This window comes from Lycium ferocissimum, chromosome 10 (genome assembly GCF_029784015.1).
Source record: "Lycium ferocissimum isolate CSIRO_LF1 chromosome 10, AGI_CSIRO_Lferr_CH_V1, whole genome shotgun sequence".
NCBI lineage: Eukaryota > Viridiplantae > Streptophyta > Magnoliopsida > Solanales > Solanaceae > Lycium > Lycium ferocissimum.
In genome coordinates this window covers 35,619,508-35,691,596 of record NC_081351.1, presented here as the reverse complement: position 1 = coordinate 35,691,596, position 72,089 = coordinate 35,619,508, and the positions used below count along the sequence as shown (strand labels likewise).

Below are 72,089 nucleotides of genomic sequence, written 5' to 3'. Positions count from 1 at the left end.
GTAAAGATACGTCAAAACAGTAGCACCCTAGCTGTAGTCTCCCAGGCGGTCCAGATGCTCCAAGAAAACCAAATAACGTAAGCTGACAAAGGCACCCGATGAGTTCGGGAACAAGATGCCCCCGAATATAATAAGCAGGTACAAACGGGCATGACGATCAACATCGTCCTGCGGGGTGCCGTCCTCAACCGGATCCAGACCCTCCAAATAAGTGCAGAGTGCACTAATCTTAACCCGACTCTGTCCCGAAATCTGGCCCTCGGCATCAGGCACGAAGTGGGTGAACCTAGTCAACTCTGTCGCCCACGTCTGACCAGGAGGAGGCTCGTACCGAGTGTATAGTGGCTCTCCATCTACCCGCAATCCAAAGAAAGCCTCCACATCCTGAAGTGTAATCGTGGCCTCAGCAGTGCGAAAATGGAAGGTGTGTGTCTCTGGCCTCTACCGCTCAACCATGGCCGTGATGAGCGCCCAATCATGCTATACCTGACCAACGGACACGCAACGGTAGATGTCGCCCCGAAACAATATCTCCAACACGCGAGGGTGTAGGGGGTGCTCGCGTAAAAAAGTCCACGCCCTCTGCAGCCTACGGGGACGGAGCCTAGTAGATATCCCTATAGTATTGGCCCATAATAACTTTGACCTATGATTGTCTTGCAAAGACAATACTGATCTATCAGCGGGCCCCGGGTGAACAACGGGCCCCGAGTGAGCATCGAGCGCCGGGGGAACATCGAGCCCAGGTGGAACATTCGGATCCATAAAAAAATCCAGTCTGTACAAACTAAATTAGTCATTATTTTTTAAATGAAAGATAAATTATATTAACTAATTAATAATTTGTAGGGAATATGTGAATTATATAGTATTATATCTTGTGAATAATTAACATGGGATATGCAGTAATATGTGATAGTAAGGACACATATGTGATGGCAAAGATTTTTAAGTTAATTACTTTTGAATTATGTGATGGCAAAGACTTGTTAAGTTAATTAGTTTGGGAATCAAAATTCAACAGTAATATTTGTTTAGAACTCCATTTTGAATATGTAATATATTTTTAGTTGACCAAATAGCCAACACAACTACGATAAAATTAAACTAAGAGTTCATATTCGTCGACCACATATTTTTCTATAAACTTTATATTTTTTTCGTTAGCTTATGTATTTATGAAAAGAAGAACTTTAACTATTCTTTTTAAGATAATCTTTTTTTATTTAACATATATATTCACGCTTTTAAAATTATATAGATTAACAATTCATAATCGTTTACAACTTGTTTGGATGGTTGATACCTATTGTATTATATTATGTTGTTAGTTTAAATACAATGTTTGCTTTGATTGTTACTTTAATTTTATTGTTATGTAACGACGAAAGGTCCTATTTTATGTAACCACTGATTTGGTCCTATACAATACAACATAATACGATAAATGTCAAACAATACATAACAATCATCCAAACAAAGTGTTAACAACATAATAATTCATTACCAATCAACTTCTTGCAATTCATAAACAATATTTAACAACTAATAAATTCATAATCAATATAGAACAAATAATCAATTAACAAAATAATAATTCATTAACAATTCATAAACAATTAACAAATTAACAACTCATAAACATATAACAAATTAACAATTCATAAACATTTAACAAATAATGAATTAAACAAAAAAATCGAACAAAGGGCAAAAGCCACCGCCTGCCGAACAAGAACAAAAAAAAAATGTTTTTTTTTTTTTGGAAAATGGTAAGGATTAAATGTTAAGCATGCTTAGAATATAATGTATATAACAAAATAATAACAAAAGTTCATAGTAGAAAACCTTAATCGAAGATTTTTTGTAGAGTTATTTTAATCGAGTTGTACGCCGCTTTTTTCCAAAATTCGAACTTAGATTCTTGCTCCTTGACTTGAATATACCGAGAATCTAAACTCGGATGAAATTTAATAGAAAATGACGTTTTTGGATGTGGGGACCACCTCGGCGTTTTCATTTTTTTTTTTTTTTGCCACTGGAGGGAACCAGTGGTGGAACCTGATGGGTTTAAAGTGGAGCGCTATAGTAAAGATAATACCGCGCTTATTTAGGAGAGAGAGAGGCAATTGCTATAGCGCGCATTTTACGCGCTAAAGCACTTAACGGGTCCGTTATGGTTAAGTGCTTTTAGCGCAAGAAAATACTGCGCTAAAGGTAGTTTTGTAACTTTTTTTTATTGGGATATTTTGGTTCAAAATGGTTTTTTTGGGCATTTTGGTTCCGGACTCAAAATTCCTCCATGTCTAGTTGAGTAGACTTGTGAAGCGCAGAAATGGAGAGAGAGAGAGAGAGAGATTGAAAATAATGAGAAAGAAGCTAGAAGAACTTGGTTGTGATATTATACTAAATTTGTGTTTGGGTTTCTGCACCATCCCGCTCTCAATATTGTACTGAACATTCAAGAATACATGAAAATTTACAATAAAAAAGAAATAGTATAAAAATATAATGGGGTTATTGAAAGGAAGAAGGATTCTCCTAATTAATCTGCTACGTCCTAAAAGTTTTGCTGCAAAATTGAATCGAATTGTTGGATTACTCCCTCACTTCCAACTTTAAGTGTTTTATTTTTTCTTTTTGGTCTTTCCAAACTCCCTTTTTATAAATATATTTAGTAAGTTTTTTTATTCCCAAATTGTATGCAAGTTTAAGACTACAAAAATTAAAAGATTACACACATCTTTAATTTAAAATCGCAAGATTTAAAAGTCTACTTTTGTTTTTTAAGCTTCGTGTCCTGTCAAACTAAGACACGTAAATTAGAACAGAAGGAGTAATAATTTTTTAAAGTTCCATTTTAAATGAAAGTACATTAACAAGGGTAAATTAGTCGCACTTTAATGACAGAGTCAGGATTTTCACTAAGGAGATTCAAAATATGAAGAACTAAACACACGAAAAAATTAAAGATTCAACATCAACTATATATAGTACATAAAAATAATTTTCCGTTGAATTCATATTACATATAATATCTTAATAGTAATATAAATAGATTAAAAGAGTTACTCCATTACGAAACACTAGAAATATGGCAAAATACAACAAAAGTAAGTAAGTGTTACAAAACAAAACGTACAAATGCACAAAGCCTAATTAGCCTATACGTTCAGAGTGTAGAAAAGGGCAAAACCCTGAACCCTAAATTGTCTCTCTGCCTTTTTGTATACTATATGTTCAAAGTGTAGAAAAGGTGATTTTGGTGTTGGATTTGGGCGAAGAGTGTTAAGGTTTCGTTTGCTTCTGCTGGTATTGTTTTCCTTGTTATTATTGCCTATCTTATCAGCATCTTGTCTATACCTATTAACATCCCTGCTTCCCTTCGTTGAGTTTTAGGCTGTGCATATGTTTGTTATTCTTTACCGATATTCATAACGGATTTAGATTATGATTCACATATACTGATAATTAAGCGCTTGGTATTTGTTACTATGAGTTGTCTCCATTTTTGAGTGACTGTTTGGTGGAAAACGTGTTATTTATATTTAGGGTAATTGGAGTCACAGTTACTTCTTCAAAGTAACCGTAATTTATTGTTTCTTTCTTTCGAACGGTAATAGGAGTGCAGCAATAATTTACACCATGCCTTTAGAATACTCGCATCGCAGCCGGATATTCATTGTGATGGACCGTCGCTAATTTGGAAAGAGTTTAATTTCTGTACAATGACGTATAATCTTTACTCCCTTTTTCATACTGCTTTGAAATGTTTCACTTAAGCCAAGGGTATATCGGAAACAACCTCTCTATCTCTACGAGGTAGGGGTAAGGTCTGCGTACTCCCCACACCCCACCTGTGGGATTACACTGGGTATGTTGTTGTTGTTGTTGTCGACGTATAATCTTTACACTATCAAGTTAAGATGATCAACTATCTTTAGTAATTCTCATTTTGGGCACCTTAAAATGTAGTAAATGATTTGTTATATTGCTAAATTTATACACAAATAGTGTAAACTAGATGAATCTAGTTTAAAATTTATGGGTTCACAAATTCAATAGCTTTTGACTCGAAATCTATATATGTATTTAAAGGTCAATTAAGTAAGTAGAAATTCCCCGCAAGGATGGCTCAGGTGGTTGAGCATGGGGCTTCCATAGTGGAGGTCTCAGGTTCGAAACCCCCTGCCTACGACATCGGGGGATTTGCCTTCTGGGTTGAACTCATCGCACGGGGCTTGTCTAGTGCGGGTTATCTCTCTTGTGTGGTTTGCTGGCTATTGCACAAGGGTAGCGGCTGCGGATTCCCTTGTCATTAAAAAAAAAGTACAAATAACAAATTTAAATCTAATAAATCACAGGATTTATGATAAACTTTTGAATTCGTATCCATAATATTCAAATCTTTGACCTGCTTATTAGATTCTTATTACAGGAAATAACTCCCATTTCCCCCCACTGCAGAGCTGCTATAGCAATACCATCAATATCAATGGCGGAGGTGAAAATCTCAGAGATGCGGGACCTAACCCGAATAGAACGCATAGGGGCACACTCCCATATCAGAGGTCTAGGCCTTGATTCTGCACTCGAACCCCGCCTAAGCTCTGAAGGCATGGTGGGCCAAACTTCGGCTCGAAAAGCTGCCGGTGTCATTGTTAAGATGGTTCAAGAAGGTAAAATCGCGGGTCGTGCAGTTCTCCTCGCTGGTCAACCAGGGACTGGCAAGACTGCCATAGCTATGGGCATGGCTAAATCCTTAGGCCAAGAAACCCCTTTCGCTATGCTCGCTGGAAGCGAACTTTATTCCCTTGAGATGTCGAAAACTGAAGCTTTAATGCAGGCTTTTCGTAAAGCAATTGGTGTGCGAATTAAAGAAGAGTCTGAAGTTATTGAAGGTGAAGTTGTGGAAGTTCAAATTGATCGCCCCACAGTAGCTGGAGCTGCATCTAAAACGGGGAAATTGACGTTGAAGACGACTGATATGGAGACGGTTTATGACTTGGGAGCGAAGATGATTGAGGGTTTAGGGAAGGAGAAAGTTCAGAGTGGGGATGTTATTGCTATTGATAAGGCTTCTGGGAAGATTACAAAACTGGGGAGGTCGTTTTCAAGGTCGAGGGACTATGATGCCATGGGACCCCAGACTAAGTTTGTACAATGTCCTGAAGGGGAGCTGCAGAAGCGCAAGGAGATTGTACATTGTGTTACCCTTCATGAAATTGATGTCATAAATAGCAGGTATTTGCAACTACTAATTTTTCCATTTTAGTTTGTTTATAGAAAGAAACATCTTGATTTAGTTCGTTTTCTATTACTTTGTGGGTTGTTGTGTCTCTTTTGTAAGTAAAAGGTGCTTTAGGTGCTATTTATCTTGCTGATTAGAATAGATTATAGGTTAATGAGAGCCATTGAGGAAAGTTATTGGAATTTAACGGGGCTTATGGAGCAGAATAGATATTGAGGATTCATATGTTGACCGCAACTAGTTCAGAATTATTTTTTTGTTGTATTCTACTGGCATGGAGAGAATCCACATATTTGAGTTAGTTCTTATTAGTTTGCAGCTGTAGAAACATAATGCCTTTTCAAGATCACAATCTGACTCAATTAGGTACAATTTGGTAAGGTCGAGTCTCAACTGATTTTTTTTTTTTTTTTCGGTTATCTTTGCTCAGTTGGAACTGAAAGAGAGTGATACTGATGTGTCAAAAGGGTTGGGTATCATTTTTGGAAGAAAAACACTTGAATTTGCCAAAGAGTGGACAAAACTATTGACTATGAAAAAACCTTTTAGAAAAAGCAGCAGGTATCAAAACCCTTTTTTTTTTTTCTTTTTTTTTTTTGCATATATGTTAGGCAAGTACGGGAGTCTCGTGATAAAAAGCCTGTCTGTGATGATAGCTGAGAAACCAATTTAGATGCTATGCTGCAAAATAATAGGCAAACCTGAGTACGGCAATTTACAGAAATGGAGAAAGAGGAAGACTTGATCTCAGCTTTTAATTTTTTGAGTGAACACGTGTCTTTGATCTAAAGGGGTATTGAACAATACTGGAGCGACCAGTACTGGAGGGGTCCCATGGACAATGGACTATAACATTTGAAGAGTAGACTAATCTTGTGTGTTAAGATTGCAGAGAGACTACTTTTAATAAATTGCTTATTAGTGTCATTAGACTTAGATTCGTATCTTCCCCTTTCCGGTGCCTTTTCTCTCCTTCAATTCAAATAAGTGATGCTACTTGCCATCCATAGTCGCATGTGTTTCCTTTTGAGTGTATTTACTGAACCTATCAGTTTCAAGCGTTGTGTTTAGAGTTGCTTCTGAAAATATCTGACTTCTTAGAAGAATCTTCTTGTTTCCTACTTCACCAGATTAAATATGTTAATCAGCTCATCTCAATTTCAGGACACAGGGATTTTTAGCATTGTTTACAGGTGATACTGGTGAGATTCGTGCTGAAGTGAGAGAACAAATAAATACCAAGGTTGCAGAGTGGAGGGAGGAAGGGAAGGCAGAGATTGTGCCTGGTGTCCTCTTCATTGATGAAGTACATATGCTTGACATTGAGTGTTTCTCTTTCCTAAACCGAGCTCTGGAGAATGACATGGCACCTATATTGGTTGTTGCTACCAATAGAGGCATTACTACAATCCGGGGAACAAACTACAGATCCCCACATGGGATTCCCATTGACTTTCTTGATCGCCTGCTCATCATCTCTACACAACCTTACAAAGAGGAAGAAATTCGCAAAATCCTGGACATCAGATGCCAAGAGGAGGATGTAGAAATGTCTGAGGATGCAAAAGTTTTGTTGACCAAGATCGGGGTGAATACTTCTTTGAGATATGCCATCCACCTTATCACTTCTGCAGCATTGGCTTGCCAAAAGCGGAAAGGGAAGATTGTGGAAGTGGAAGATATTACTCGAGTCTATAATCTGTTTTATGATGTGAAGAGATCCACACAGTACTTGATGGAGTATCAGAGCCAGTACATGTTTAACGAAGTCCCAGCAGGGGAGGCTGAAGAAGATGAAACCACTGCAATGGTGTCCTGAAAGCTTCTTGACTTGGGATTCAGGAGATTGCAACCATTCCTAAATTCATTTCTTGTACAAAACCTGTGCTGGATTAACAATTATGTCTTTCTTATTTACTTTAAGAACCTAGTCTAAGTTGGTGTTTGGATATGAATTTTGTGATATTCGAAGAAAATAGTATTCTGTGTTCCTTTTTCTTGTGATTCATTTGCTTGGTTCTGAGCTTGTTGGTTGGTACGTGATGGATTTTTTAGTGTTTCTGCGATGGCAGGAAGAGGGTTGGAGAAGAAACTTCTTGTTGTGGCCGGAGTTTCAAATCCAGTAAGGTCCAAGGGGTAAAGGACCAACTTGATACTCTCATATTGTTTAAGTAAATTAAAACTAGTACTCCTTCCGTTTCAATTTATGTGAAACCTATTTCCTTTTTAGTCAATAAAATGAATGATCTCTTTCCTAATTTGGAAACAAATTTACTTTATGAAATGATTTACAGCCACACAAATATTCAAGACTTATTTTGAACCACAAATTTCAAAAGTCTTCACTCCTTTTTAAATGTCGTGGCCAATCAAATGGATTCACATAAATTGAAACGGAGGGAGTATAAATTAGTAAAAGAGAATAATGAAAATATAAAAATCAATTCACATTTGATGAAGTGCTTTAAGATTGAAAAGCACAATACAAGTTGAATTGAACTTGACAAACGGTAACATTCCTTTTCGTTGAGAGCGGGTAAGAGGGAAGGACTCGAATCTAGTTACAAAGTTCACGAGCAATTCCCAAACGAGAATTAGCAGTGTCAAACAAAATCCTTAGGTTCTGCTGCTGCAAATTGGCTATAACATTCAATACAGAGTTCACATTGGTTGGTGCTGCTGCCATTGCCAAACATGCCAAAGGACTTGCACTACTGTGGATCAAACTGTTCTCCATTGGCAGAACTAAATCCATCCCTGTGAAGTGCAATGTAATGGGTGGTGCCACTGCTTCAATTGTGGATGCAAAGCATGTGTCAAATGCACCCAAGGAGCTAAATGGGCCTTTCACTTGGTTCCTAAACTCATCCCTGATTGCATTGTAAATTGGCTGGACAAATCGGGTAATGACTGTACCTGAGTCAATTATGGTGCCTGCACCAGTATTCGGGTCAAAGGCTAGGAGTTCAGGAGCTATCGGAACTAGGACACGTCCTACACTTATACCGGTCAAGTTCACGTAGTACAGAGATGGTCGGTGTGGGTTCTTAAGAAGTGGGGTGGTTCTAATGCCCTTGGGTTGGCCTAATGGACCGAGTTTGAGTGATCCAGAGAAATAATAGGATTTGAAACTTGGCAAACAGTACGAGAATACACCGGAGTAGAGTGAGGCGGATTGCAAGAGTAGTGACATGGAGCCCCGCCCCAGGCCCAATAACCCTTGAGGCGGGATTGAGCTCCCAGACACAGCACTGATGCATCCAAAGGAATAGTTCGGTATAACATCAGTGCCCAGTCTAAGAACATCGCGAGACAACGTGGCATAGAATGATGAGGCTCCACCATAGGATTGGTTAAAGAAGCAAGCACCCGGTGCACTGGTGGGGCAAGATTGCCCGCGAACCTGTGTACATGCGGGTGCGGAGCAATCCATCGACCCATAGGTCGAGGACGTGTTTGGGGCAAACATGGTAGAGGAACAGCCAGTGCAGCCACTGCATGGCACCCATGCAGTGTCACTACTGGTATCCAAGACCATAAACATGAGCTGGCCCGGGGTACCAATCTTGGCCCTAACAACATAGTTACCAATGTTGAACGCTTGTTGGCCCGAAGCAATAGGGGCTGAATTGGGCTTTTGGGCCACTAAACTGGACAAGTAAGAAAGCCTTTGTGGATCTTTTGAGGCCATGTTTATAACAGTGTTTTCCCAAGAAGTAGGTTTTGGTGTGTTGAAGGGTGAACATTTTCCATAAATGGGAATGACTGAAAGTTCTTCATTATTACTACTAGATGCACATGAATCAAAAGCTGAAGCTTTTGTTGTTGAAAGAAGAGTAATGAAGAGGAACGTAGCAATGGCCAAAGCCATGGTTTTTTTTCTTATCTTAACAGGATTGGCTTAGCCACAACCCTGGAGAGGATAAGAACTTTGATGAGGATACATGTCAAACAAGAAAGAGACAAGTATATATAGAAAGACACCCCAAGCCCCTTCTCCCCTCACCCCATGCAGCTGCTCTGGAGTGAGTTGGCGTGTTGTAAGCAGACGCAAATTCAGAATTTAGAGTAAGCATTCATAATTATGCGAGTGATTTTATTATATATATACATGTATATACCGTTTTGTATATGTATACATAGTGGCGACTTCAGAATTTTGAGTAAGCAGGTTAGGAATGAGAGTGAATTTATTATATGTATGCATTTTATTTTATTTTTGCATTTGCACACCATTTTATTTTATTTTTGCCTTTGCATACGTATTTCGAGTCAAAAGCAATGAATTCAGTTGAACATACATAATTCGCCCTAGATCGGTTCTGGTTATTGGAAAAAGGTGTGCAATTATTGGTGAGTGTCCAACATTTAACGTGAGTTTTTGATACATATAATTTGATAATTAATATAGAGAAGGTAGCTAAGTCCCCAAAATGGAGTAAGGAGAAGTCATACATTGCTACAGAAAGTAATAGGAGAAGACAAAAATAAAGGATAATTTTTATTGGGAAGAGACGAGATTGATCAGAAAAGGTTCAGAAGAGCTGTGTCCTGCTAATAAGTTTATGCTGATACAGCAAAGCTCCAATGCTTCCAATTTATGTCGTTATTAGCCACTCTCACTTATTTTAACTCTAAATTGTCATTAATGTCCAGCTTGTCAATAAAATATAATAAAACCATGGCCCATACACACTTTCTCTAATTTACCACACTTGGTATTTTTTGTTTTCTTAATTCAAACAGAACAAAATTAACTTTCATTTGAGAGAGAATATATAATTACGACGGTGATTATTAACCTCTCAAAGTAGAGACTTATTAAGAGAGGAATTGCCACGGAAGAGTGTGGTAGGATGCAGATGAGATACTAGACAGAAAGTTACGAGCTCGATAAAACTCAATAGCTTTAGTTAAAATCATTTATTTGTGTTAAGAAATTCCACTAGATATGTATAAATAATTTATTCAGAATCTAATAATCAGTATTTTGTGGAATTCAAAATTCATAAACTCAAAATTCTTAATTCGTCTCTGGCAGGATGGTTGAAAATCTATCCACACTTAGCTTGAGGTCTTGATTCACGCTCTAAAATTTTAGAATCTCTTGGTAAGAAATGATTTACCGATTAGAAGTTTATCCGACACGAATCTAAATTAATCGTATCAGTAAATTTCAAATGCGGAATGCCTAGAAAATCTAAGAGAGGTATTGATATTTTGGGTGTGGAAATGTAAATAGTAGAGGCTCGTGAAGCTTAGTTGGGCCACAAGTAGTGTTTTTTGTCCATAAGCAAAAAAAAGAAGCACGAGATGCGGTCGGTCACGGGGATGCATATGCCACTAATGTGCAATTTGCAGTACACATTTAGTAGTTCGAACCTAATGTTTCCTCGGAAGACCTTTGTTTCTCCCTTAATTAGCTAATAATGTCATTAATTAACAAGTCATTCAATCAAATCTGCTCATTTAGATCTCTTGATCCTTTTAGTTCCATATATAGTACTAAGAAACTGATACTATTCATTAGTTAAGTAAACATGTCACATGCATCCTACGTAAAGCTAAACTGGCAATTGAGATCTAAAATAAGCAATAGTAATAGCGGGGGCTAGCTAACTTTTTGTCCTACAATTGAAATGTCCTGGAGTTTCATTTGTTAAAGTTGAAACTTTGTGAGTTTCCCGAATAAACAAGTGTTTCGTTTTTTTGAGGACACTTTTTTCTTTTCATTGTTCCTAAATGTTTATAATTACATGAAGTGACCAGAAGAAATTAAGATTTAAGAACCTAAAATATTCCTAGTCTCCAATTGTGACTAAAGTAGTAAATAACTCCTCATGTAGCCCAATACTATCAATTTTTACTAGAAGTAACAAATAAGGATTATGGTGGAATGAATAGGATCCCTCTATCCTTAACCAAGTCTGATTCCAAGCCTTGAGTGTGACAAATTCCTATTAATGAGTGCTTCTCTATCAATTTTACCCGCTCTTTAAACGTTTGGTCCAATATTACCCTGACGTTAGGAAAAGGTATCATTTTTGCCCTTGATCCTTAATGGAGCTCCAACCTGAAGGTAGTCTGAAACATAATGCAACGTTGTGGGATAAATTGAGACCTTTTTTCCTCGAAGAATTTGAACACGTGAAGTCCACCCATTTCATACTGAAAATGAAAAGATCAAATACAAGATGATTTTTGCTAACAATAAACATATGAATGGATCAAGAGTGTAAGCATCGAAAAGATTCTTCTTTTGGAGAATGACATTGATGGAGACTCGCACAAAGGGGAAACAAAGGCCAAAAACTCAAAACAAATCAGCCTTCTGTAATTTCAAACTCTTTTTCACTGATTAGGAGCTTAGCAAGGATCCACTGTGCTCACGAGCCCTTCTATTCATTTTCAACATTAACGTTTGGTCCAATATAGCCCTCACGTTAGGAAAAGGTATCATTTTTGCCCTTGATCCCTAATGGAGCTCCAACCTGAAGGTAGTATGAACCATAATACAACGTTGTGAGATAAATTTAGACCTTTTTTTCTCGAAAAATTTGAACACGTGAAGTCCACCCATTCCACACTGAAAATGAAATCAAATACAAGACGATTTTTGCTAACAATAAAGATATTAACGGATCAAGAGTGTAAGCATCGAAAGACTCTTCTTTTGGAGAATGACATTGATGGAGACTCGCACAAATGGGAAACAAAGGCCAAAAACTCAAAACAAATCAGCCTTCTGTAATTTCAAACTCTTTTTCACTGATTAGGAGCTTAGCAAGGATCCACTGTGTTCACAGCCCTTCTATTCATTTTCAACATTAAACCAAAAGTACACATTCACGGTCCCAATAATATGTGGACTGCCAGTTGAAGGCCAGAAAGGACCACCACACTCAAGACTTTTTAACAAAAAGCATGTCAGTTTCTCTTGGCTTCATCGGGTCATCTTCAATAAAATTTCTGGATAAACGATGCAGACTTTCAAGAATCCAATGAACAATGAATATAGAAACTAGTAATTGTTAAGACACTTTAGTGTAATTACAATAAAATGCGAGCTCCATTTTTTCAATACATTACACGATAACATTCAATAATCATCCTTGAAACTCTTCAAATCTTCACTGATGACGGTAATTAAATAGTTCTTGCACTCTCACATGATGTAAATCTGCATAGGGCAAACAGCACATGTGGAAATACACAAGCCAAGATCCACCTCTAAAAATAAATGCTATAACACACGTGATTTACAGCATAGAGACAGCCAGTTCAAGCTTATTCCAGTTTACAGACTACAAACTTGATTGAGCAAACAGATTCCATGCATCTCACAAGCAGCCCATTGCTACGGCTCAAGGCTGATCATCCAAAGAAGATGGAATGTGCGAACCTATGCAACGACCAATACACCATCAGCATTGTCAATTTTGCAAGTTACGAAAAACGGAGATAAATAGGAAGCCGAAAAGATAAGGGCAATCGACATTTCGCAACAAATCACCTATATTCTAAAAGCATAGTCAGTCCCAAGTTCGGATAAATGAGAGTTGAAGTAGATTGATGACTAGAGTTAAAACAGCCTAATTATAATGAATCCCCACAGTATGAGCTCATTTCAATGTACTCCCCTACGCACCTGATACATTGACAATCAGATGTACAGGTAACAGGTAAGAGGTTCCAACACATTGTGCAAGAGTACAACTACTATGCCTCAATCCCTAACAAGTTGGGGTATATTGCTGCATGAATGATGGGGGGAATAAGCGAGGAGTTTCACAACACAGAAAAATGAAATTAGTCTTATTATATTGACACAGAGTTCTGGTACTAGATATGAAAACCGCATCTTCTAATGAAGGTAAAGAAGCTTGTCGCGAAGAGAATCGAATTTGCATAAGTAGCTGGAATATGAGCTTGTCAACAAAAAGGCGGCATCTTCTTAAGCTGATGAAGGTAAAGAAGCTTGTCGCGAAGAGAATCGAATTTGCATAGGTAGCTGGAATATGAGCTTGTCAACAGAAAGTCGGCAAACTTAGTGAATACCTTAAAGAGAAGGAGAGTTGATATTGCATGTCTACAAAGGACCAAGAGGACAGAGAAAAGGACTAGAGAGTGCAGCAACACCTATTATAAATTGTCATATCGTGCAATATCATAGCTTTAGGAGTTAATGATAAAGCAGAGATTCTAGCACTGTGAAAAGGGACAGACAGGAAAATTTACTTGTTAAAATTGGTTTATTAACAACATACAAGAAGACTCTTTATATAAGTATTGAACTTTATGAAATAAGTAAAGTCTCCCAATTCTTGAAATTCTAATATTAAGGAGTGCTGACAGTATTTATTTCACATAGTGTTAAAAGGGAAAGAAGGGGGAAACGGTAAACAAGAAGAAATAGCAAACATACCTAGAAAACCGCATCAAGAATGATCCTTAACAATAATAACAGGGCATGGTGCATGGTTTGAGCAATAGTTGCTTACACTCCCCAGAAACATCCTGTTTAAAATTGAAATTAGTCAATTACATGTCTCTGTAGAAAAAATAATCACGTATGATAGAATAACCATATAATCTAGTGAAACTACTTGTAGAATTCATACTGGCAATAAACAGCATGATTTAAACCAAATTAAAGATCCATATCCATCAGTTACAGACGATATGTTAATGGTAAAAGGTAAGATTTAGCAAATAAGTATAAATGATTATGAAGCCAGAGGTAAAGTGCCCTTTTCTGGAGCAGGTAGAACAGAAAATGACTTGCTTCACTCCACAAGTGCTCCTATTAATCTTTGATTCATTTAATTGTACGTAGAATCTATTTTGTCTACGAAGTGAATAGTAAAGCCTTCGGACTAGTATAAAAAGCTTTCCTATATCCCTGTTTACCTTACATGTCATCCCCAATCAATGACACGTACCTAAAAACAGCACTGCACATTAAGATTCATTTTTTATCATCAATACTCCATCATTTAAGATGCCTAATTAAGTTAAAGTATCAAAAAAGTACTAATAGAGCAACTACTCATCAGTTTTAAATAAAAGCTACCACTTAAAGTAATTGCCTCCTGATGGCATCATCCATCCACAAGAAAGTAATGCATATTAACAGCCCTATGCCTGGATAAGAGGGAGGTGCAAATCTTAAACTGTATAAAAGACTTTTTAGGACCATAACCAATTCGAAAAGTGGATACAAAAGGAAAATTACACCAGTAAGAGATAGGTAGATGAGCAGGGTATGAAGGAACACTACTTGTATTTTTCAAACCTGTTTTGAAAAACGCTTTTCTTGAGCCAAGGATCTATGGAAACAACCTCTCTAACCCACAAAGGTAGGGGTAAGGTCTGTGTACACCCCACCATCCCCAGACCCCACTTATGGGATCACACTGGGTATGTTGTTGTTGTTGCTGTTGTAGTAAATTCATTACTTAAGTAATGAAATCGCATGGAGATTACCGAAGGATACCGTAAAATAAGGGTTTCAACTCTATCTACTATCTGTTTTAGCTGTACAAGCTTATATCAAATTGTCACTTTTTTGTCATCAAGTGTCTATTGCACTACTTCGAGTTGTTGGCAACTCTTCATCAATCAATTTATTAATTAGCTACACCTCAATCTCAAACTAGTTGGGCTCAGTTGTATGAATCCTTGTAACCTTTTGTATTAATTGGGTTCATTTCGTTCCAATGCTAAATAATTTGACTTTCAAAGCAAATTAGGGGTTCTTCAAAATTAGAGGTTCTCCAAATCTCAGACTTATCCATATATTGATATACATGTCCCCGATCATTCTAAAAGAACACCTGGGAAAACAACAAATTTAATGTAAGTATAACAAAGACCAGAAATCCCAACTAGATGGTAGCTATTCATCATGTACTAGAATAGTTATAGTTCGTTGTTGCATTCTTTAAATATTCTTTCCTTTGTGATTCGGTGGGGAAGAGGTGTATAGGTAAATTACTCTAGAGATTAACATATTAGTTTTAGAGATACATCACCTCACCAAAATTTATCCTTTTCTAATTTGCAATTTGCTTGAATCCTCAAATGATCTTTTTCCGAGACAAGTTATACTGGCTCCCCGCAACAAAGAAAGAGATGCCTTTGGAATGAATATTTAACCTGATTATGTTCTTTTTCTCACTCTTCAATGAAGAATAAAAGCAAGCAAAGCTAATGCTTGGTAAGTAACATATATGCCTTAAAGTTTTAGGGAAAATTAGCTAGTTGAATCATGTGAGCATTCTCATAGAAGATCAGGCCATCAGTTATCCACAATATTCATAGGTGGCTTTGCTGAATAAAGTGGTTGAGATCCTAAACTACGTCCACTTCGGGGATTCCCAAAATAACTTGTCCACAAGACTGTTATGTAATGTTAAAAACAAATCATTTACAGCGGACCCCAACAAACCTCATGCTCACTACATGCTGAATGCAAACCATCTACACATGCCTTAGGCAAAGAGTATGATCTAGTCAGAGGAAATCAACAATAGCAACATCTCTCAGGTTGAGAATTTGTACCTTTTAATGGGACCAAAAGCACGAGAACCCATCACTAGCAAATCAGCATGCATTTCTTCAACAGCATCACAAATTTTCTCCTTTGGATCCCCAATAACTACTTGGGTCTTAACATTTGCCTGATTCAGAAAGAATCTTTCCCCATCAATTAAGATAGAAAGATAGAACACCAGTCATGATTTTTGCGATGCCATATTAGGCTTCTGCATTGCTTTCTAATATCTTTTAGCATTTCTCAGTGACTGAATTTCAAGAAATCACATCAGAGGGTACAAATTGAAGACATATTAAGCAAAACATCAATGTCAGTGCAGCAAAAAGGATGCCATAATGCTCATATTGCTAAAGCAGGAAAGGTAAAGAAAACATAAAGTATATCAGATGCACCAATCGACACCAAGATTACTAATCCCTTCTGTTACAATTTAAATTGCACTCTTTTTATTTTGGGAAGTCACCCTATTTCTGATACCAGTGCCTTCCCATACAAATTTCATAATTTCTAATATAGTTCAAGTTGGTTAAACTACTCAAATTCAAGCTTTGATGATATATTCCTCTAGCAAAAATACCTGCTCAACAATTACTTGATATTTTCTTCCCGTATTCCTACCAAAAAATTTAAGTCTAATTAACACATTAAATTTCATGTCTAATAAAAAACTATCATATAAAATGAGACGAAGGGAGCATGTAACCTCAAGATAACATTCATATATAGCAAATGGGAAGTGAGAAGCTCACATTTTTCTTAGCGCAAATCTCAAGAGCATGGTGAAAAATAGCCTGTGTGATCCGCTTTTGATGTGCCTCAATCGCAGCAGTAAACGCAGGCACCTCAACATTACCTGCCAATATCCTTAATTTAGTACTCCTAATTAACAACAAATGCAAACTCCAAACAATCAATCAACTAGGCCTTATTCCCAAACTAGTCGGGTCGACTATATACATCCTCTATGTCCATTCCATTATTAAAAAGATACCCATCAAGCAAAATGAAGGGTTGATTTCTCATATGATCACTCAACTAACAGTTATTATTCCAAAAAGTCGCCTTTGCTTCTTGATTCCATTTCCTTCAACAAAGGAAGCGACTTCCTCATACAATAACAACTACCCCCTCCGTGCAATCTACGTGACACTCTTTCTTTTGTAGTCAGGACACCTTTCTATATTTAGTATGGATTCAACTTTATGAAATGATTTCGAACCACACAAATTTCTATAATTGGTTTTAGACCCAAAAATCCTTAAACTTGGTGCTCAGTCAAACACCCTCGTATAAAAACACGATCTGAGAAATAAAGTGGCAGAATGAATGAAAACAGGAAGATAATAAGAAATTGGACTTAACTGGGGCCACCAAAAGGGATAGCACTGGGATTAATACCAGCAGCAATGGACGGTGGAGATTGAACATGGAGGATAACAAAGGAAGCTTGTGGTTCTTGAGAATCAGGATCATGGGGTTTGAGTTTGATGTTATCAAGAGCCCATTTCAAAGCATTCATACTCTCTTCATTGCCATCAACCGACACGATCACACACTTCAACTTTCCCGTCATACTTGTTCTTTTATGACTCGATTTTACTTTGACACAATTTCTTATTTGTATTATCAACAAATGAAACCCACTGTATTGATTGATTGACTTTGTTGTTAGTTTTTACCTGCAAGTTTCAACAAGTCACCATTTTCAACTCTTTCCTTGCAGCAAGATTTTTATTTTTTTAATTTTTGTGTGACTGAAGAAGATAATATAATAAATTCGTCCTACTACTTGGACATGCGATTTTATCTCAATCACAAGATGAAATCAGCTTATGGACATGTAATTTTATCTCTCATTTCATCTTATGACATAAAATTTCAAATCATTCAAAAATATATAATTTGGGATTTAAAATCATGATTTCAAAAAATATAAATATAAAATTTGACCTATACGTTTCTATTTTGTAAAAAAGACTCATAAGTTGGTAGATATTTTTACCAATCATAAGTTGGTAGATATATTGGTCGTACCATGTGGGAGGATTATATTAAAGAGTAATTACATTACTATTCATATTAAATTTTCCTTGCTATTAAACTAAAATTTGATCAATTGATGTTGTATTTTTTAGAAAGGCCTTCTAGTAGCGTATTAATTTTATTATGAACTATGATTTACTCATTTGGTAAAATTGTATAAGTATTGAAATTATTTTGATGGTTTTTACAACTTATGGGGCTTTATGTTTATAAAAAAAACTACAACTTAGGAAATCCAAATTGCATGTCCAAACATGATTTCATCCCATGATGAAATCATATCCAAATGGCTCCTTAAATTTTGCGTTGCGATTTTTTTTTTTACTGAGCTAGGGTTCGAACCCACAATCTCGAGTATTAAGTGAAAGGCAAAATTTAAAGACCACCAATTTGAAGGGCAAAAATTAAAGACCACCCCAAATGAAGGACAATCCGTGCAAAAAAAAGATTTTGAGAGACCATGGAGCAGCACTTGCCAAACTTTTTTTTTTTTTTTGCACGGATTGGCCTTCTTTTGTGGTGGTCTTTAGTTTTTGTCCCTCAAATTGGTGGTCTTTAATATTTACCTTTCGCTTAACATCCAGAGGTCCTGGGTTCGAATTCAGGCTCAGTAAAAAAAAAAAAAATCACAAAGCATAAGTTGAATTCGTAAGGCAGAAGGTGGACCCCTTAAGGCAAAAGTTGGACAGAAGTTTACCTTATGGCAAACTTTTACCCAAAATTAAGCCTTAAGGCAAACCTTGCCTTAAGGCCTAACTTTTGCCGCCCAACGTTGGGCCTTAAGACATAAGTTTACAAAATTCCAGCAAAATATATATTTTTTTTCTTAAGGCAGAGTTTGAAACCTAAGGCCATGCGAATCCCACCTTCTGTCTTGCGAATTTTTTTTAAAATTTTTGACTAAGCGGTGATTTGAACTAGAAACCACGGGCTTTTAGTGAAGGACAAAAATTAAAGACCACTGATTTGAGGGACAAAAATTAAAGACAACCCCGTGTCAATCCCGCAATTGCCACAGTGAATATGAACCGCATCTTTAAGGCCCAAGTACATTTTTAAAGATGCAGTTCCATATTCACCAGGGCAATTTGCAGGATTGGCCTTCGCTGGGGGAGGTCTTTAATTTTTGACCCGCAAAATGGTGGTCTTTAACTTTTGCTCTTCCGAAATTCTGCCTGAAGGCCCAAATTTTGCCTAGCAGAATTTGCATGGGAAGATTTGCGAGGCAAAATTTTGCAAATTCTGCCTTTTATTTTTTTTCTTTTTTATTGAGGGGTTCCAACTTATAACCTCGGTGATATTGGCAAGAAAAAGAAAAGACCATCAATTTGAAGGACAAAAATTAAAGACCACCCCAGATGAAGGACAATCCGCGCAAAAAAAAAAAAAAGAAGAAAAAAAAGGCATCTGGACTTGTTACCTTAAATGGGCTTCTTTGCATGTTTAGCCCTTCTGAGATGCAATGCTTCTTTAGCATTTCATTTGTTTTCCATGAAACAGATGATAGAACATCGATTGATCATAAGAACTACAGATCTTGACTAATATGTGCAAAAAAGATATATTAAGGAATTATCTCGAATTAGAGGTAAATATGCTACTAGCTACTAGAAGATCCACTTCGTACCTGAGAACAAAAATACAGTATGCATTGTAGACATCTACGTATGTCGAATTGTTTAACAGTTCATTTGAACTTGTATAAAAGAAGATATATTGTGATTTATGAACAGATAATATATTACAAGGTACAATAAAATAAGTTCTATTCATTTGATATTTAAAGCTTATGGGATGTTAATTCTAATTTAGTTTAATCAGCTTTGATTATATTGGATATGTTATTGTTGTTGTTGTTTAATCATCTTGGAAAATGAGAAAAGAACTTGCCTAGTTCTTCTCAAAAACTGAGTTCAAGCTCTAGTTTTCTTCTCGAATAAGTGCTATATTACTAGTATTTTATTAAACTAAAAAATAGAAACCTATAATTCTCATTTCCTTAAAGAAGGAGAAATTAAACAAGCAACCTAACTAAATGAAACCAGCATAAATACAAAATACTAGAAGAAAATATGTTTAAAAATTATATCTACATAGCCAAGTGTCAAGAGAAGTTCTTTCCGCGCAAAACTTGGAAACCTCACTTTATTTTTCTCCAATTGTCTGAAGAGAGGGCTACAAAACTTTTTAGTACTAGCCGACTCTTTATCTTTAACTTTTTTTTTTTTTTTTGGACATGCCGTATTCAAGATTTATTGGTAATTATTTGACTTGATTGATTTGAAGGTGTACCGAATAAATTCATTAAAGAGGCCAAAATACTTTTGTTAGGGGAGTTTATATTTAAACTCCATGTTTTTAATTAAAGATAAAGAAATTTAAACCATCTCATACAGTCTCGATTTCAAAGGGGCTCATTTTGCCCGTCGAGAATAGATATATGTTTGTTATCTTTGTTTCTATTGTATTTTATCTCATCATATCACATTCTGTTTTGTAAGAATTAAAACATCACTATTAATACTTTGATCTTTGATGATTAGTATTTATTTATCTTTATGTTTTTTGTTGTCTTGGAGCAAACAGGCAACTGGAGAAAAAAAAAAAGACGGTAAAATATTTGAAGAAAAAAGTATAAGCTTTTGGAGACATCTTCCCTCGGATCAAGAATCCAAACCCAATAACATAAAAGTTTGTCTCTTTCTTTCATGGATTGTACGTCTTAAGCACACCTTCAGCACAAAGCAACATACATATGCACTCAATGCAACCTAGTACTATGTTTAACCACAATCTTGAATTCATATTTACTTGCTGAATTAATATGTTATTTTTTTTTTAAATCAAAACGTATCATCAGTTATCTTTTTAACCCTTGATCGTATTTTAGCTGAGTTAATTTACCAATTAGGTCCCTTAATTTGTTGAGTTTTTCTTATATATATCTTTCAATTGATCGACTATAATTAGAAATTTGAGATTTATGATCTATTATATGTTACCCAAAATTTTGGTAAAGCCTCCTTTGCAAATATGGAAGTAGCGTTCCATATGGTTAATTAATTTATTCTCATTTATACAGGATTGATTAAATGATATTTGATTTTCCCCAAGAGCTCACACCAAAAAGAAATAGTGAAATAACTTTTTTTGTTTTTTTTGTTTTTTTTTGTTTTATGTCCAGTGTTCAACATTTTGATCTCGAAAAGACCTATTTTAACTAACTCTACTTATGGGATTCTGGCCCCGTGACTAACCCAAATCTTGAATTAAGGGGGGAGGGATCGTATCCATTCCTCCACCACCAACTATTCCAACCTTTTCATTTATAATTGATTTACTTTAATTGTCCATAAAATGTAAACTTACCAAACAATATTACATTTGTTCGTAGATTCTTTTTCTTCGTTGTTATTAATTCTTTTTAACTTGCGTTCTGTTTTCCGGAGTCCAATTTTGGTTTGTTTGGAAACAATAACGGTTGATCTTTCTTCAATGTTTTTTTAAGGTTATGTTTTTCGAAATATAAGTTTGTTTTGGTCTAAATTTGTTTGTTTCAACTTTCAACCCAAGCCCATTGGTTTCCTTACTTAGGTTTCAAAACCAAGGTAGCTTTCCCATGTACTATATATCCAATTTTCTGCCACATCTACAAACTGTTTGAAAATTACAAAGTTTGTTTACTTCCAGTTTCACATTTTTTAATCCACAAGATAAAGTGTTGAATTATATACTTGAAAAATAAACTAAGTATCTAATTGTCACATCAGTCGGCACAAACGTGACGTTTATGTTTTGGTTTGGGTCAGCAATATTATTAGTGAGCTACAGCTTTAAAAAAAAAACAATAAATAAATTAAATGAATGATGAATGAATTAACAAATAACAATAAAACGTTGAATTAGAATTTCCCTTGTGGCGTCCTTCCAAGTGTTTGCCCATCAAAATAGAAGAAGAATTGCCTCTTCAGACAAACTTTTTAAAAGTCTTTGTACGTGTCCATAATGCAAAGACCTAATGAAGCAAAGCATGTCTTTGCCTACGTGTCCATATTCAATGCAAAGACCTAATGAAGCAAAGCATGTCTTTGCCTTTCTTCTACTTATTTCTTTTTCTCATCAAAGTGTTAGGTATCTTCCTTGTTCAAGCCAACTTCTTATTTGTGTTGTGTTGCAGAATTTTTTTGTGTCCTTTATAGTTTGAGTCATCAATATGGCATGTGCCTCATGTTTGTGAGCACAATACGCAATAAACTACGTACTGTCAATAATTTATATTCAACACAATGATCAATTGATGTGTGGGAGATGCATGCAGCTTGCAAGTGTGCAACATGCAGCTTGCAAGCACAACAACTATAAGCATGGATTGTGACACTTGAAAATCTTTTTCTTTATCTCGAAACACTACCCAAAAAATGTGAATTTCTGGCGAAAGTTTTCATTGGAACATAGTAAAAAACATGGAATATTCGATGAAAAGTCAATCGAAAACATTTCTACAAGTCAAATTCCAATTCGACATTTATTTATTTCAAAGTGAAAACATATTATCTTAGGATTGTTAATTTGAGGTCTAAGATATATCAATAGTTGTATTAAAAGTATTAAGATTTGAAATTGATGATATTTGATATTTATTTTTTGAGGACAATTATATACTTGAAACAATATTATTGTTTGGTTAACTTATAATTAAATTCGCTTGCCCGCTATTGATTTTAATATTTGAATTGGAGGAGACTCGTGGTGAGCAAATTGGAAAATGCCTGTGAGTTGTGATATCAAAATATTGTATATGTATAATTGAACTACCATTAAATTCTCGTCTCTAACCTGCTTAATGATGAGATCTAGAAGGGTTTGGTACGGAGGAAAATGTTTTCTTGAAAATTAAGTGAGTTTTTTATTTATTTTTTAATATTCGGTTATTAAATAAAAAAATATTATCCCAAAAGAATTTATATGTAATTTAGTAAACACTGTGAGAGTGGGAATAGAGTCAGGGAGTCACGGATTGGGGATCAAGGGATGGCGGGTGGTGGGGTGCGAGGGATTGGGGATGGGGAAGGGAGTCAGGGACAGTGAGCTTGAAATGTCACTTTTGAAACTCTTTTTTTCTACTCCCACTAAGTAACTACTGGTTTTTTTTTTGGTAGTTATTGTTTGTTTTCTATTTGACCTGCTTTGTTATTTCTTTATTCTGAGTCGAGAGTCTATTGAGAACAGTCTCTCTACCTCCCAAGGTACAGATAAAGTCTGCGTACACTCTACCCTCCTCAGACCCAACTTGTGCGATTAGACTGGCTATGTTATTGTTGTCTATTTTCCCAAATAAAATATTTTTTATAATATTTTAACCAGCCAAATCTGAGAAGAAAAAATATTTCCCTCCACTTTATTAATTTTCAGTTTGTTGCAAATGTAACAATCACATGAGAGAAAAATCTAATAGCAATATGCCACTTAATTTTATTTTTCAATTTTAAATGTGCATGCGTGTGCTGTACAGAGATACTTTTCCCAAGTTGATGGCGTGGTAGAAACAAAACTTTTAACATATTATCGAAATATTATTCTTGATATTGACCCCCACTATTTTTTTTTCTTTATAAAGTAAGATTTTTTTTTTTTTTTGTTAAGAATAAAGTAAGATATTTATAAGTATATATATATATATATATATATATATATATATATATGTACTAAAATATATAATATATATATATATATATATATATATATATATATATATATATATATATATATATATATATATATATATATGTACCACTTCAACATTTTGAAGAGCTATTTATTGTTGTGGCTAATGACATTATTGAAAAGTTCATGAAATTGACCCTCTCCCACTTTTTTCCTTTCAATAAGATAAAACACCATCTCAACGTTTTGAAGAGCTAATTATTGTGGTGAAAATAACATCTATTTTTTCATTAAATTGATTAATTATTTTTTATATTTTAATTAAAAGATACGTAAACCATCAAAGAATAAGGGTATTAAATAGGAGTTAGACGTTATGATATAATCCTTTCACTTTTATTTAGATGTTTCAAGTTTGAGTTTTGAGAATAAAAAAAATCTCAACAGGGAATGTTTTTTTCTTCAATATGTTTTACGCGGCGCAAATCCAAATTTATTTGGGGACATAAAACGAGTACCGAATATCAAGTGGTACAAAAGGAAAAAGACTTACAACTCATAAAATGATCTAAAATGGACCAATAGAAAGATGATTGTATATTCCATTTTGATTGGCTATGGTGTCTTATGAATCAATTCAACTTTGGAAAGTCACAAATACGGTACGTTGAGTGATAATAGTTGGGGAGAAAATATGTGTAATTGCAATGACGCACAAGTCAAGAGGATGGAAAACGATAATTTGCCAAATCAAATAAAAAGTCATGTCTATCATCATCTAAAATTAGACTAGGAAGGACAAACCTATTATATTGCTTGTCATTTGGTTTATACTATTTTTACACAATCCCAACGGTTTTTCTTTTGTTTTTATCTTTTTTTACTTTTACCTTTTAACCATTTCCGAAATATTCTTTTATTTATCTATAGGAAAAGAATGGTAAAATTCGGAATATAAAATTCAAGGACATTTAAATTTAAGCTAACATTTTTATATATTTTTTTTTTTAAAATGAACCTATGTATTTAAAACTATATTAAATGTTTTCCTCTAGTACTATAGAGGATCGAGAATTAAGGATAAACTTTGGTGTACTGGTTATCATGCCATGGTAAATACTAGGTAGTTAAGTGAGGATTGAATAACTGTTGAAATCTTCTTAAGTAGTAAGTGCATCGATGAATGCTTTCCTATTTCGACTTTCTCAAAGCATTTGGTAGCACAATCGAGATATCAACGGGCTTTTTGCCCTTGCAAAGATGGAGCGACATAAGTTTTTTTAAGAAATTAATAGAAGTTTACGATGAAATGAGTCGTTTATCGTTAGTTAAGTAATTTACAATTACCTTGATAATTTTAAAATATAACAATCAAGTAAAATTTAATTGAATTCCAATTAAGAACAGTGTTATCATTATAGTTGGATGGTTTATGGCAAGTAAGCACACTCATACTTCATCACTGCAAATATGTTATTGGATGCATGGAATATATCAATTTTTTTATTTGAAAAATTAGCAATTTCAAGGCTCCTTCTTAAACTTATCTGAAAGGGGAACTGGAAAAAAACAAGTATCTAAGAATTTAAAACAGTGGAGACGCGTTAACTTTTTTGGAATTTGGTTTTGTTTTCCATTTTTATTTAGGAAAGGACTTTAAAAAATATCTATATTAAATTTCCGGTTGTAGTAAATAGTGTTTATAAATTGGCGAGTAAGCAATCGCATTCAATTGTCGGTGGCACGTACCTTACCTGTCATGATTAAATAATATTTAACGTTCAAAGCCTTTAGTCCAATGATTATAGGAGGAGAGTCTTGACAGAATATAAAAGGAAAATGAGACAAATATTAATTGGTTAAGGTTTCTTTTCAATTTTGTTGCGATCAACAAATCTTTGGATGTATCAAAGGAATATATCTCTCTGTCTTTTTATTTTTATTAACTCAATATTCGTAATTTTCTGACTCAATTAATTTAACTTTATATCAATAACCTTCGTAAGAAGATCAAGCATTCCTTATCAGAAAGTTTTACATTCTCTAATGATTCATAGTGAAATTTTGTACCAATGATAATTTTCTGTGGGTAATTGTTCAAGTGAATATTCTTTCAATAAAAGTTAAAATTTTAAAATTTGTTACTTAAAAGAGATAAGGGTCAAAAACACACCCTAACTATCACCTTTTTTTGAGTTTCATACCTAAATTATCATAAAGTTGAGAAAACTACTTAAACTATCACTATCTAGTTTGCAAAACACACTTGAACTAAATGTGTAAACTCACTCTCCAAAAGGTAAGTGAAGCTGAAATTTTCTCAAAAAAATTGTTCACATGGCATAAGTAATGTTATGGTGGCACCTACATGAAAATTAAAAAATAATTATTTTTTATAAAAAAAAATGTATATATTTTTTTTAAAAAAACTGCATTATTTTTAAAAAAAATCAGCATTTAAAAAGAAAATACTATATGGATTTAAAAAAAAATGATTTTTTTTTTTTGTAAAAAAAATCAAAAAATTTAGAAATCAGAAAAAAATGATTTAATAATGGAAAAGTTGATTTTTTTTTTTAAATGTGAAAACTAAATAATCCGTTTTCTTATTTTTTTAAAAAAATAACTTTTCCATTTTTTAAATTTTTTTTATTTTCTATAATTTTTGATATTTTTTTACAAATACTATTATTTTTCAGTTTTTTTTTTTTTTAAAACAAATAGTTTTTTTTTTAATTTCTATGTAGGTGCCATTGTAACATTATTTATCCACGTGGACAACACTTGACAACATTTTTATATAAAATGGAGAGTGTAGATCACATGCCATTCAAGAATAATTTGAGGTGTGTTTTGCAAATTAGATAGTAATAATTTAGATAGTTTTCTCAACCTTCTGATAGTTTAGGTATGAAATTAAAAAAAAATGATAGTTGAGGTGTCTTTTTGACCCTTATCTCCGCTTAAAAAATAATAAATTCAATTCCTTGTAACTAAAAAATAAAACTCGTCAAAAAAATTCATTTTCTAGTATCGAAAAGCTGATGTGGCATGTCAAGTCAGCTAAAAAAATCAACTTAACATGCTCTGTTATCACTCCATTACCATCTTCTTCTGTAGAACCAACATTCACCACACATTCTTCATTAAAAAATGTTGAAGGCGATGTGACATGACAAGATGACATTTTTACTAATTTGGCATATCACATCAGCTTTCCGCTAGTAAAAGAAATATTTTCGGAAAATGTTAATTTTTTTATTACACGGAATTGAATTTGATAATTTTTAGATGACAACACACACACACATATATATATATATATATATAACAGTAATTTTTTTTAAATGAGCACCCAAAAACAATCTAATTGATCCATATTACGGCTTTTTGTAGATGCATAAACACAAATCTAATAAAAAAAATTATTTCAACAAGAACATGTCAAACTTAACGCACGTACAAACATCAATAAAATAATGAAATGACATTAAAATCTTAATTTTCTCAATATTAGATTGCCTTTTGCTAGTAAGATCAAATATTCTTTTGGCCCAAAACATGGTCAAAATAATTGTTCTAAGGCCTAATTAATTAATTGAGAATATTTGTTTACTAATCCTCGAAAAGTTTATGGTAAACCATAATGCAACTGATATAAAAAGAAATAAAGTATTTGGTCTAACGTTTTCAAAAAAAGAAAGAATAAATGACAAATTTGCATTAGAAGACAAACCGGGTTCAACATGTGAACATTCGGACCGGTTAAAATCCGGTCGGAATATTTAGATGAGCCAAGGATTCACGTCTCTCGATGCCTCAGGACAAAATTCTTTCCCTCAACACATCGATTTCTTACTCCTCACAGAATTAATATTTTAAACGTTAACCCCCTACATTTAGGAACCGTTTGGCCATAAGAATTGTTCATTTTTAACCGGAATTTTTTTCACTTTATTTGAAAAATCAATATTTGACTATGAAAATTTTAAATGCATATTTGAAATTTGAAACACACTTGTTTTCACTTTCATTGTATTCAACTAAAGAAGGAGAGCTTTGACGTAACTGGTAAAGTTATTGCCATGTGACCAGCAGATCACGAGTTCGAGCGTGGAATCAACCTCTTGCAAAAATATTGGATAAAACTGCGTACAATAGACCTCTGTGGTCCGATCTTTTCTCAGATCTAGCATATAGTGGAAGCTTAATGTACCGAGCTGCCCATTTTTCTTTTTAGTATATTCAAACAACCAAATATTCTACGCAAAAACTAGAAACCAAACACAACTTCAAAAGATTCCACATAAAGTGAAAAAAATACATTTGATTTGGGCAAACGCCAACTTATTCCTATTTTCACACTATACGCCTTATTTTAGTTTCCTTTTTCAATTTGCCCCTTAGCTTTCTCTCTCTTTCTTAAAACTTTAAAAAATCCCCTAAATTCTCGATCTGAAAATAAAATTCTCTTCCGGGTCAGAATCTTCTCTCTTCCACTGACTTTATTGCTTCTTCAAACGCCACTTTCCTCTCTCTCAATTTCTCCAAAATCCCCTAATTATTTTTGTAATTTTGTTGATCTGCTGATTGATTTAAGTGTGCATGCAAAGTTTGATCTTTGTGTAATTGTGTGTGTTGTTGGTGAATTTTGCTAACATCGTGATCGGGTCGGGTTAGAGAACTCTATGAATTTGGAAGAATTAGGGTTTGGATGTGATTTGCTGTTGTTTGAGGGTTTGCGTAAATGCTCGTGGGAGGGGATCTAGGGTTTCTATCGAGCTTAGTGGTGGCGGCTTTTGTGGCGGTTTTCGGACCGGTTTTAGGGTTTGTGGTTCGCCGGAAATGGCGGCGTTCGGTGGCCAGGAGGGAGGAGATCAAGAGGCTTTTGGTTTTGGCTTCAGAGGAGGCAGCTAGGGTTGAGGTACAAGCCGCTCAAGAATATGGTTACGGTTACGGTTATGGATATAGTAATAGTTATGATGATTCTCTGAAAGAGGATGATGACGTGGCATCAACAACAACAACAACAATATCGTCATCAACATCAACAACGACTACTTCAACATCATATTCTGGTGGTTCAAGGCAATTGCAGTACCAATGTGCGGTTTGTTCTTCTCCAACATCTACTCGGTGCAAGCAATGTAAAGCAGTTCGCTACTGGTATGATATAATCGAAAGTTTATATCTTCTTTTCTTAAACTATTTGATTAAGGCATAGTCATGTTGGTACACTTTCTTTAGAGAAATTACAACAACAACATAGCCAGTGTAATCCCACAAGTGGGGTCTAGGGAGGGTAGGATGTACGCAGACCGTACCCCTACTTTTGTGAGGTAGAGAGGCTGTTTCTGTTAGACCGTCGGCTTAAAATTAAAAATAAGACAGCAAACAGCAAGATCCATAACAAATGCAGCAACAGCAAGGAATACACATTGAAAATACGAAACTATGTTAGATTAGCAAACATGGATAGTGAAGATTCATATAGCCTATCCACCTAGCTTGGGGTTTAAGCATAGCCTTTGTTGTTGTTGTTTATGTTGAAACTAGATCATTGATAGACTTGGTGGTATTGGATGTGGATTTTAGATGAACTATTTACTAAAAGTTGCAACCTTTACCAACATGTGTTGTGGTGGGATGGTTGGGATCCCTCCATCCTTAACCAGAGGTCTCGGGTTCGAGTCCTTGGGAATGGAAAAAATTCTGTTGGGAGCACCGCCCCCATAAATGGGCCCTGTAGTGTGCGATCCGGATTTAGTCGGGGTTGCACACTGGGTGGGAAACCCAAAAAAAAAAAAGAGTTGCAACCTTGTGGAAGGGGTTTTCAACCGTTCATCCTTTTTAGTTCTGGTAATATCAAGAAGAAAAGAGACATCTGATGAAAAAGGACGCCTTTTGCAGTTGGTGACGTAATTTCAGTTTTACCATTGGTCTGCAGTTCTTCTAATGAAGACTTTCCTGTGTTATGCACTAGAATTAAATGGGAACAAATGAGCTGCTTATGGTATATGGTAACTGGTGACCATTTTGTGACATTGCATAAAATGAGCCAATGAAAGTTTTTTTCCTCTGTGACTGACTGCTATTGAATCTCCTACTTAGACAATACCAAGATAGTGGCATATTGCTGTTCATTCTGATTCATCTTTATACATTAATGGTTAACTAGTATGGGCGAAATTTACCAAGAAATAAATGCTTTTTTTTTTTTTTTTTTTTTTTTTTTTTTTTTTTTTTGTGATGGGCGGAAGAATCATTGCTGGTCTAGAATTGAAAAATATTTTTCTTTCAGATCTTTTGTTTCCTCATCCCTCTCCTTATTATTAGATGAATTACCACAAGAACTAACTTAAGATCGAAGATATCATTTGTCTATCTTCATGCTGCATCGTGAAATTTATCGGTATAGGCGGATTAATATGTATCAGTGGAGCAAAGCTTAATCTAGGCTCATTGCGAGTTGGAGTAATCCTCTCAGTGTCAGGTCAATTTACAAGAATGTTGAATTGAATATGCTGATTTTTTAAACATAAAAGGGCTGACAAAAGGTTTCAATACTTTTTCTAGTTTTCTCAGCTTTTGCTACCCTTATATGGGGTTTTGCTCTAATCTCATCCATGTGCACAATGGAGTTGATCCTATTTTATGCCATGTAGGGAAGTGGTTTTTTTTTTTTTTTTTTTTTTTTTTTTTTTGAAACTGGTAAATTGTATTCCTCAGCATTTAGGATATGCTGGAGACCATCAAAAAGATTTAAACTGAAGACAGAAAGAGTAAAAGAAATACTTACATTGATCTTAATAAATCTACAAACTGATCTATATCTTCTAATCCTATTTCTTTACACCAAAAGTAGAAGGATACTATACAATTCCATTTGACTTTCTGAATGGAATTGGATCTATCTTCAAAACACCTTTCATTCCTTTCTTTCCAAATAGTCCACCAAATACAATGAGGGATCATCCTCCACCATTTTTTCTCGCTCTTGCTGCCTCCTCTTCTCATCCAACAAGTTAGTAAACCTGCAGTATGCTCAGGCATAGTCCAGTTAGACTCTGTCAGGTTGAAGAACAAAGACCACAGCTGTGCTGTGAATTTGCATTGAAGAAAAAGATGGTTGTTGGTTTCATTTGTTTCATTGCAAAGATAACATTGGGAAACTATGATGCGTCCCTTTCTCCTCAATACTTCATGTGTTAAACAAGCTCTCTTTGCCACCAGCCAAGTGAAACATTTCACCTTGGTTGGGGCTGGACACTTCCATATTTTGATCCAAAATTTTGACTGCTCCCCATTCTGCACCATGTACTCCTTTTTGTAAACCCTGTTTACAGTGAATTGCCCATCAATATTGTGTCTCCATCTCAAAGTGTCTGGATCAGAGGTAGTGCCATGAAAATTCCCAATTCTATTCAACAGACTAACCACCCTTTCCACCTCCCAGTCATTCAAAAATCTTCTAAAAGTTAAGCCCCATCCCTGAGCACTCCAAACTTCATGTATAGTGACCTCCGGCTTGTCACTTAAAATGAATAGATCTGGATAAACTTCCATAAGAGGGACTTGTTCATTCCAAGCATCTTTCCAGAACTTTGCTTTTGTCCCATCTCCTACTTTCATCTACAAGTTCCTTTCCAGCTTTGGCCAAAGAGCTCTTATTGTTTTGCAGACTCCAACACCATAAGCACCATTACTCACATTAGTACACCATGGATTGAGTTCCCCAAATTTGCATTTAATAACCTCCTTCCACAGTGCATTTTCCTCACTATTGTACCTCCATAGCCATTTCATCAATAAGCTATTGTTTTGTGATCTCAAGTTTCTAATGCCCAAACCATCCCTCTCTTTCCCCTGCATTGCTATCTGCCATTTCACCAAGTTGTAACCTTTGCCCTCTCTATTCCCATGCCACAAGAACTCCCTTCTGAGTCTATTCAGAATTTTCTGTATATTGGAAGGTAAAGGGAACAAGGACATAACATAAGTAGGCAAAGAATCTAGGACAGAGTTGATAAGAGTCAACCTTCCTCCCAGAGATAAATATTGAGCCTTCCACCTAGCCAGTTTTTTTTTTCTGTTTTACCAGAGGTCATTTGTTAAGGCTCTTTGATATTGCAGTGGCTAGCCTTCCTTTTGAATTTATTGACCAACTTTTAATAATAGTGCTTACAGTAAGTTAGTGATAAGAGTTCCCTGTTCAAATTAGTTAGTAATAATAGTAGAAACCTAAAGCACCCATTTCATGTTTAGGTTCCAACTTCATAAGTTGAGATATATACATCCCATTTAAGACGGATTTATGTAAATGCCTTTAACACGATTATGAGATGGAAAAAGAATACAGTTGCAGGATGAGATTAGAGAGGACAGACATCATTTAAATTTGAGTCATTTCATGGGTTTGGACTTTAGAACTTAAAATATATAGAGAGCTAAAGTGTATCCTACTAAATTTGGAAGGGAGGAGGTATCAGATGTGGATCTCGCCTCTTACCCTTGTGTTTGTTGGTTCATAGACCTCTTGCTTCTCCATGAATGATTATTATGGTCTCAAGATTTCTTTCTCTTTTGTAACTTAAGTCTTCCCTTAGTATCCCAGCATCTGTATCCGTACTTCTCCCAGTAGTCCTAAGCACCCGAGTCCATGTAACATAGGTCCCAACACTTGAGAATGCTTCATGTGGGATAATTCCTGCATTTTTTTCTTCTTTGGTCTGTTTAGGTGCTTTTTTTGGGTTGGGCGGTGGAGGCAGATATTGTTTCTACAATTGAGAAGACAATTTTTGGATGAGCATCTATGTTGATGCTTATGATGGTGTTGATAGATTTGTTCTTTATTGGTTTCGAGAAATAAATTTGTTGAAAGAGGTTATGCTGACATTTCTTGCATTATTAGTACTATATGCTCAGGAGTTATTACCTTTCTTGGGGAAAAAAAATAGTACCATATGCTCAAGATACCGCTTGCATATTAGATGTCTTGTCTCTTTTCTGATAGCTATCAACATTAATTTTCTTGAAGCTTTAAACCCTCATATCTACGTCTCTAATACTCCTATATTTTGTACTCATGTCAGCTCTGGCAAATGTCAAATCCTTCATTGGAGACAAGGTCACAAAGATGAATGCCGTCCGGTTAGCAACTTGGATCACCGCAATGATGTTGAGGCGAAATCTCATCTGAAGGCATATAAGCAGGAACCAAATGGTAGTCATCTTAAGAGCACTGAGGTTCAAGGGAGACATTCTTCAGAATCAGGCGATGCTTCCCCAGAAGATGCTGCACTTTTGAGATCCAAACACTCTGCAACATCTGATGGAAAGCATGCCACAGTTGGACAGAGTCTGACAGAAACAAAAAGTCCCAATTTGAACTCCAGTTTCGTGCTTAACTCATCTTCATGTGAACATTTGGACCTCTCTACTTCAAGTGAATCTTCTGTTGATCATTCTGCTTCTGATTCAAATGACTCTGATGCTTCTGACAGTCATAGGTCTGCTGTTATTGATACAGTTAAAATTCAGACGAGTCATTCCAAAGTAGGCAGATTTAAGCCATCCTACACAGAGCAACCCCAACTGGTATGCATTGCAGATAATGATTCCACGTCTGGCAAATATAATCGCACCAAGCCTAGCATTCATGGGGAGGCTCGATCTAAATATTCGACTTCAACAAGTTCAAGTATTGATAACTCCAGTGAATCATCATTGACAGCTGCTACACCCTCATCTGGTTTTTGGGAAGGAGCAGTTCCTTATACTAGATCTAGGATTGGGTCACTTGATAATATTGCAAATTCTCCTTCCAGAAATGCTTGCGACATCAAGATTTCAGATTCTCAATCAACTTCATGTCGGCCCCCTCAAATTGCTAGACCTCTTATTGCTGGGTTAGGCGAACAAGGATCGAACTCAAAAAAGAATCTGGAAAATCCAAATCCAATTATAGTGGAAGTGCGGAAACCAGTCAATCGAGCTGAATCAGGATTTGAAGTTAAAGACGAGACAGAAAGTAGGAGATCATCAGCTTCGCGGTCTGTAACTTTGAATCAGCTTGATGTGCATGACTCCCGTGCTAAATGCACATTGTCCTCCGAGGAAGCTAGATGCTCCTCATCTAGTGCTTCTGGTAATTTAAAGAATCATGATGGGTTAAAAGTTAGTAGGCTGCCGTCCTCAAGCCCCAGCAAGTCATATCGTGGTGTTGAAGGCTCGACCAATGTTTTACAAATGCCAAAAGATAGACAAAAGGAATCTTCTCCTGCCAAAGTTTCTGGTAATATCTCTTCTAGCAATGGGAGGCATGATATTCAAAATGTGAAGACAGCAAAGGTTGATAGTACTCAAGTGGCTAGTGCCTGTTCTGCAGAGTCTAGTGTTCCTTTACCAAATGCAAGGAATGGCTTGAAGTCAGTTTTGACATTTGTTGACCAGCTTAGGGGTTCAAAGACGACGCGGCTCAATTCTCCAGGGGATGGGTGTGAGGTCATCGGAAGATATGATAACAAGGTATGCCTTTCTAGCTTATCTGTGATTTTCACCTGTAATGCAACATAAGGTTATAGAATACTGTATTCATCAGATATGTTTCTTTTCAGGGTCTTTTTCCATATGAAAGTTTTGTGAAGCTTCATAACTGGAAGAATGAATTGCGTCCATTTGGCCTTGTAAATTGTGGTAACAGGTATGTGGCATGAGATTGAGCTGGTTTTACTATGTAATCTAGAAAGCCAAAATGTGCCTCGTGTAACTTTCTTATCCACGTGTTTTGAATTAAGGGATGTGGATTTTGTTTCGTTACATTCTGATTTCAAGTAGTTATATCATTTGTTGAAGTCCCTGAACATGCATTCCCTTCTAAGAGAGACTTTCTCAGCCATTGGTTGTTCAATCAACCAAGAAATTTGGTGATTTACTGGGAGGTACAAGATATATTATGGCTAATTTTTATTTTGTATTGATTGTTATTTTAATGGTTCTTATTACGAGTAACACTTTACATGATGATTGACAGTGTGACGTTCAATGGCCTTCTCTGTTGAGATAATTATTGCGTAAATTTATGAAATGATTTTTTTTGATGAGTAATGTGAAGTTTTATGAAATTAATTGGCAGGAGAACTTTAGGGGATCAAGATTATTTTTTTGTGATTGCATGAAATGAATTGGTAAACATATGTTGGAATCAACAGACAAATTCCTAAGTTGAAGAGTCCTTTGTTGCAAATATCTGCTTAGTGCAGTTAGCTTTGGGCTTTCAACTAATAACTCAACGTGGTGTTGTTCCAAAAGGGAGAATGTTGTGGGCCAAAAAATAGACCTGGAATTTATAATGTCTTAAGTCCTCCTTAAACACGGAGATCAATTGGCTTCAATGAATATAACATTGCGAAAAGACGAGAAGGGAATCAGATATTAATTGACTTCTTTAGGGGCTCTTGTCAAGATTTAATGGCCGAATATTCAGATTTCTTGCTGTCCTATTTTCCTATAAGGTCTGCGTACACTTCACCCTCCCCAGACCCCACATTGTGGGATTCCACTGGGTATGTTGTTGTTGTTGTTGCTCCCCAGTTTGTCTCAAAGAAGATGAAAATTCTAAGTCTGTTGCTGTTATGTGGCTGGCTATTCCCTCGTGACCGCAATCTATGTGTAGGAGATTCATCAAAATCTCAAAATATGTGTATCTCTTCATGCCTAATTTTTTCTTTCTGCATTGTGCTGCAGCTGCTACGCTAATGCTGTCCTTCAGTGTCTGGCATTTACTCCACCGCTAACATCCTATTTTCTTCAAGGGCTCCACTCTAAAACATGTATGTCCACTTTTGTTTGTTAGATTTATTTGAAAAATAAATCCTTTTTAAACCCTAAATGAAATTAAACTCACAAGCTTTCCCGCTCTGTATATGCTATCAGGTGAAAAGAAAGGATGGTGCTTCACGTGCGAATTCGAACGTCTAGTTCTAAAAGCAAAGGATGGGATCTCTCCCCTATCTCCTAGTAGTATAATTTCCCACCTTGAAAGCATCGGGAGCAATCTTGGTAATGGTAGAGAAGAAGATGCACATGAATTTCTTAGGTATGTTTTCTGTATTTGGGGAGCCTGTAAATTTGCAAGTATCTCTTGGATTTCTAAGTTAGTTTATGACTGTGTTCCAAACTTAATAGGTATGTTATCGACACAATGCAATCCATTTGCTTGAAGGAAGCTGGGGTTACTGCACCTGGCTCTTTCGAAGAAGAAACGAGTCTCGTGGGGCTTACATTTGGGGGCTATCTTCGTTCAAAGGTAACTGCTATCTTTTAATAGTTGTTAAATGTAAGCTCCATATCTCTTGAGAAACTTCTATACTGATTTCTGAAAATTCATCTGGAAGATTGAGTGCATGAGATGCGGGGGCAAATCTGAGAGGCAAGAGAGAATGATGGATCTTACTGTTGAAATAGACGGAGATATAGGCACCTTGGAGGAAGCTTTAAAACAATTTACTCACACGGAGACTCTAGATGGTGAAAACAAGTACCGATGTGGCAGGTTAGATCCGACTGTCTCATACTTCTTTATTTATTGTGTTTTAAGGTTAAAATGAATCTGTGTTTCCTTTTGCTGCTTAACAAATCCTCACAGTACCCTTCACCCACCCGACCCTCTACCCCAGCCAAAAGAGGGAGAAAAAGACCCAAGAAACAATTGTGTAAAGGAGGTACAAAAATTTTAGCCTGCAAGTCCTGAGAAGCAACTGGAATATGTTACCCTCCATCTCTTTTACTCCATATTTCATTTGGGGGTTAACTGGGTTGATTAAAATTTCATTGAATTGTTTCTTTGTTTCTGCCCATTTTGGAAAATATGATGCTATACCCAAATCCTTCCATCTCTCTCTAGAGACAAATGATTATAATATTATAAGGTCTGCTGATTTAGCTTTGACAATTTCTGACTAATTGTAGAGTACCACATCTTCACTTCTAAAATATCCAGTAGTGGCAACTTGTCAGGTTATGAACAGATTGTTTTGACTTTTGTGTATGCGTGCCATTTTCATTGGAATGCTGAAGTAAAATAGATTTGGAGCACATTTTCCAAATACCATTTTGTTGTATCTTTCAGATGTAAATCATATGAGAAGGCCAAGAAAAAGTTGAAAGTGCTGGAGGCTCCTAATGTCCTGACTATTGCCTTAAAGAGATTTCAGGTACTGTTTTGAATGAAGTTTTGTCTCCTTCAGTTTTGATATTTGATCCAAGGAAATGTTTCCTCGTATCTTCGTTTTGTTGCCAATTGCTCATGGTCTGTAGTTTTGCAGTCAGGTAAATTTGGCAAGCTGAACAAGACAATTAAATTCCCAGAGATTCTGAACCTGGCACCATATATGAGTGGGACAAGTGATAAGTCACCAGTTTACCAGCTTTATGGAGTCGTGGTTCACCTGGATGTAATGAATGCTGCATTTTCTGGTCACTATGTGTGTTATGTGAGGAACTTCCAGAATAAGTGGTACAAAGTTGATGATAGTTCGGTATGTCACCCTTTGGAGCTTGTATACTTAAAATTCACATTTTAAAGCTTATGTTTTACGGATCTCCTTTCATCTTCTGAATTTTTCGTATGGCTTGGATAGCTTATTTCTCACTTCTGGGCTTTTGGGTATTGGTAAGTTTATGAGGAATTAGGCATTTGTTATGACAAAGTAGTTGACCCTTTATACCTGGAACTACTAGAAGTGCATCGGATGTGCATTAGTGAGTTCTATGATGCTGGAGAACAGTGACACTCCATTTCCCTCGACTCTGCTTCATGCATTGTTGTCACACAGCTTGATGTTTTTGTCATGATGTTTCTGAGGTTTTGATATGGTCTGTCATCTTTGTAGGTAAGATCTGTGGAACTTGAAAGAGTCTTATCGAAGGGAGCATACATGCTTCTCTATTCACGGTAAAATTATTGACGTGTCTCCTAGTTGAGGCATTTATTCTTCTATCCCTACTGGTTGTAGCTGATATTTTTCTTTGTTTTTAAGGTGCTCGCCACGGGCCCCCAGAATAATGAGGAGTTTGACAATTCCTCGCGATCCAAGGAGATCAAAGCAATTGACTTGTAAATCAAGATCCCATACAAGAAGTCCATGGGACTCTTCTCATGGCGATTCAGCTGCTCAAACTTGCAACGAATGTTCTTATCCTAGTCATACAAGTGTCAGGCCGAGTAGGTCAATATTTGAGGATGACTCTTCGAGTGAACAATCGTCTTTCTTCTCCGAGCATGGTTCTTGCAGCACAGACAGCACTAACAGGGATTCAATGAGCACGGATGACTTAAATATTGATATATTTGGGGAGTCTGGAAGCAGTTGGAGTTATCCCATGAGGAGTTCATCTGATTCTGACACATCATCTTCCTCATCTTCTCCTTCCCCTCTGTACTCGAGGCATTCACCCCTTGCTGATTTGGACCGTTATGCTTCTGCGCACGAAGAGACCACTTGCAGTTACAGCGGCAATGCAGAAGCAGTTGGGGATGGTCAGGGTTTTTGGACAGGGTTACCTGATCGGATCGGTTATGCTGCGGTTCCTGAAAGCAATGGAAGGACACCTTCTCTCTGTCCCAACTCAACTAAGCATTGTAGAAAAGTAGTTAGTAGTCATAGTAGTAGTAAGACCGACTCCAGTAGATTAGGTCGGGTTAACCCATGTGACAAGTCGAAATCTCCTGTAACTTGTAGAGATCGATGAGGGAAGGTGCCCTCGTGGACATCGTATTATAAAGTATTTTTGTATTCTAGAGGGAGGGAAATAAAGAGTTGGGGAGGCAGGGGTTTAGGGAGTGGTTGTATGTATAATATACATTGGCTTTTGGCTGTGTTCAAAACAAGGAAGGGGCCATAATTTTGTCACTCTCTTCCCCTTAATATAATCTATGCCCATTTCCTGCAGTTGGATTTCCACTTGGATTATTTGCACTGTTTGGCCTTATCTTAGGCGACGCTTTAAATTTTATCCCCGTCAGCCAAGTTATTTAGGGCACGTCTGGTTATCAGATGTAAACTTAGTATAAACATATATTCTCAGAAATCAACTACATGCATATAGACTTGAAATATAAGATTTGGAAAAGGTTCAAATATGTCATTGAACTATCAGAAAAGGCTTATTCATGCCACTCGATAATAGTTTGGTTAAAAAATGCCACTGTTGTTACCTTTACCAAAAAAAAAAGCTACCGCTGTTATCATTTTGGGTCATATATGTCATTATTCATTAACAGAACTCTTCTACTACTAGATTTTTTCACGTGGCATCATCTAAATCCTTCATTTTACGAGTGGCATATATGAGTCATTTCGTAGTTCAGTGGTATATTTGAGCCTTTTTCCAATTTCGATATAAACCTCTATCTTTTCTAATTTTATGTAACAAGCTTATAAGGACAAATCTTTCCCTTATATTAATAATATTATTATTTTACATGGAAAAGCTATGCTCTCTCTTATTCTACATCCTTCACAATTTTTACATACTTTATGGCTCTTTAAAAAAATAAAATAATAACACATAAAATTTATTTAAGAATAAAAGAGACATATTTAAAAGAGAGTACACTAATGAGGTGTAAATGTGTATGCAAAGTTACATATGAGTAAAATTTTGGGTGTTAATAGTGGTGGGGAGAAGGCTCAAATATGTCACACTACTTTTCTTACTCATCCGTACCTCATAAGTGCACTCTCTTTTATACCAGTCTTTTTTGTTTGCTTAAACAAATTTTATGTGTTTTTTAAATAATTTTAAAGCACATAAAATTGTGAATGATGCAGAATAGAATTAGATTCATAATCCAATTAATTAAGAGAGCATAATTTTTTCATGCAAAATAATAAACTTATTAATATAAGTGTCCTCGTAAGCTTTTAAATAAAATATGAAAAGATTGAGGTTTATATAGGAATTGGGAAAAGGCTCAAATATGTCACTGAACTACGAAATGGCTTATATATGCCACTCGTAAGATGAAGGGTTTAGATAATGCCACGTGGCAAAATCTGATAGTAGCAGAGTTCTGTTAGTGAGTAATGACATATATGACCCAAAATGGTTATGGCAGTGGCATATTTGAACCCAATTATTAGCGAGTGAAATGAATAAGTCTTTTCTAATAGTTCGATGACATATTTGAGCTTAATAGTTCTTGTTCAAAGTTTTCAACTTGTGAGGACGATCATTACACATAGAGCTAGGGCCTAAGGGTTCGTTTGGTTGTTGATTATGGAGTGAGTTATTTATGCATTAAAGCTAAAATAGTTATATCATGTTTGGTAGATTTTTAGTTGCTTTGTATCAAATTAAACACACCAAATATGTGTTTTGTTATCCTTTTATAATATCACGTAAATAAAATTGATATAAATCTATTAGTTAATACGTATCACTTATGCAGGTTGAAAAATGAAATAACTAATATATGAATAATTAAAAGCTGCATAACTAAATATTGTGTAAATAATATTTGCATAACTAATCCGTGTATTATTAATACATGCATAACTTAATCTAAACTAACAACCACTAAGTGAGGAGTGAAATTGTCAAATGGAAGAACGCATGGGAGGAGGTCCAGTTCAACTTCAACCACTTTGGTTCAGCTCACATAGACAATTTTTGTATTAGGGCCCCACAAAGCAAGTAGACATGTAGTACATGATTTTTGACTTGAGGGACCAAGGTAATGGATAGGAAGAGAAAAAACAAACAACTTGACTGAGCATTAGTAATGTCCACCTACACACTGTACTTTGGTTATGCTGTCAACTTTCACCACTTAATTAAGGCCGCCTGCCCGCCTATACCTAACTTATTACTTTTTACTCCAACCTAGATTAATATGTCAGAATCCACATTTCTAACTTAGACTTCATCGCGTTTTAATTTTGTATCCGTAACTAAATCCAGTTGTTAAGTGGTTGCAGCCCTTTTGGTCATGTGGATTATTCCGTCTTTCAGCCATATTAATCTCTGCCATTTTACTGGTGTCATGATGATAATTATAGGAAAATTTGCATGGCATAACGACTCATAGCTATAATTTTAATTTCGTAGCTATGTGCAGTTGTATATATGTATTTAAATTATTGGTTTACGTTCGCAAAAGCTGCATACAATTATATATGTATGTATATACATATGTTATATACATATGCATATAAATATGTATATGGCAGAATACATATTTTGATTGTATTATGACTTTATGTTTACCAAATGGATTGGATTTTCGATTTTATGTGTTGTTTGTTTCATTTATATACATATGTATATAGTTGTACAGTGTATTCAAATATACTCAAATACACGCGGCATACCTAAAACCTAGCTACGAATACAATTGGAAAGTGTACTCAAATACACTCAAGTACGCGTGAATACACCTAAAAACAAGCTATGAAATGTAAATATACAAAACATTGCTATGGGTTGTTAACAACTCTAATTAAATAGTCATTTCTTTAAGTTTCTCCTAATTGTACATTTTAAATGGATAGCAAAGTACACGATAAAAACTTAGTTATATCGGGTGTTTACGATTTACATCAAACCAATAAATATTTGGTGCGCGGGTATGATATACTTATGAAAATCGGAGAATATTTTTTCTAAGCTATTACACTCTTATAGAAAATCTAATTGTTTCTTATCTTCCTTGACCATTCGATGACGTGACTAATAAATTGATAATGACAAAAACATGAAGTAACAAATAACAATACAACTATAGCATTTAATGCCAAAATTATCTGGCGAGATAGCATTTAACACTCTTATAGAAAATCTAATTGTTTCTTATCTTCCTTGATCATTCGAGGACGTGACCAATAAATTAATAATAACAAAAACATGAAGTAACAAATAACAATATAACTATAGCATTTAATACCAAAAATATCTGGCGAGATAGCATTTAACACTCTTATAGAAAATCTAATTGTTTCTTATCTTCCTTGATCATTCGAGGACGTGACAAATAAATTGATAATAACAAAAACATGAAGTAACAAGTAACAATATAACTATAGCATTTAATACCAAAAATATCTGGCGAGATAGAACTGTTTTATGCTAATTAGGAGCACCCCACTCTCAATTCTCCTTTTTTTTTTTGGTCCATGTGAATCGAATTTTAGAAAGCAGAGAGAAACAGAAAACAAGAAAGAAAAGAGACAAAGATACACTTGTTTTACATCAGTTTGTGTGTGATAAAATTTTGGGTTTATAGTGGAGGTGTTTTCCTTGTCGTTTTAAGGTTTTGTACAGGATATTCGTATTTTCTTTACATGCATTAGAGTAATTTGGTATATTCAGTTTCACAACCATCCATTGTTGCAGATAGTGATGGAATCAGAAACTCCAGCAAGGTGTGTTTGCAACAAATTTTCGATAGGGAAAATAAATTACAACCATAGACAAAATATGGAGAAACGAATATTTTATTGATGAATATTGCGGGTATAAATCTGTTTATTCCCTTGATTCTTCTCTCCTAGATTTTCTCCGTAATTCGAGGGTTGTTAGTAGGTATTTCTGGAGCATGTATAGGATGATCTCCTTGGGATGTATTTGATCTCCATGATGTCGGGTAGTTTGATGAAGAGAGTATTTGATGCCTTGATCTCTTTGTGAATATCCCAGTGATTTATGGATTTTCGAGATGCCTTTTCAAGGGAATATGGGTCCCTTTATATAGGCATGAGCTAGGATTTAGGGTAGAGTAACCTCCAAGAAACACCAACAGACCTTAGAGTTTGAAGATTGGCTGGATTCGTCTTATGGAATCCTACGAAATTTTGATGTCTACAAATGCCCCTTCTTCAAGGTTAGTCGGAGTGTAGACTTGCCAAAACTCAAAGACGAAACTTGAAGTACTCATAAAAATGTAGCTTCCATCTTTACATTTTTGTGGCTCCATATTTAGCATATCTGATTTGTGAGAGAAGAGATAAAGGACAAATTTGGTCTCACTGGGGCGTGCCAATTTGTTTGCAATAAATATTAATTTGTGGAAAATAAATTGCAGAATGTCGGACAGTTTGATGAAGAGAGTATTTGATGCCTTGATCTCTTTGTGAATATCCTAAGGATTTATGATATTTTCGAGATGCCTTTTCAAGGGAATATGTGTTCCTTTATATCGGCGCGAGCTAGCGTTTAGAGTAGAGTAGCCTCCAAAAAACCCAACAGACCTTAGAGTTTGAAGATGGGTTGAATTCGTCTTACGGAATCCTACAGAATTTCGATGTCTACGAGGTGATCAAAAAGTGCTAAAATGCACTATTTGCAACTTGTCAAGGGGATTCAACAGTGTACAGATATACAAGAAAGTATTTTTACCTTATAAACTCTAAAAAATTGACACGTGTTAGAGAACATAAAAGATACACGTCTTACATTGGTTGTTGCAAATGCATTTACAATATGCGAAGTTAAACGTCCCAGTTAATTCTATTCGACACAATTAACTCATATTACTATGGCCTGTATTTGTTAAGTGTCCACAATCATAGAGATAGATACGTAAAGGCTAAATTTATGACAAAACATTATGACATCGTGCATGTTACTTTTTGCCGAAATGAAAGAAACTTAATTTATTTCAAGAATATTTAAAAGGAGATGCACACATGCAGTAGTATTGATAAAGTGTGTACTTAACCATATCATGCAGTGAGCTGGAAATAAATGAGAATATTGAAAGAGACCGGCCGTAATGACAAAACACCATTTTGGGTGGTGATTTTGTCCAGCAAAGGACAAACAATATTTTAGTTATTCTCATGTCCATGTTTCTTTCTTTATAATTATATAACCCAAATCTTTGTCCCCCCCTCCACCTCCTAGATAAATGAACACTCATAGATAGCTTGTTAGAATTATACAAGTATTAGTAATAAACGGATTAGTCATGAGGAAATTTATGAATTATTTATGCAGAAATTAGTTATGTAAGGTTTAATTATTCATGTATTAGTTATTGCACCTTCAATTGTACATAAAATAATATATTCCCTCATAACTTATACATATATTAGTTATGCCCGTTTCTAAATTGCAAACCAAATACGGTATTAATTTATACATGAATAACTTACCTCCCAACCAGCTACCAAACATGTTATTTACTTATACAGAATTTAATACCTGAAAAACTCACCTCTAAACCAGCTATCAAACGACCCATTAAGGGTATAGCATTTACTGAAAAAACAAGATTGTTGATGGATATTTTAAGGAAATTAATTTAAATTTTTTGATTGAGAGTCTGTTGAAAAAGTTACCCGATATAATTATTGATATGAGATAATAATTGAGATATGCACAAGCTGACCCAACGATCACCGTTATTCAAAGAAAGAGAGACAGATGGTACGAGGCTTTTGCGATTTTGTGCTAGATGCTAGTGCCTGTAGATTCAACTAAAATGGCCACCTTTTACATATGCTCCATTTACTTTCTTGTTGATTTAATACTAACGGTAAATAGCATGCAAAGCCATACCCATTTTATGACAACATCTACCTGGAGATTCTGTCAATTATAGTGTCTTTGATTCAAGTTGTTTTCCTTTTAACTTTTTTATAGGCTTGACTTTTATATATATATATATATATATATATATATATATATAGATATATACCTCATTTCAATCTGAAAAATGCCAACAGCTGACTAATCAATTGAGATTTAAACAGTAGGTACACTTGTTTCATGGAAAAGAATTTATAAAGTAAATACTTATTATAACACGAGTAGTCTTTGCGGAGAAAATAAGATCTCTGGGCCTTTTACAATTTGAATAGAAGAACATGACATTTTCAGATCTCTTTAAGTGTTTTTTCATATCTCTTAAGTGTAAAAAATAAAAATATCTTGCAAAAGGGTTATAAAACTAAAAAAAAATTGCAAAGGGCCTCAAAGCCATTTCTCCCTGGTCTTGCGTATAAACTTTCAATACTTGCTAAAGCGAAACAACCAATATTTTTGGCTAAAAGAAAGAAATTAAATGGAACCATAGAGAAGAAAACCACCACCAAAATTTAATTGTAGTCGGTGATAAATATTTCTTCATCATTAATTAGAGGTTTTAGGTTTGAGCCTTGAAAATGGAGTTTACTTTGATGGAGAGTGTTTTACTCACCAAAATGCAATTTTCCAGTGCAAATCTAAATTAATCAAATCCCAAAAATAGGTACCAGATACCGAACGAGAAACAAAAAGGTTTGAGAAGAAAAAACAGAGTATATAGGTGTTTTTAATTTCGTTTAATTAGATTCTCTTCTCAAAGCCTCAAATGTTCTTTCATATATTTCTTCGTTCCAAAGAGATAATTACAGCTGAGTAGTTATTTATGTTGAAGTGGAGGTTTAATAATTGACCTCAACATGCTTCTTTAGTAAATGAGACTCCTTCAAGAATACTCTCAATGAGTATTGAATCTATATTGATAGAATTGTAATCATCTTGTTGAAAAATATGGACTCCATCAATAATAACAAAGTTAAGGGTCAATAACGAATGCTCAAACAGAAAAAATAATATTAAATAAGATAAACCGGAATTATAGGGAACAGAATTCTTCAATTTGGGCACATGACAAGTTGGTTGTCCCATCAAACAACTATATTGCACAAATGGAGGTGAAAGACCTTGAATTTATACAAGTTTATTATATGATGTCAATCGACTCCCGAAGGTCCCTCGAAAGTTATTGATATAACTAGTTTTGGGTCAAAAATATCTCTCCCATCCTTAAAATTTTTAAATATACTCCTGTCTTGATGAAAATTATCCCCCAAAATAACCCGAAATTATTTTTTAAATTCGCTCCATCATTTAAATCCGATCCAACTAAATAATAACCCATAAGATTCCCCTATTACCCTAATACGTAGGTTTGAAGTCTGAGGGAATTGGGGGAATAAGGGGATCTTATAGGTTATTATTTAGTTGGATAGGTTTAAATGATGGAGCGGATTTAAAAAATAATTTCAGGTTATTTTGAGGGATAATTTCCGTCAAGATGAAAGGGGTATTTTTTATCCAAAATAAGTTCGGAGGATATTTTTAGCCCTTTTTTCAAAGTAGAGGGGTATTTTTAACCCTTTTCCCTTATTATATGATGTCAATCGACTCCCGTAGGTCCCTCGAAAGTTATTGATATAACTAGTTAATTTGTCCGCGCTTTACGCGGTGTTAAGAAAATTAGAAAATTGACCGAATAATTTTTCTTAGAAATTCTATAATAAAAAATAATTTTACTAATTAAATAAGTAACCGAAACGATAGAAACAAGACATGGTCTAAAGAGATTCTCTATAGCAAAAAAATATTTAACAAAGTAATATGCGTGAGATTTTTTTAGTATTTAGAAATTGAATACTACATACAACAATAATTTAGCAACATTCTAATCTGAAGCTTGATTCTTCTACTTACAATGTTGAAAATCTTTGTCAACAAAAATGCACCCTACACATTTTTCGCTTCCAACATGTAAATCCCTAAGAAGAACAATCCTCCTTCTCAACAAATTCTGTAGCATCATCGATAGGAACAGCTTAGCTTGTTGATCTTCAAGATACATGTTTTGTTTTCGATTAGAATGATCATGATATTTCTATCAGCATATGCATGTAATTATCTGGATACAACTTTATATATATTTGCAGATGATAAAGAAATGACAGAATCAATTATACAGAATTATCAAAAGAAATAATTACTCTTGTTTCCTAATTTATAACAAACGATTCATGAATATATATTTACAAGTAAGAAATTTTTGCTATTACAAATTAAAGAAACGACCTTCATGTATAACTGAAGAAAGTAGTACTCCCTTATTGAGAATTAAGAGAAGCAACCTAGTGTAGTCTTGAGAAATCCAGTAGCATTTTGGTGTGATCATCCTTTAATCCTCATCCTCCTATCATTCATGACAGAGTCAAAGAATTTTTTACTATCCTCTGTTTCTCTGTGCATCAGAATTGATTCAATCACAGGTATGATTAGTCCTTTGATTTGATGAGATCATTTTTAGACTCTATTTCATCATATAAATAATAACTTTTAATGATTACAATTTTGATTTTTTAGAGAAGAAACTAATAAAAGAGGAGGAGATGGTGTAGTTAAGAGCATTTAAATTGAGCAGTTTCAATATTCAATGCACATGACGTTTATTTTTGGAAAGGATAAATGCAATCAGATGGTGACATTTTAAGAACCCAAAGTATTAGTCATTTAATAATTGAATTAAAATGCAGGTTTGGGTTCGTGGGGGGGGGGGGACAAATGCCAAAAAAGGAGAAAAATGAGAAGCACAAGAGTTGATCAGGCAAAAGGTGTCACATCACTTCAGTTGCGATCAACTTTATACAAATATATAAAATAAACGGTAATTTATTCACGTTTCATATGATTATAAATAGATTAGTACATTTAAGAAATGACTTTTATTGTATATTAAGCCGAGAGAAGATAAAGTTTTTATATATGTGCATAAAAAAAAATTATTTATTGAATGAATCACCAATATAAATATTTTTTTGATTTGTCTCAAAACCCTTCATATCATTTATTCCAACACAAACAATTGACAATCTCTACAATATAAGGCAAAATGGATGTGATATTAAAACCTAAAAACATACAGATAAATCCATTGTCTTTTATGCATGAATTATTCATCTCCAGCTTAAAATTTGAATGTTTGAATTACAACCTTAACAATTTTTTCATGATTGTATCGATCTCTTGAGTGAAGTTAAGATCAATAATATAACTTAAGCTTACATGAGAGAAATTAAAAAATAAAAATAAGATAAATACCACCTTAATATTAATTAAGATATAAGTCAGTTTAATCGTTTGTTTTTTTCTTTTTATTTTCTTTCTTCACTTTTTCCTTCATTTTCTCTCCATCCATACTGTAGAAGACATAAAACTTTCATTTTTCTTAATATCTGATTCAATTCCCCTTTTTCCTCCTAATTTTCTTACAAATTTCCAAGTAATCAGTTCTTTTTTAACTAATGGATCCTCTTACCATCCCAAGACCTCTACCATTATCTCCTATAAATTCAAAAAGACCACTTAATGAGAATAATGGTAGAGAAAAACTATGAAACTCTCCTTAAAAAAAAAAAAAAAAAAAAAAGGTACAAATCTCTTGATCTATATCAATTGTTTTTTAACAACTTTTCTCTTTTGCGGAGCAATGTTGAATAATTGATTCAGAATTCTTTATTTTTTCTTAGTATATTTACTGTTCGATCAGTTCATGACAATCGTTTGAAGAATATGTAATTATTTGTGGTTTGTAAAAGTTGTGATATTTTTTTTTAAATGTGATAATTTTCAAATTTGTGTGATCTTTTAATGTTGGGATTTATGTTTGTATTATGTCATCTCGTCATGCCCGTGACTACTCTGCTTCAAAATGCTACAATAATCTTCTGCTAGAATGTACTTAGTATGCACTTTTTAAGTATTCAAGAACTTTAAGATGAGATTCTCCATTTTCCATGCTTTAACAAACATATACACCAAGTTCAGAAAAAGAACATATGAAATTTCAAAAATGAAAATCTTTATTGTAGAGTTGAAAATATACTAAAGTTAGTCAAAAATATATGAATCAGAAACAAAATCATTAAAATCATAATATGTCTTACCTTTTGCAAAGCAAAATCCATGGCGTTTGTCAATAGTATTTGGATCAACCAATAAGCAGAAGGATATAATATTGAATGGTTTAGAGGTAAAAGTAAATCTTGCAAGTTGCAACAATACATGGGTCTCTTTATATAATTATCCCAACAAAACATGGCTCTTGCTCTCCTCTCATAATCTCAGCAATAATACATGGGTCTCTTGCTATACTCTCATACATGTTCAACATATATTTATTTCTCAGTTCATGATTCATGATTGCTGCTATTAAATGTCATAACGGCAGGTAAAATAAATTATAGCAAGACATTATTTTCTTCCTTCTTTCTTCTCTAGTGTTGTTTTTGAAGCATAAAAATAAGGGGGGAAAAGCAAAAAAAAAGAGAAAAGGGATAAATACGAATGGTGGCCATAAAGAGGTGTTATCTCACCTTATTTATGTCTAGTTTTATATTATATTATAGATTATTTAACCAAATATAATTAAATAAGTAAATTCATATTTATAAAAGTGATCACGAAGCAATTAATAATTATTTTGATCATCTTACTTGGTGATGAAAGTTCGTGACTGAAATTCGGTCCCACAATTTTTAACTAGGCATGGCAAGAGAATCAATTAAAAACTATTTTCAAGTTTATATATTCATGCATGTGTTAAAATTGAAATAGAGTAATTAAAATAAAAATAAAAATCTAAATGGGAAAAACAAATTAACAATAAGTGAAACGATAAATTCATCAGACAAGATCAACATTAAGATATATACATACACACATGCATATGTATATATAAACTTGAACATCCAAATGCATGAGTTAAACACATCTTGTGCTTTATTATTATAGTATTGCACTACAGTATGGCCTGGACAACATGATTGTATAATATCTGCAAACGCGTGCATATAAAGTCTATAAATTATGATATCTATATTGCGCCGTAAAGCAATTTTATGATTTAACATACATTCATATAGATTTTGTATATAGATTAAAGTATTCAATCTCATAATTAGTCCACAAAAGGAATATACACGCCATATTATTTTAACTATTTACAGAGCAAACCATTATGTATAGTGCACTCAAGTCTTCTTTTCTACTCTCTCCGTTCACTTTTACTTATTACATTTTGACTTTTCACGTTGTTTAAGAAATAATGATTAAAATAGGTATTTTATCACAATACCCCTATTAAATGGTGTATAATTGTATTAGAGTTAGAAAAATAATTTGAAATGAGTAATAAATGCTAAGGGTAAAATAAATTTTTTTTTTGTCTTATCTTGATATGTGAAAATTGACAAGTAAAAATGAAAATCTATAAAGAAAATAGTGGACAAGTAAAAGTGAACGGAGGGAGGTACAATTCTAGAGTTGTAGCATCAGTTTATAGCACTAAAATGTGCACAAAACTGAGTGTATAGTATGGTAATTGGGAGCCTCAAAATCCAAGAAATATGAAAGAAAGAACATACTAAATAATCAAAATTGAGTTAATAATCCATGCACTGTCATTGCAAGAAATATTTACACAAATCAATTTATTCAGAAGATATAATCTGTGATAAATCTATACAATAAGTATCAATTAATAATTTAAAATAAATAATAAATAATTTATTATAACATATTAAATTACACTGAGTTCCAATAAGAATTTTGTACACTATCTGAAAAATTGGAATATTATTGTAAATGCCGTCTCTTTATTACTTTGTGGTATTTATCTCCATTTTCTTTTCACGTTTCAACACTTGTACGTAGTCCATGTCATGTATAGTTTTACCCCTCTGTCAACTTCACAGTCTTGTAATGCAATTCTGTATAGTTTTTGTACGAACTAGAATCCCAAAAATTTCACACCATTTCAATTTCTATTTTTTTTCTTTGGTTGTTTCGAATTAAACAAACTCCAAAATTTATCAAAACCTATAGAATCTCAAAAAGGGCAATCATCCATGATGAACCACATAAGGGCTAGATCAATTGTAACCGTAATATATATTATGTTAGTGTCTTAGCAATTTTTATCAAGCACTTAAGGATTATGCTTTATCAATCATAGGTCTCATCAGGTTTGAGTCTTATGAATAAAAAAATCTTGTTAAAGATTATGTTTTCCTTAAATAAATACTAAATTCAAATTAATCGAGTTAATGAATGTCAGATACAAATGATTTAACAATAAAAAGACTTAAGCTAGCCTAGAGGCCCGGTGAATGAATATATATACACATTGAGTGGTTCATTTAATAGATGTTCCATGCTAGTCAGCGCTTAGCATTTAATTAAACGTATGGTGCTGTACAATTGAAGTGAATGCTCCCCTATCCGCAAACATTATAACACAAACTCTATTTCCTTTTCATTTTTAAACAGTAATATTTTAAAAAGTTTTAGAATTTTTTTTGTCGTGGTTCAGCTCTTCTCCGGAACCCCGTATAGCAAAAATTTAGTGTACCGGGCTATCTTTTTTAAGAATTTTTTTTTTCTTGGATGAAAGGCCTGTGGAGGTGGGAAAAGAAAAAAGAAGAGCTTAATGAGAATTAAACTTTGTGTCTGAAAGATATAAATTAGTAATTAAGTTATCTCAACTCTCGTGATCAAAGATTAGAGCCCTAAACAGTAGTAACGTCTTCAGAACTTATGGTCTATATATGACTATTGTAAAGGATAAACATTAACTCTAACTAGGATAGAGTATCACAACTAGAAGTATTGTACATGTATACCTCTTGTAGCCTTTCTCTACGTGTATTCTAGTAATGTTAGGAGACTTGGCTCCCCAGGGAACCTCTTGTATAAATATTGGCTGCTATCTTCAGAGATAATTAGAGAAGAAAAACTTCTTTCATGGTATCGGAGCCCTAGTGGTTTAAGCAACCCTCCAACTACGGTTATTTTTTTTTTCAGCCCTTGAAAATCCAGCAATGGGAGACGCCACTCCTTCCTTAGGCACGCCAAACACACCAGTTGCTGGTTCAACCACCCAAACAACAGCCTACTCCTCAACACCTAACCTTGCTCATCAATTGCCCGTGAAGCTTACGTCGTTGAACTTCTTGCTATGGAAGACACAATTTCTTCCAATGGTTTGTGGTTGTGGTCTCAATCATCATACTGATGATAGTGAACCTGTCCCAGATCAGTTTATAGGAGATAAGCAGTTGAACCCCGCTTACAAAGCTTGGGTATGTGAAGACCAACTTGTTTTAAGTTGGATTGTCGCTTCAGTATCCGAGAGTGTGCTACCACAGTTAGTTGGCGCTAAAATGGCCCGTGCAGCATAGAAAAAACTAGTTGCAGCCTATGCATCCGGATCCAAACCACAGATTCGTGAGCTCAAAGCACAACTACACACTCTGAGTCGTGACAATGCGAGCATTGAGACTTATGTCCAAAAGGCAAAAGGGATAGCAAATAAGTTGGCTGCTTTGCAGCATCCGGTCAGTAATGAAGATCTTGTTGAATTTGTTCTTGCAGGTCTAGGCCCTGCCTATCGTCCATTCACCAGAGCACTTGAGGCACGCCATGAAGATATCACCTTTGATAATTTATATGGCATGTTGTTGTACGAAGAAGGGCAACTAAAAAGGGATGAAGCTCTTAATGTGATTTCTCCTTCAGCTCAATATACTCAAAGCTCTATTCCCACCACACGTGGTCGTGGTAGGGGTAGAAGTGGTCGAGGTCGTGGTCATTCTTCTAATCAAGGATTTACACAATCTTCTCAGAACCGCAACTATCAGAGCTTTACTCCGTCATCTCAATCTGGGGTACAATCTTCATACTCTGATATGTCTGGGATTGTTTGTCATAATTGTGAAGGAAAGGGTCATATTGCACGTGTTTGCCCATCACCCAAAATTAACAGTGGTAATAGGGTCTCTGGCCGACCCTCCTCAAATTTAGCTAGCACCTCACCTCAACCTACATAAAACTGGTTAATGGATAGTGGCACCACACATCATCTTACAGCCGATCTTGACAATCTCGCCATCCATTCTGAATACCAAGGTCCGGAGGAAGTAACTTTAGGTAATGGTTCCAAGCTCCCTATATCTCACATAGGTCAAGGCTCACTTTCTGTTTCTGATCAAAAGTTTTCTCTACATAACATTTTACATGTTCTTACTGCCACTCAGAATTTAATATCTATCAATTCCTTTGCTAATCTAATCAAGTTTCGGTTGAATGTTTTCCTGACTATTTTTTGATAAAGGATTTGGCAACGAGGGCAGTTCGTCACAAAGGGCCGACAATTGACGGCCTGTACCCCCTTCCAGTGTTGAAATCACCATCGTCCCCTGCTTCATATGCTGCATCACTTGGTGTTTGGCATGCACGACTAGCCCATGCATCCTATCCTACAGTTCGTAAAGCTTTGCCATCAAGCGTCTTTTTGTCGTCCCCTAATTTATCTCCTAAATTGTGCTCTACATGTGTTGTTAGTAAGAGTCACAAAGTCCCCTTTAGTGAGTCTAGCTTTAGGGCCACAGGGCCTCTAGATTTAATTTGTTCAGATGTTTGGGGTCCTGCCCTAGTTGTTTCTAATGATGGATATCGTTATTATGTTATTTTCTTTGATCATTAAAGCAAATATACTTGGATTTACTTTCTTCAATTTAAATCTGAAGTTTTATCTATATTTATTCAATTTTGTACAATTGTGGAAAAGTTTTTTGGCCGCCCAATAAAATGTTTTCAAGCGAGGCGGGGGGGGGGGGTGAATTTCAAGCATTAACAAGTTGTTTGAGAGAAAATGGCATTGTTCAACGCTCCTCATGCCCTTATACTCCTGAACAAAAAGGTTTTGCCGAAAGGAAACATAGACATATAGTTGAAACCGGTCGTGCCTTGTTGAACTATGCTAATGTTCCTCTAAAATTCTGGACAAATGCTTTTGACACTGTTGTATACACAATCAATAGATTGCCAACTCCACAATTGAATAATTCCTCTCCTTTTAGTATTTTATTTAAAACCGATCCAGATTATTCCCGTTTGCGTATTTTTGGATGCCTTTGTTTTCCCTGGCTTCGTCCTTACACAAAGGACAAGTTATCTCCTCGCTCTAAACATTGTGTTTTTTCTGGGTTACAGCAAGATTCATAAGGGTTATAAGTGTTTTGATCCTCTCACGTCTAAATTTTATGTCTCTCGTCATGTTGTTTTTGATGAAAGTACTTTTCCTTTTGCTGTGCGAGATGACGTGGTGCCCAATACTTTGGCCGCTTTCTGATACCACACCTCTTACCGTCCAGTTGCCAATGCCACATACTGTTGCAACATCTCCTCATTCTAATGTACACACAGATGGGTGTCAAAATGATTGTTTGCAGCCATCACCTTCGTCCCCCAACCAGCCAGCTTCTGGCAATGCATCTAATCCACCGGACCCTGCTAGCTCTCTGCAAGAGTCTCTTCCCATATGTGGTCAGCCTACTACAGATGGTCTGCGTGATGACCTCGCACGTTGTGACTCCATGCCTACTCAGCCACCAACTAATTCTACTCCGCATGATACAATTATGAAGCCTCACAAAATGGTGACTCGAGCACAAACATGCTCTTTAAAACCGAAACAGCCTTTCTCACTTTCAGCAGTGACATTGGCTTCACCAGAACCGACTTGCTATTCGCAAGCTGCAAAAGACAGGAATTGGCGCCAAGCTATGCATGATGAATACAATGCCCTCATACAAAATGGAACTTGGCAGCTAGTTCCACCCTGCTCGTCCCATAATGTGATTGGATGCAAGTGGGTCTTCAAAACTAAGATGAAGCCGGATGGATCAGTAGAACGGTATAAGGCGAGACTTGTCGCCAAGGGTTATCATCAACGACCAGGCATTGACTATATTGATACATTCAGCCCGATAGTTAAACCTGCCACTATTCGACTGCTTTTGTCACTAGCTGTTTCTTGTCGTTGGCATATTACTCAATTGGACATTTCAAATGCCTTTCTTCACGGACATCTGGACGAAGTTATCTATATGTCCCAACCTCCGGGATTTGTTGATCCTTCACGACTAGATCATGTGTGCTTACTCAAACGGCCGCTTTATGGCCTTAAACAGGCTCCTCGTATGTGGAATAAATGCCTCACCGATGCTTTAATCTCATTTGGTTTCAGAGGCTCTAAGGCAGATAATTCATTATTTTATTTGCATTCTGGCAGTGTTAAGATATTTTGCTTGATTTATGTTGATGATATATTGGTGATGGGAAATAGTTCTGATTACATTAGCTCTCTTGTTGCTAAGTTGCAATCTCGATTTGCAGTCAAAGATCTAGGAAAACTTTCTTATTTTTTGGGCATTGAAGCAACCTGGACACCTCGTGGCTTGCATCTATGTCAGCAAAAATATGTCTCTGACTTACTTAAACGCGCCCAAATGGAGTCATGTAGCTCGGTCGCTACTCCTGCTTCATCCTCAAGCAAATTATCATCCTCAGATGGTCAACCCTTTCATGACCAGACCTTGTTTCGTAGCATCGTCAGTGCTCTGCAGTATTTAACATTTACAAGGCCTGATATAGCTTACTCAGTGAACAAAGTATCACAGTTCATGCATTCACCGCTGGATTCTCACTGGATGGCAGTAAAACGAATACTTCGATATATCAAAGCCTCTCCCACATATGGTTTGTTCTTTACCCGACAATCATCTCTACTTTTACATGGTTATAGTGACGCTGATTGGGGTGGTTCTCTTGATGATCGCAAGTCTGCTACTGGTTTTGCCATCTATCTTGGTTCTCATTTGATCTCTTGGGCCTCTAGAAAGCAGAAGGTCGTGTCTCGCTCGAGTACTGAATCGGAGTATCGAGCACTTGCTTGTGCTACCTCTGAGCTCACGTGGCTGGAAATGGTACTTAAAGAGATTGGCTGCTTTTCTTCGATCACGCCTATTCTTTGGTGCGACAACCTTAGTGCCACCTATGTGACTGCAAATCCGATTTTCCACTCACGCACGAAGCACATGGAAATCGATTTTCATTTTGTCCGTGAGAAGGTCCGAGAAAAGGCTCTTGTAGTTAAGTATCTCAGCTCTCATGATCAGATAGCTGATGTTCTCACTAAAGCTCTGCCCAAAGCGCGCTACCAGATGTTAAGAAGCAAGTTGACAGTGTTCCCACATCCTGCTCAACTTGAGGGGGCATGTAAAGGATAAACATTAACTCTAACTAGGATAGAGTCACAACTAGAAGTATTGTACATGTATACCTCTTGTAGCCTTTCTCTACGTGTATTCTAGTAATGTTAGGAGACTTGGCTCCCCAGGGAACCTCTTGTATAAATATTGGCTGCTATCTTCAGAGATAATTAGTGAAGAAAAACTTCTTTCAACTATAAAACCATGCTCTAAATAAAATATAAAATTAAAATTTAAAATATATTAAAATATTAAAAAGAAGCTTTTTTAACACACTAAATAATACTTTCGATTTTCAAAGTACAAAATTTATCAATAATACGTGTAATACGAAATGAGTTTAAAAAAAATCCAAATATGACCAATCAAAGTATCAAACCATGATACCATGTACATGCAATAAGTGTCTTTTGAATTTAAATAAAGAGAAGAATAAATGGAGCGTAAAGTGTCCATGTCTCAACCTTACAAATTACGATGCCTAAATTATCAAGAATATTGCAAAGACTGCAAGAGGTGTGGAAGAAAACACCAAAAGGCAATTGGACCAAAAATAGAAAGAGGCAAAAACTTGAAGGAAAAGCCATCATCATCAACCGTCTTCAGTCTTTTTTCCCCTTGCCCTTTTTGTCATTTCAATGAAAAAGGGATAAGAACCCCAAAAGAAAAAGACAAACCAAAGTACTGTTTTGTGATCAGAGAGTCGTGAGAAAGAGAGAAACATGAAAGTCTTGAAGTGAGAATTTGAAAGAACGGTGGAAGGAAATAAGATCTCTTGTTCTTGTAATTTTAAATAGAAGAAAATAATTTTTTTAAATTTTTTATGTATTTTTTTTAGATATTTTATGTGCAAAAAATAAAATTTCTTGTAAAAAGGTTATAAAATAAATAAAAAAAATTGTAAAAGTCAAATAATCATTTCTCCTTAAAGTTTTTCCAAAGGGGCCGTTTGGCCGCTGGTTAAGAATGAAACTATTTGTATATTAAAATTAGCATAGCTAATGGAGTATGACATTTGATTATGATTGAATGAAATTAATAAGATTTCTCACCTTAATTAAACTTGTCGGAGTCTGAGTCCTGAATAAAGATTATGATTCTGAAAGAGAAAACCTTCCCTTTAATGATTTTATGCGGTGTAAATTTAAATTAATTGAATCAACATATTGGATAATGCATAGTTAAACAAAAAGACTTTATTTCATCATATTGAATAAAGTGTTTACATTCAGAAAAACAAATCAAAAACCCACAAAAACCATTCCATTCCCAACCCCACATTTCTAATGCCAGTGAATGTTATAGTACTCTCTGTGCTAACAAAGACCTTACTGTGGGATTACCCTAGCCACATGTTATATTCCAAAGTAGAGTAGAGTCTTTTTCACATTTATACCTACCACAAACACAAAAACTAAAGAAGCTAAAGGGCTTAGCAATAAAATCAGAAGAATCCATGTAGATCCAGAGAGAAGGGAAAAAGTCTAGCATCATCTTTAATTCCACTTGTTGCATTTTTGCCAGAAACTGTAAAGCAAATGCCAGAAATGAAAGAAAAAAAATCTCTTATCTCTTCGTCATCAAGTGTCAGCACCAGTTCTGCAGACAGATATGACCCTCCTTCCCAAACTTCAAAGCAACTCCATGCCAACTTGCTCCCACTTCATTCTTTGAATTTGGGGTTTGATTTTAAATGGAGAACACTTCTAGAAAAATATGTAACAAAATGCCAACTAAGATGAACAAACCATGTTTCTTGATCGAAAACTAACAGTTTCTGTCATTGCTATACAATAGAAACACTATTTTCAGTTTAGCGGTCAATAAAGTGTTGTGGAATTTCAGGTTCAAGCTCTAACGAATGTAAAAGTATCTGAAAATACTTACAATTTATTATTCAAAGAAAAGCTTTGACAGACAGAATTGTGCTCGCACTAATCTGAGATAGCAAGTATCCCGTTGAGCACGGTTACAGAGTTCACTAACCAGAATTTAAGTTATAAGCAGAGTATATTTTTTGAATTTAAGTTATAAGCAGAGTGTATTTTATTTTGTTCTTATATTATTGTTCAATCTAAAACCGGCTATGTAAATTATTATTTCAAGTAGTTACGAAGAGTCGCATGCTAGAAATGGTAGGCCTAAATAAAATAGGGAGAAATAGATTTTTAGTTTTTTTTTTTTGAAACTGGTACTATTATTATTAAAAAAAAAAAACAGATTTTTAGTTCATTACACTTTTCTTTAATTTTATGACTTTTTTATTAGAGATTCATTTTTTCACACATAAGAGATTTTAAAAAAAAACACACATAAGAGATTTAAAAAATTATTTTTTTAAGGACAAAAAATCTCACATCCTTCTTAAAACCTATTTCCTCCTTAAATCCTTCCAGATATCACATCACTCAACCATAATTAACTCCAATAGGATGACCACGATTATTTTATTAACCAAATGCTAAACAATGTTTGAGAGATTAAGAGATACTACTGAAATATCAGTGCAAATTTTAACGGCTAATATCGACAAAATCACTACAACTACTACCAAAACATTCTCCCATCTCCCATCTCCCAACTAAACAAAACAACAACAAAAAGAACTAAGATATTAAATTTTTAATTACCATAAAAGTACATGAACTAATGTCAACTAAATAAACTAAACCAAAAGCCCAAAAACAAGAAAATCCCAAAATCAAAACCCAACGTCAGTGAAGGAAAAATGACAAAAGGTCACACATATCCCAATAACATGAAAACAAAACAAGAACCTATCTTCAAGAATAATCAGTAAGGTGGTGGTGGTGGTGGTGGCTGTGGTTGTCTAGCAGTAGGTGCCCAAATCACATCCGATGGCAAATGACAACTATACATCGATATTTCCGGCGCCGCCGTTGACGGGGGTTGTCCACTATCTCCTCCGCCGGAAACCGCCGTATGCGGCGGCGACTGATGCTCACCGCCCTCACCGGAATCCCTAGGTAATTCTTCTTCAACAGGCAATCTATGAAAAGATGGTCCATTAAAAGTTGCAGCAATTAAGTACACAGTCCCTGCTGTTACAAGTGGCCCAACTACACCACCACCCACCACTTGACCCTGTGGACCTGCCAATGAAATTGTGAACCCATTTGCTATCCCATTGTTTGATGGAACACTAGCATTTGGTTGAACTATTGTTGCTGATATGGAAAGTATATCAAATCTGCCATGAAAGGTAACAGTCGAAACAGGCGTCGTTGATGGTTGCCGCAGAGTAACGTTTGCTACGGTACCTGAAAAGTAAGTAAGGGTGACTCAATAAAATTAGTAGCCTAAAGTCAATTTTTAATAGAAAGCCTTAAATATTGAGCAGTACCTGAACCGTTGAGAACACAAAGACCCATATTCCGTCTTCGGCAGAATTTGGTAATAGAGTTGATAATATCAACACCAATTGGAATTTCAAGTATATAAGGGCTCATGGAAGGTTCAGCATCACGTGTAATGATGACAGGCGGTTTAGGTTTGTTCTTCGAACCAGGTGGACGGCCACGTGGACGGCGAACAACCTCGATGGTAGCACCGTCGTTGGCGACAGAGGAAGGAGGCTGGTGCTGCTGTGGCGGCCCAACGGTGGAAACGGGTTGTGGGTTTAACGGGTCGGGTCGGTCTGTAGGACTCATGTGATGAGTAGTACTGTCTGCTTCTTCTGAAGTTTGGCATTCGCGAGTAAGTTGAAAAGCTGGGTGGTGAAAATTGGGAGAAGGATTATGTTGTTGTTGATGATGATGATGATGGTGTGAAGGATTTTGCTGAAAGTTCTGAGGAGATTGATGTTGATGATGATGGTGATGAAGTTTACCACCGAACATACTGTTTTTGTTACTATTACTACTTGAATGATCTTTTTTTTCTTCTAGTACATATTCTCCTTTCATTTGAAATAAAAAACTCTTAATATATTTTTATATGTAATGAATAAGATAGTGTGTAGTGTAGATGATTGGATTGCAGGTATGGGCAATCCAATAACAATATTAAAGAAAGACTAGGCAGTGCACAGTTTTGATGAACAGATAAGGAAAAAGGATAGAGATAAATGAAAGAGAAATGGGGTTTTGGAATTTTCCTTGATAGGGTAATAAATGAATATAGACGTGAAGTTGTAGGGGTGGGGGGCGTGGGGTAGGTGGATGAACTTGGAAACTAAGTAAAGACTAATGGCGCCGCTGGTTGCAGGCAAAGTAGGCTCCACATGAGACTAGAGAGAGACAAGAGAGATTTGGTTAGCTTGAACTTCTACTCACCGCCATACTTTTCAAAATTAGTTTTTTTAACTAAGAAATGAAACTCGACACCAAAATAGTGAGAGGGGTTCAATAGTGATAGTTTGGAATTTAAGAAGGTGTTTAGACATGAATGAGATTGATACTCGAATATTATAGTACTTGTTAAAGATAAAGTTGAAAACAAATACTCCATTATAGAAATTAAAGTTATATTTTGATTCATTTTTTTAAGTCGAGGTTTATTGAAACAATCTCTCTATCTCGTAAAGATATAAGCAACATTTGCGTACATTCTACTCTCCTCAAACTCTATTTATAAAAATACGTTAGGTATGTTGTTGTTGTTAGACATGTAATACTCTTTGAGGATAGAATGCGAAAAACCCCTTTGAAATCGTTTGGATATATCATGTGTTTACCTAGGATGTCAATGGTACGGTTCGGGCAGTTATTTTATAAACTTTATACCGTATCAGTTTTTCGGTTATTTCATTTTGTAGAACCAAAATTAGGCTTTTCGAAATCGTCCCATCATGTCGGTTTCTCTTCGGTATCGGTATGGTTCGGTTTAGTTTCGATTTTTTTTTTTTAAAAAAAGAACATCATGTTATACTCACTAGTAAAAGTTAAGACGCAATATCATACATACTTCTATAGGATTTTGACAAAAACTCTCTAGATATTTTTACTGATTAAAAGGTGATGAATCAAGAAAACTTGAAAGACGACAAGAATAGAGATTGATCCCATTATTTTATGGTAGTGTAAATTAAATAATGTTAAGCAAAAAGAAATATATTTTAGATCGCACGAGGGGGGCAAATCAATGAAGATGAGACTCAAGAACTAAGACTATTAAGATTGAGTATCGACTAAGAGAATTTAAAATCATACGAGAGGAAAAATATCTAATATTTTGTAGTTTTCTATCCAAAATCGTTGGAATACCATGTAGCTTACTAGTTACTACTCGAGATGCTAGAACTAATTTAAGTTCAATAGGAGTAATATAATAGGTTTCAGAGTTGCAACTTTAGGTGTTAATTATGTTGCCGGCTTGTAGTCATTTTCATCATCCCAAACCCAAGGCAAAAATTTTAATATTTTATTGTATGTAAATTTAATATATAAAATATATTTTACATATATATACTTATTCGGTTCGGTATTTTTTCGGTTTATTTTTATAAAATTAAAAACCAACCTAATTATTCGGTACGATTATAAATTTATATAAAGACCGTCGGTTTTATTAAAAGAAACCTAAAAATCGGTTCGGTCGGTTAAGTCGGTTTTTTGAAAACCATTGACACCCCTACGTTGACCTACCGATGCAACAATTAGTAGGTATGAAATTATAGTAATTTAAAAAAAAAAATTATACTCCAGTAAATAAAAGTGTTAAAAATAAATAAATAAATAAATTTAAAATCGCATGGAAAGAAGTTATTTCAAAAGACTTAATCTTTAATAATAATGTAGAATTGAAGTAGTATTTAACTCATTATTTATATGTTAAATTTTTTATTAACTCAAGCTTTGTCCGTGTGTGAAGCCAGATCAGTTACTAATTAAGTGTCATCTTATGATGTCTCACTTGGGATTGTCTTGGCACGACATTAATAGGAGTACCATCACTCTTACAGTTTTCAATATTTCTAGCTCACTTACTTTGACAATGTTCTGTCTTCTTTTAGTTTTATTCCAAAAATGTCAAAGATTTGGATGAGCTTTGAGCAGCCTGAGTTGTGACCCTTGGGTATCTTTTGGTGGCTCATTAGAGTTACACAATCGCTATTATCGTTTGGTTGGTGGATAGAATAGATAAGGATATTTCATGATTCTTTTTTTTTTAATATGAGGATATTGCAGGGGATTAACTATCTCACCTTATATACGAGATAGCTAATTTCCTCATTTTAGTACAAATAGTAGGATAAAATAATTTTATGACTAGTTAATATCTATAACCAAGCATATGTTAAAATAATTCCACATTTTTATTCTGGGATTAATTATTATCTTTATCCCAACAACCAAACGGCCTCTAGTTATGCTCAAGGTTTAGTTATTCATGTAGCATTAGTTATTCTAGTTTTTACTTTGCATATACTTATACATAAATAGACTCATGACCTATACGTGTTTTAGTTACGTGAGATTGTAAAATGATGGCAATTTGCCTGATTGCCCTTATTCGGGGGTGATCTTTAATTTTTGCGAAGTTCTGGGTTCGAACCACGGCTCACTCAAAAAAAAATAAAAAATTGCAAGACAGAATTTCGTGAAAAAATTAGGCCTATTCGGGCAAGGCCTAACTTTTGTATTCCATTATACTTGGTGTACTGAATTTGATACAAACCAAATAAACGCTATCAAATATTGATTTAACTATGCTAGTTTTAATGTATGAATAATCCCCTTATGAGTTATGGCCCTTCCCCTCTTGCTCCTTTATCACATTATAAGAAACAAAAAAAATGTAGTCAAGGAAATACAAGTTCAATTACATTAATAACTTGGCTCGCAATCAAAATTCTTATAGGTAGTTAGTGCATATTTTAATATATACATATATTGAATTTAGGTATAATCTATTCAGTTTCTATGAAGCTGCATGTTACTTGCTGGATCCGCTCCGGAAGAGGTGAAATATATTTCAGGAAAACGTATATAATCATTTAAAAGCTTTTTTAAACGAATTTACATAATCATTTCATAAAAAATTACTATTAGTAATTTTATTTGTTTTCTATTAAATATTAGTTGTTACCTTAAGAAAAGAGAAGAAATATTCTGGGACATATTAAAATATACTGATAATATAAGTAAATTTGTACATTGTTAATGTGAACAAACGGAGTTATGCAAGAGGTATTTTTACATAGATTTTCGCCAGTTATCCCTTTTTGAGAGCTATTTACTAAATGGTAGCTTTTTAAAAATTTATAGATCTTTTAGACCACGGTCTAAAGTTTTCATTTGAACAAACTAAAAGTCTAGTAGTAAGAAAATAGTACATGACGTTTCAAAAAATCTGGACAGTTAGATGTAAAGGGTGGGCATGGTTTGGGCCAACCCGAAATTCGAATTTTGTGAATATTTGGTTTAGATTTTTGGATTATGGATTGGACTACGAATTTCATTTTTAAATTTTTTGAATTTTGGATTGGATAGCGGCTTTAGTACTTTTGGGTTCTTTGATATATGAAAATCCGAAATTTTTATACCTTATATTTAGCCCTATTCATGTTATATGCGCCCAATACTAATTAAGTGCAATATAGAATTTTCTACCAAATTAAGGACCCATTTGGCCATAAGATTTTTTTTCACTTTTTTCTAGAAAATTATTTCACTTTATTTGGAAATCAATGTTTGGCCGTGAAAATTCCAAATTTTGAAAAATGCCTAAAACCTAGTTTTTACTTTTTTCACCTTCAATACATTCAAACAACCAAATATTATTTGTAAATACTATAACCAAACATAACTCCATCTTCAATTCCAACTTCAACTCCAACTTCGAAATTCCAAATAAAGTGAAAAATATTTGGTTTTCATAGCCAAACACCTACTAAATATAATATACCTTGCAAAGCTGGATTTTACTTCATAACTTTAAGAATAAGATAACTTCCAATGAAACAAAGAGAATAATATAGATTGAACTGTGTAACTTGATATCTTTTGGTTTAATGTTAATAACTCTTTGCTTAATTCACATATTTGGTTTCACATTATGCTAAGACTTCTAACTTGGTAACTGACCCACATGAATTTCGTTCTTAATAAGCCTGTCTTAAAGACACAAAATTTAAAACCGAAAATCCAAAATATCCAAGTCGGTTAACCCGAAACCAAGCTTAAAGAATCCAATCCGATCCGAGTTTATTTGTATTGGATTTGGATTGTAATTTCTTCTATCAAAAAATTGAAAATCCAAACGAAATTATCATATCCAATCCGATAGCCCAAACGCCCACCCCTAGTTAGATGACAATTTAATGTTTTGTTAATCTCAAGTATTGTATTTACACTAATTTTTAAAATAGGAACAAAATCTAAACAATGCCCCTGAAAAGGGACATTAGCCTAAATTACCCAATTTTTACGTAACTTAGGGGGTGAGACATTCTGTTTCTTCCCTTTACCTTTTCCTGTCTATAGTATCGATACTTATCGTTTCTATGCATGAATGTTTGTTTAACACATCGTAATCGTGATTTAACATCTAGACTTGCTAGTTATCATACTTGCTTATTTGACATGACAAAAAGGTGATTAAGAATGAAAAGCTAATTAAAGAGTTCAATTATATCCGTCTAGCAAGCAGAGGCGGATCCAATATTTGGAGGCTTCGGGTGCCAATTTTTTTTTTTTCCGATTCCAAATAGAGTAAAATTTTGGTCGATTATGTTGGGTTTCGGGTGGGGTTATTAGTTTTTTCCATTTATATTAGACAAAACGATAGAATGAAAATATGTAATAATTACAACAACTTGGCACACGGATTAGAACTTTGGACTATAAAACTTATGATAATTTAACTTCTTATATTTAAACAAATAACTAATAAGAGAGGGAAAAAAGTCAAGAATTAATAAATAGTAATTATTAAAAGCAAGTCAAGAGGAATTAAGGAAATAAAAAAAGAAAAAGAAAAAAAGGAAAGAGGCAACTAATATAAATGGGTTCATAAATTTGTGGAGTCAATTTGCAGAATTTAATGTGTAAATGTGCTGCTGTGCTGTCTATTTACTGCAGCAAGCCAAAAATTCAATAAAATGTTGTAGTGAGGTTCGAACCCTGGTCATCAGGGGGAAACTAAGGCGCTTTGCCACTGGCACCATGAGGCCATTTGTTACTCTGGGTGGCAATCCAGCTATTTATACGATTTCTTATGTGTATATACATATATACACAGCGTTTTCACCGAAGCTTGCGGGTGACGTGGCATCCCCACGGGCCTTAGTAGATCCGCCCCTGCTAGCAAGAATATGCGAAGCATAACAGGTTAAGCTTGTAATAATAATTACACGTTTTGAAAGCTAATTGTCAGCTTTAAATGTCAAAATCTGAACAAGTAACTTCTATAATCTCATGTTTCTTAATATATGTATTTATTAGTATTTAAAACCTTTTATTAAACGAGATTATGGTACCTAATCATTGAAAAAAGTAAAATTACCTCATGAGGATGCATGTTAGGTCATTAAATGGAATAAGAAGACAACTTAAGAAAACAATCCTTAATTAGCTCATGTTTCTATCAAATGTTATTGCGAAAAAAAAGAAGGTGATTGTCAAAGGATGTAATGATTTTATCTTATGCGTTACGTGTAGATTGATTTGTTGACGAACAGAAAGTCAATAGCGGTTGGGTAGGCAGGAGTTGGTGCACTAGTATAGTTTACTTTAGATATCAAGAGAGTCAATAGAGTTTTAAATACATAGTGAGGGGACGAGAAAGCACTAATATGGTGTGATGGTTGAGATCTCGTTATTGTTATTTAAAGGTTTCGGGTTTGAATTATAAGAATGATTTTTTTTTTAATAGGAACCGTTTAATCCCTCAACAGTGATCGATAGAGTCAGATTCCTCACCAAAAGATTCAATATATGAAAAAATCAGTTAAGGAAATTTAACATACAATATATACATTTTAAAACATTAACCAATCTACCAATGCAAGTGTTCAGCGAAACAATATAAATTAATTCCCCTTTGATAAGAATAGCTTCGATCCTATCCGACGGAAATTCAAATTAGTCGAGTCAGTTGGCTTGAATACAGGATAATTAAATTAGAAAAATAAAAATGAGAGAGGAGAGAGAGTGTAATGAAAATTGAGAAAACTTGAACCAATGGGGAAGTAAGGTGTTAGGTACTTGTGGTGGAGTTGTGAGCATGTGATGGAATAAATTTTGGAGTTTTGTCATAATGGTAATCCTTTTCAATGCAAGTGCAGGGTAAACCATCCCTGTTGGGCCACCTTTTAGTCTAGAAGGATGGACTCTGTGGGCCCAAGGCCCATATCCCTGAAATGCCTTAATCCCTTGTGATTCAATTGGAAGATCCCTCAATGATGCATTAAGGATAAATATTTTAGAATACTATATAGGCAAAAGTGATAAGCGACCCCTAAATTTTTTCACATATTTCTTATACCATCTAAATGGTAAACTTCTCTATTGTCCGATTAACATCTAACCTATTAAAAAATATACCTATTACACACTTTTTATTGATGTGGCATAAAATGAAAAGTGTGTGTAATATATTTGCCAATGACGTGACAAGGTGACGAATTAAATGTGAACACGTAGTATATGGGACCTAAATAATAATTAAAAATTGTATTATGTGTAAAAGAAAAAGAAAAAGTTAATTTTAAGCAAGAAAGAAATAAAAAAGAATATTCTCTAAACCTTGATATCTAATGGCTGTTATCCATCGGAACCCCTTCACCCGCAGCCATCACCACCGACGAACTGAAAACGTGAATCTAAACTAAACTATCACATAAATCTAAACTAACACATAAATAAAAAAAAATTTAAAAAAAAATTCATAAATCAGCAACAATGAAAAAATTCAGATTCGAAAAGTAAACATTGAGAAATTGTGATGGTAGTGAAGTTTCCAGATTTGAAGAAAAGGAGGAGATTGTAGTGGTGGTGATTTTCAGATTTGAAGGAGAAGAAAATAGTGGTTGCTTGTGAATATAATATGAAAAAGTTTAGGGAAACATGTCACACTTTGGCCTATATATATATATATATATATATATATATATATATATATAAAATAAAAGCCTAAGTAAAATACACCAGAGAGAAGTATATAGAGAGGAATTGATTGTATATCTAACTTATAGTTAACAACTTGGTGGGCAAGTATTCTTGGTGTCTGACGAGTGTCTAGCTTATATGAAATTTTAACTCGTACTCTGTCAAATTATAGTATAGAAAGATGTCGAACCCCATAGAGATTGGTTTGTCTATTCTACAGACGTTTCTTATTTTAATTACTATTTGAGAATATCAGAAGAGAGTTGATTGGTGAGTTAATTAACTAACAATGTGTAAATAAAGCAATGGAGAAATATTTTAATTTTTCACAAATATAATAAAAGGTGTTGGGATCCTGACTTCACTTGATATTTCTATTATAAAGTAAATTCTTTAATCTTCAATTTCTATTTCTCATAAATGTATAAATGCCTCTCACGATTACATTTATATATTATTACTTAAGTTGAAGAATTAATCGCACTCCTCTCGGTTATACAAATTAATTATCAAAATAGTAATATTAAAGCACCAGAAATATATGCTTGAACTGAAACATGCTCTTTATAGTAAGTCCCTTTCAGTTACCTTACTTGCTATAACTAATCAATACACTATCCGTCCCTCTCGATTACAAATAAGTGTAAAATTAATTACGACATAAAAGAGATAGATGTCACTAAATAAATGTTAACATCTATCAATACGACAATTAACTATGTTACTTCTTCCGCCTCTCGATTCTGAGAATTAGTAACAAATTAATTGGTAGTATAAATTAGATAAACGTTAACAAATAAAATAACATCTAACTGTAAAGCATATAAAAGTTAAATAGAAAGCTTCCGCTCAAACATGTGAAATTGAGGAATGATATTATCTACTATTATATAGAAATATCTAGATCCGTCATTCTCCCAACACAAAAGAAAGTTACTTCATATTGGAGTTAATACAACTAATGGAAATATTCTTATCCATTAATAAGAAAATAGAAGAAATATTCAAGAAGAATAATTTCGCTATTTAATTAAAAGTAGGAACTAGAATAATTTAAAAATTAAATAACCAAAGAAGCTATAAGGAAAAGGTTCTAGAATGGAAACAAAGTATTATTTTGCTTCCTCTCTGTTTTTTTGTCCCTCTAAGCAAACTTTAAATGTTGATATTTATAGAGTTTTTCTTCACAAAATCTTCCCGTGTGCACACAAGCTTTTTGCAATATATTTCTTCCAATTTAGCCAATCAACAATAGGGTGTTGATTTAAGAAATTGGTGTGTTCACGAACTTTTTTTCCAATTTGTAAGTACACATTGATGCTCCCTTTCTTTTATTGAGAATAAGGTTTGTCTTCCTTTTCCTTTAGCTTTCTTAGTTTCAATTTTGATGGGTCCCACATTAAGGAAAATTTGCACAATTGCTTTCATCTTTGCAGCCCTTCCTTTTCTCTTTCTTTTGCTTTTCCTTTTTTGGATCTTCTTTTTCATTTTGCTCTCTAGATTTATTTATTAAATTATGATATTTCCTGCAAATAAAATATAGAAATATTAATATTTAAATTAAATAACAACTTAATTTATATATGGATTTTTGTCTTAACAGTGCCCAAGTTCATGTGATGGGCATCCAACTTACAAGGTGCCCAAGTTCGTGTGATGGGCGTCCAACTTGCAACACTTCCCCTTGGATGTCCATTAATTTGTGCCTCGTTAAAACCTTATTAGGAAAAACCCTATGGGAAAAAAAGTCCTAATGAAGGAAAAAGAGTACACATATCTAGTAATACGCTTTGAGAGCTGCCTCATTAAAAACCTTACCAAGAAACCCAATGGGACAAGACTTGGTTAAGGAAAAAAGAGTACAACACGTATTTCACTCCCCCTGACGAAGACCAAAATTTAAATGTCGGAGTCTTCGCATTCCAATCTTGAATATCATCTTCAAGAGTTGAAGTTGGCAAAGATTTGGTGAACAAATCGCAGATTGTCACTTGAACGGATTTGTTGCACATCAATAGCACCATTCTTCTGGAGATCATGTGTGAAGAATAACTTTGGTGAAATGTGCTTCGTTCGATCTCCTTTTATGAAACCTCATTTTAATTGAGCTATGCATGCAACATTATCTTCATATAATACTGTGGGTATTTTTGTATCACACTTCAAGCCACATCTTTCTCTGATGAAATGTATCACTGATCTCAACCACACACATTCTCTACTTGCTTCATGAATAGCGATTATCTTAGCATGATTTGAAGAAGTAGCAACAATTGACTGCTTTGTAGATCGCCATGATATAGCAGTACCTCCGCATGTAAACATATAGCTTGTTTGAGATTGAGCTTTATGTGGATCGATAAATAAACGCATCTGATAACCAACAAGATCTACACTACCTTTGTTAGTATAAAACAGACCCATATCGATAGTTCCCTTCAGATATCGCAATATATGCTTAACTCTATTCCAATGTCTTCGTGTACTAGAAGAGCTATATCTTGCTAGAAAATTAACAGAGAATGCTATGTCAGGTCTTGTAACGTTAGTAAGATACATAAGTGCACCAATTGCACTAAGATATCGTACTTCAGGACCAAGAAGCTCTTCATTTTCTTCCTGAGGTTGGAATGGATCTTTACTCACTTCAAGTGAGCGAACGACCATTGGAGTATTTAAAGGATGTGCATTGTCCATGTAAAATTATTTTAAAACTTTTTCGGTATAAGCAGATTGATAGATAAAAATCCTGTTTGCTAAATGTTCAACCTGCAAACCAAGACAAGGTTTTGTTTTTCCGAGATCTTTCATCTCAAATTCTTTCTTTAAATATTCAATTGCCTTTTAGAGCTCTTCTGAAGTTCCAATTAGGTTTATGTCATCAACATAAACAGCAAGTATAATGAACTCTGATTTTGTTTTCTTAATAAAAACACATAGACAAATGGCATCATTTATATAACCTTCATTTACCAAGTACTCACTGAGGCGACTGTACCACATATGCCCTGATTGTTTTAGACCATACAACGACCTTTGTAATCTGATTGAATACATCTCCCGCGACTTTGAACTAATTGCTTCAGGCATTTTAAATCCTTCAGGAATTTTCATATAGATTTCATTATCAAGTGAGCCATAAAAGTAAGCTGTAACCACATCCATCAGATGTATTTCAAGGTTTTCATGTACGCCTAAAGCGATGAGATATCGAAATGTTATGCCATCCATAACGGGTGAATATGTTTCTTCATAGTCGATATCGGGTCTTTGAGAGAATCCTTGTGCAACAAGGCGTGCCTTGTATCTCACAATTTCATTTCTCTCATTCCTTTTCCGCACAAAGACCCATTTGTGGCCAACTGGTTTTACACCATTAGCCGTTTGGACTACTGGTCCAAAAACCTCACGTTTGGCAAGTGAATTCAATTCTGATTGAAGTGTCTCTTGCCATTTTGGCCAATCGTATCTTCGTCGATATTCTTCGACATATTGAGGTTCCTGATCCTCAATGTCTTTCATAATATTCAGTGCAACATTATATGCAAAAACATTATCCACCATAATCTTCGATCGATTCAAATCTATTCCATCACCAAAAGAACTCAATGATAGTTCTTTACTCACTTGAGTCTAGGGTTTCCTAATATCTTCAGGAATATCAGGATTAATCAGATCTTGAATATCCTCATGATATTCTTTCATAGTGTCATTCTGATCATTTTTCGTGTTTCTTTTTATAGGATTTTTATCCTTAGAACTCAATGGCCTACCACGCTTCAGGCGTGTATGAGATTCAGAGGCTATGACACTAGTAGATTTTCCCTTTGGGGCATCAATTCGGATAGGCATATTCTCTGCAGGGATATGTAACTTAGTTATTCTTTTCAAATCAGTAAATGCGTCTGGCATTTGATTTGCTATTTTTTACAAGTGAATGATCTTCTGGATCTCCTGTTCACATATAGGGGCACGTGGATCAAAATGATATAGTGGTGAAACTCTCCACGCAATTTCTCTTTTGATTTCTTTTCTCTCTCCCCCTAATTGTGGAAAATTTGTTTCATCAAATCGACAATCTGCAAATCGAGCAGTGAATAAATCTCCCGACAATGGCTCAAGATAGCGAATAATAGAGGATGATTCAAATCCAATATATATTCCTAACCTTCTTTGGGGCCCATCTTAGTACGCTGTGGTGATGCTACCGGCACATATACAGCATAGCCAAAGATTCAGAGATGAGCAATATTTGGTTCATGACCAAATACTAATTGTGACGGGGAGTATTTATTATAATGAGTCAGTCTGAGACGAATAAGAGATGATGCATGTAAGATAGCATGACCCAGACGGTAGTGAGAAACCGTGTTTTCATAAGTAGTGGTCTTGCTATCAATTGTAGTCGTTTGATAAATGACTCAGCAAGGCCATTTTGGGTATGAACACGAGCTACAGGATGTTCAACTTTTATCCCAACTGCTAAAACAATAATCATCAAAAGTTTGAGACGTAAATTCTCCAGCATTATCGAGGCGTATAGCCTTAATGGTATAATCCGAGAACTGTGCCCTTAGGCATATTATTTGTGCCAATAATTTCGCAAACGCCAGGTTGCTAGATGAGAGGAGGCACACATGAGACCATCTTGAAGATGCATCTATTAGGACTATAAAATATCTGAATAACCCATAAGGTGGATGAATAGGTCCACATATATCCCCATGTATACGCTCTAGAAAAGGCAGGGGATTCAATGTCAACTTTCATTGGTGAAGGCTTAGCTATTAATTTACCCTGATAACAAGCAACACATGAAAATTCACCACTTTCAAGAATCTTTAGGTTCTTAAGTGGCTGCCCATTTGAATTTTCAATAATTCGTCTCATCATTATTGATCTGAGGTAGGACCTATTCGGTCATCCCAAAGCATAAACGTACTTGAATCATTAAACTTCTGGTTTACGATCGAGTGTGGTTCAATTGTACTAATTTCTGCATAACACAGACCAGAAGACAAAGTTGGTAATTTTTCAAAAACATATTTCTGGCCGGAGACATTCTTTGTAATGGCAAGGTATTCATCATTTATTTCGTTTAATGTCTCAACGTGATACACATTACGAAGGATATCTTGAAACTTAACAAGTTTCTTAGGATTTAGAAGAATAATGCATCTTCTAAAACAAGTTTCGTCCCTTAGGCAAAAATATAGTAGCACTTCAAGCCTTCAATCAATTTCGAATTGCTAGAAATTGTATTAACATTTCCCTTTTTCCTAAGCAAGTGAGAAAGTATTTCTCATCTTTGGATATGGCATGCGTTGTTCCACTATCAATCACACAAATATCTTCATGATTGGTGATTGATCCAAATAAAATCTTTGAGGCTTTCAAAGTATTTGCTCGAGATGGCAGAGTCTCGTGTTGATAACGTGTTATAAAAATAAAGACTATGAAGTAAATACACCAGAGAGAAGTATATAGAGAGGAATTGATTGTATATCTAACTTCTACAAATGAACTCCTATTTATAGGAGGAAATAAGTTAACAACTTGGTACACACATTCTTGGTGCCCAAATGATGGCATCC

At 34.7% G+C, this 72,089-nt stretch overlaps 6 protein-coding genes across 7 annotated transcripts; 2 read left to right on the top strand and 4 right to left on the bottom strand.

Moving 5' to 3' along the window:
- Positions 1 to 3,160: 3,160 nt before the first annotated feature.
- Positions 3,161 to 7,242, top strand: LOC132033631 (uncharacterized). Of its 2 annotated transcripts, XM_059423653.1 has the most exons (3): positions 3,161 to 3,312; positions 4,468 to 5,244; positions 6,416 to 7,242. In XM_059423653.1, exons 2-3 carry the CDS (start codon positions 4,496 to 4,498, stop codon positions 7,068 to 7,070), a joined length of 1,404 nt encoding a protein of 467 aa, XP_059279636.1. In that variant the 5' UTR covers positions 3,161 to 3,312; positions 4,468 to 4,495; the 3' UTR covers positions 7,071 to 7,242. The 2 variants fall into 2 exon arrangements, with proteins under 2 accessions (XP_059279636.1, XP_059279637.1); XM_059423654.1 differs by lacking the exon at positions 3,161 to 3,312 and having other exon boundaries at positions 4,439 to 5,244.
- A 432-nt stretch (positions 7,243 to 7,674) lies between these two features.
- Positions 7,675 to 9,216, bottom strand: LOC132033632 (aspartyl protease AED3-like). Its single transcript, XM_059423655.1, has one exon. It carries the CDS (start codon positions 9,120 to 9,122, stop codon positions 7,809 to 7,811), a length of 1,314 nt encoding a protein of 437 aa, XP_059279638.1. The 5' UTR covers positions 9,123 to 9,216; the 3' UTR covers positions 7,675 to 7,808.
- Positions 9,217 to 12,239: 3,023 nt separating this feature from the next.
- LOC132033630 (universal stress protein PHOS34) lies at positions 12,240 to 17,546 on the bottom strand. The gene is made up of 5 exons (XM_059423652.1): positions 17,172 to 17,546; positions 16,559 to 16,662; positions 15,815 to 15,933; positions 13,677 to 13,768; positions 12,240 to 12,653 (listed from the first exon to the last, which is right to left on the bottom strand). Exons 1-4 carry the CDS (start codon positions 17,380 to 17,382, stop codon positions 13,690 to 13,692), a joined length of 513 nt encoding a protein of 170 aa, XP_059279635.1. The 5' UTR covers positions 17,383 to 17,546; the 3' UTR covers positions 12,240 to 12,653; positions 13,677 to 13,689.
- Positions 17,547 to 27,907: 10,361 nt separating this feature from the next.
- Positions 27,908 to 38,467, top strand: LOC132033629 (ubiquitin carboxyl-terminal hydrolase 17). Its single transcript, XM_059423651.1, has 11 exons — positions 27,908 to 28,682; positions 32,609 to 34,043; positions 34,133 to 34,218; positions 35,262 to 35,347; positions 35,451 to 35,613; positions 35,703 to 35,823; positions 35,912 to 36,069; positions 36,646 to 36,730; positions 36,842 to 37,054; positions 37,409 to 37,470; positions 37,556 to 38,467. Exons 1-11 carry the CDS (start codon positions 28,264 to 28,266, stop codon positions 38,265 to 38,267), a joined length of 3,540 nt encoding a protein of 1,179 aa, XP_059279634.1. The 5' UTR covers positions 27,908 to 28,263; the 3' UTR covers positions 38,268 to 38,467.
- Positions 38,468 to 58,018: 19,551 nt separating this feature from the next.
- LOC132033628 (AT-hook motif nuclear-localized protein 17-like) lies at positions 58,019 to 59,546 on the bottom strand. Its single transcript, XM_059423650.1, has 2 exons — positions 58,788 to 59,546; positions 58,019 to 58,704 (listed from the first exon to the last, which is right to left on the bottom strand). Exons 1-2 carry the CDS (start codon positions 59,347 to 59,349, stop codon positions 58,217 to 58,219), a joined length of 1,050 nt encoding a protein of 349 aa, XP_059279633.1. The 5' UTR covers positions 59,350 to 59,546; the 3' UTR covers positions 58,019 to 58,216.
- A 9,043-nt stretch (positions 59,547 to 68,589) lies between these two features.
- Positions 68,590 to 69,192, bottom strand: LOC132034841 (secreted RxLR effector protein 161-like). The gene has a single exon (XM_059425188.1). The coding sequence runs from the start codon at positions 69,190 to 69,192 to the stop codon at positions 68,590 to 68,592; it is 603 nt and encodes a 200-aa protein (XP_059281171.1).
- Between the last annotated feature and the right edge of the window lie 2,897 nt (positions 69,193 to 72,089).

Excerpts from the sequence above, each read along its gene's own strand:
- LOC132034841 (XM_059425188.1), bottom strand. The coding sequence starts at position 69,192 with ATGGACAATGCACATCCTTTAAATACTCCAATGGTCGTTCGCTCACTT.
- LOC132033628 (XM_059423650.1), bottom strand. The coding sequence starts at position 59,349 with ATGAAAGGAGAATATGTACTAGAAGAAAAAAAAGATCATTCAAGTAGT. Across the intron at positions 58,705-58,787 it reads TTGTGTTCTCAACGGTTCAG|GTACCGTAGCAAACGTTACT; the intron begins GTACTGCTCAAT and ends CTTACTTTTCAG.
- LOC132033631 (XM_059423653.1), top strand. The coding sequence starts at position 4,496 with ATGGCGGAGGTGAAAATCTCAGAGATGCGGGACCTAACCCGAATAGAA. Across the intron at positions 5,245-6,415 it reads ATTGATGTCATAAATAGCAG|GACACAGGGATTTTTAGCAT; the intron begins GTATTTGCAACT and ends TCTCAATTTCAG.
- LOC132033629 (XM_059423651.1), top strand. The coding sequence starts at position 28,264 with ATGCTCGTGGGAGGGGATCTAGGGTTTCTATCGAGCTTAGTGGTGGCG. Across the intron at positions 35,614-35,702 it reads GATGCACATGAATTTCTTAG|GTATGTTATCGACACAATGC; the intron begins GTATGTTTTCTG and ends CAAACTTAATAG. Across the intron at positions 36,731-36,841 it reads TTGCCTTAAAGAGATTTCAG|TCAGGTAAATTTGGCAAGCT; the intron begins GTACTGTTTTGA and ends GTAGTTTTGCAG.
- LOC132033632 (XM_059423655.1), bottom strand. The coding sequence starts at position 9,122 with ATGGCTTTGGCCATTGCTACGTTCCTCTTCATTACTCTTCTTTCAACA.
- LOC132033630 (XM_059423652.1), bottom strand. The coding sequence starts at position 17,382 with ATGACGGGAAAGTTGAAGTGTGTGATCGTGTCGGTTGATGGCAATGAA. Across the intron at positions 15,934-16,558 it reads AGATTTGCGCTAAGAAAAAT|GCAAATGTTAAGACCCAAGT; the intron begins GTGAGCTTCTCA and ends TTTCTGAATCAG. Across the intron at positions 13,769-15,814 it reads GCTTTTGGTCCCATTAAAAG|GATGTTTCTGGGGAGTGTAA; the intron begins GTACAAATTCTC and ends AATTTTAAACAG.